Source organism: Castanea sativa, chromosome 12 (assembly GCF_040712315.1).
Source record: "Castanea sativa cultivar Marrone di Chiusa Pesio chromosome 12, ASM4071231v1".
NCBI lineage: Eukaryota > Viridiplantae > Streptophyta > Magnoliopsida > Fagales > Fagaceae > Castanea > Castanea sativa.
In genome coordinates, this window is record NC_134024.1 from 38,373,474 (window position 1) to 38,434,380 (window position 60,907).

The 60,907-nt window shown below is 34.6% G+C and overlaps 5 protein-coding genes across 5 annotated transcripts; 1 reads left to right on the forward strand and 4 right to left on the reverse strand.

The window, feature by feature from the left end:
- Positions 1-5,624: 5,624 nt before the first annotated feature.
- On the reverse strand, positions 5,625-10,772 carry LOC142621038 (bifunctional TH2 protein, mitochondrial-like). The gene is made up of 6 exons (XM_075794357.1): positions 10,375-10,772; positions 10,160-10,268; positions 8,768-9,058; positions 8,225-8,639; positions 7,811-8,077; positions 5,625-6,397 (listed from the first exon to the last, which is right to left on the reverse strand). Exons 1-6 carry the CDS (start codon positions 10,599-10,601, stop codon positions 5,985-5,987), a joined length of 1,722 nt encoding a protein of 573 aa, XP_075650472.1. The 5' UTR covers positions 10,602-10,772; the 3' UTR covers positions 5,625-5,984.
- A 17,063-nt stretch (positions 10,773-27,835) lies between these two features.
- LOC142620636 (uncharacterized) lies at positions 27,836-30,304 on the reverse strand. Its single transcript, XM_075793975.1, has 2 exons — positions 29,329-30,304; positions 27,836-28,083 (listed from the first exon to the last, which is right to left on the reverse strand). Exons 1-2 carry the CDS (start codon positions 30,302-30,304, stop codon positions 27,836-27,838), a joined length of 1,224 nt encoding a protein of 407 aa, XP_075650090.1.
- A 1,278-nt stretch (positions 30,305-31,582) lies between these two features.
- On the reverse strand, positions 31,583-32,251 carry LOC142620637 (uncharacterized). Its single transcript, XM_075793977.1, has one exon. It carries the CDS (start codon positions 32,249-32,251, stop codon positions 31,583-31,585), a length of 669 nt encoding a protein of 222 aa, XP_075650092.1.
- A 1,521-nt stretch (positions 32,252-33,772) lies between these two features.
- On the forward strand, positions 33,773-36,693 carry LOC142618303 (photosystem II reaction center PSB28 protein, chloroplastic). Its single transcript, XM_075791210.1, has 2 exons — positions 33,773-33,942; positions 36,076-36,693. The coding sequence occupies exons 1-2, from the start codon at positions 33,870-33,872 to the stop codon at positions 36,540-36,542; spliced, it is 540 nt and encodes a 179-aa protein (XP_075647325.1). The 5' UTR covers positions 33,773-33,869; the 3' UTR covers positions 36,543-36,693.
- Positions 36,694-37,150: 457 nt separating this feature from the next.
- Positions 37,151-39,760, reverse strand: LOC142619254 (subtilisin-like protease SBT1.2). Its single transcript, XM_075792317.1, has one exon. The coding sequence runs from the start codon at positions 39,619-39,621 to the stop codon at positions 37,306-37,308; it is 2,316 nt and encodes a 771-aa protein (XP_075648432.1). The 5' UTR covers positions 39,622-39,760; the 3' UTR covers positions 37,151-37,305.
- Between the last annotated feature and the right edge of the window lie 21,147 nt (positions 39,761-60,907).

Here is a 60,907-nt window from a genome sequence, read left to right on the forward strand (position 1 = left end):
GCCCAAATTTTCATGGAGTAACAAGGACCGTTGGATGCTCATCTCACCGTTGAACGTGGGGGACAAGGTATAACTTACGGTAATAAATGCGCGCGTTTTTGAAAATAAAACCGCCAAGTGGCATCCTCTGGAACGCGAAATGGTCTTCACACGCGTAGTTATTTACAGAACGTGTGGGGAAAGTGTTCGTTGGATCAAAACCCTATTTTTCTCCTCGGATGATGAAAAATAGAGTTTTGAGGGGTTATTGTGGGGGGTAAAAGGACCCAAGTGGGCATATGGGCCTTTGGACTGTAGCATGGAGGGCCGACCTACTCTAGAATTAAACTCTACGAATTGGCCCATACGCCGAGGATTCGAGGGTACAGCCGAGAACGAGCTTCTCCGCGGACAAATCCAAGAGAACTCAAAACTTCATTATGAAGGTCAAGGTATAACTCTGGAAATACTAATGGTTAAAAGGGGATACCCTGAACCTTCTAAATGCACCAGTGTTAAAGAAAATATCAAGGGCAAAGGCTGCCACCTCCGCATTAAAAGGCTCTGCGCCTACCTCCCTGGCCGCATTAATGGGGAAGTGACCCCTGAACAGTAAGACTGAAACTTCTAGTCACTGTCCAAAAAGTATCAGGGAAGGAAGTATTTAAGGGGGGTGGAGGTCAGAGAAAAGGGGGGGATCAGCAACAAAGAAAGAAACTAAGAATTGTAATTTCTAAAGAAGAAATAGCAATAATACATAAGTGGTCCTCGGCTTACGTCTGAGGAGGCCTATTTTCAGTTATCTTTCGTTATCTACATGTGTTTGTAACTCTTAGCCCGTTATCAAGTCCTCAGCACTTCTAATCTAGGTTACAAGCCCACGCTCTACAAATTTTATTGTCTAAGGTTCATTGGGCCTGAGCCCGTAGTTGTCTTTGGGTCCAGGTGCAATTGTGCACTTACAATTTGCATGTCATACATTGCTAAGTCTATACTAACGAAATAAATATATTTAAGTTTTGACCCAATGTATATAAAAAGTTCAATAAATATTTTTTTAGCAACCAAATGCCAAAATATTTATCAAAACATATGGAATATATTTCTAAGTTCTAAGTTCCAAATTTGAAATCTAAAATAAGTTAGCAAATGGAAACTAGCTAACTACAATATGAAATCCAAAAGTAAGATGAATATTAAGGTGAAGTGAACATTTAATTATTCTCATTCTAAGGTTCTTATAACCACCGTCCTAAACTTCTAATTATCGTCATCTATGTAAATATTATATATTTGTATATTAGAGTTGTAAAAGACATTAAAATACGATTTCACACTCAACTATTCAAGTTATACCACTTAGCAACAATTAAAGAGCATGCTCAAAAAAAAATCAATAAATCAATATACAAATACAAGTATAACTGATAAAATTATTTTAAGAAAATATTTTAGTAATATTAAAACACAAATTTTTATATTGATAAAACAAATTTAACAATATTATAACTTAAAATGCAGCAAAGCCAACATCAAATTCCTCATTTAGAAATGAAGTATTCTTTCATTTTGATTACAAGTGAACTAGAAACTATAAAATATTTGCGTAGGTTGACATAATTTTATAAAATAAAAAATAAAAAGTCATACCATCACAACATGAAAAAAATAAAAACTCTTAAAGCTTCATTAAAACAAAAAATTTATCCCATAAAAATAAAAATAAAAACAAAAAAATTATGTTTTTGGTAGGATCGGTAGGATCCCATACGATCCTACTATCCTATATGATCCTACACGATCCTACCATTTTTATGATTCTAGTGCGATTTTAAACGTTTTGGTGAGGTGGGATCGTAAAATCGTATGATTCTTCGATTCAGATCGCTATTTTGACAACCATGAATTCAGCCAAAGGCTTAAATAGAGCTTGGAACAACCCCCCAAGCACAGGAAAATGAAAATAATAACAAATACATTCACTTAACTTGACCAAAGTCAAATATGACTCTTAGGAACTTAGAAACACAATAAAGTAGTTGTCTGCCTAAGAGGAATAAAACATAAACTTTGATTCATCCTAGGAGACACTAAATAAAGACCATTTGACTTAATTAATAATAAAAAATGTTTTAAAAATATGGGATGTTATTCTGATCTTCAAGGAAAGCTTTTTGGGCCGAACTGTCATCAGATTGACCTTGTTGGATCTTGGGACACTCTGGAAGGAGGGTGTCAAGAGGAACAAAACATAATGACCGAATGTTAGGAAACCAACATTAAGTACTCTTTGACTTCTTGAAGAAAATGACTTCAAATATCTTCTGAATTTTTGGGAAAATAATGGCTTGATTTGCTGGTCTTGAAAATCAACATGGTTGGGTTTAAGAAACTGATTGGAATGGGCTATAGGCTTATTTGGATACTCTTCATGCCACCATGTTTGTAATTGCCACTTTACTCCTGTGTCAAATACAGGGCGGAGCTACACTTTTGCTTGGTGACAATGTACTTTTTGTTTTCTCAATTTAGTTTTTATAAAATTTGCTCTTGTATTTATTAAAATTTAGATCATTCATGTCCTTGGAAACTTTAGTGGTCCTTTTATTTTTTTTTAATTCATTTTGTTAGATAATTTTGTAATTTATATTGAAGTGACAATTTTACAATGAAAAGATGGATTTTATTCTATGATAAATCATCATCTAGCATAATATTTTTATAAGAGAAACTAAGTTCTTCTTGTTGATATTTTTTGTACATGTCTAATATCATTCTAGATATTTTCACATACTTGTAGACAAGGAAATAGGCCAACACATTTGTTAGCAAAACATGCTATTGGTATTGTTGATTTTCATGCTTGGATGGAAGAGAACCCTTGCTTTATTGAGCAAGCTCTTTGCCACAATGTATCTTTCTTGTTTTGATTGATTAATGAAGTTTTCGGTCTTCCTATCAAAAAAAAAAAAAAAATTGGGGTTTAAAAGGTGATAAATTTTCCTAAAAAAATATTTTGTGAATATGCATGTATCAAAGTTAATCATTTTTGTATACAATATATCTATAAATTATGACCTACTCTAGTATTAAAATATTAAGATTTATATGTGTGTTTATGCATATGTGTGGGGGATTTGTCTTGACTCTTCACTGTCATATTAGTATCAAAATTTGGCTTTCCCAAACAAAAAATCCTAGCTCTGCCCTTGACTACATAAATACCCCATCCCTCCCTCCTTGAGTTCCCCCATGTCTAGGGAGATTCTCTTAGGCTCAATTCATCTAGTGGGTTTTGTATTTGTCTTTAAAAGTTAACAAGAGTTGACAAAAAGAGGAAATAGAAAATTTTAAATTTTCAGGGGCAAAAATGAAAATTTTTAAGTTTGAAGCACAAAAAAGGAACATGATCTATATTTTATGGACGAATTTTTTTTTTTAAATAACAATAACAATTAATAAAGGAATTTTTTAAGAAAGATTTGTTTAAATAAGATAGAATTTCAAACTTATGATGTTTATTTGATAATGATTGCTCTTTATCATTATATTAAGGCAAAAATTGGTTTTTGATATAGGCAAGATTTGAACCCCATATCCCAGTTAAACTAATTGAAACTCACAAATAAACAAAGGGTTAATTACATAAGAAACCTCAAAATTTGACCTTATTTATAAATTAAACTCTGAATTTTTAAACGCATCAATATCAACTTAATAGTATTAAAATTATCACAATTAAATCCATTATAAGGCTCTTTGAACTAAAAATAACAAAATTCCACATAAACTCTACTTATTTGAACACCAAAAACATTTCATATAATCTCTAATAGGATTTTGGTACTAAAATAAATCTACAAAACGACTTGAAAAATCCTAATAACTAAACACATTTTAATGAAGATACAATAAATTTGTGAGGTTTTTTTTTTTTTTTTTGGCACTAAAATACGATAGGGTGTTCATGCAACAGATGTAAGCTCAATTTGTTTCAGTTTCCATTACTTATTAAAAGTGACTCATTGAAGATGAGAATAGACAGTTTAGAAAGTTTAAAATTTTAATAGAAACTTTTAAAATTCAGAAATTGTTATAAAATCCTCCCTAAACCATAAAATAAAAAGGAAAGGGAATAGAGATTGTGAACCATAAATCTTGCAATGTCCTAGACAACCTTTATTTAGCTTAGGGTGGCTAAGAAAACAATGCACGTCCTTATCGCTGGTGCAACCAATACCGACACTAGGATTCATCAAAAAACAATACCGACACTAGGAGTAGGAGCACCTACTTTTGATGTCTGTCTCTCTCATCCTTATTATTACCATCTAGTCATTATATCTATTCTTGAATTTATACAAGGAAATTTCATTTTCATTTTGACTTATTATTTATCTATACTATTATTTAAGGGGCTTTCCCTGTTTGGATTCCTATTTTCTTAGTTCAAAAATGTCCCTATAGTCCCATGTTTAAATAGAGACAAAATTAAAGGATAATCCGGTAAAAACTCATTTTTTAGTTCAAAAATGCCCCTACAGTCTTATGTTTAAGTAGAGACAAAACTAAAGGACAATCTGGTAAAAATGCAACTCCAACTCCCACTAAAATATTGCCTAAAAAATAGGACCACTCTCCTATTAATTTTTAAATTGATTTATTCACTTATAAATTAGATTTTTAAAATAAAAATCATATATATATATAAAATAATTAAATACAGTTTTTTTAATAAAATGGGACCATTAAAAAAGAAAAGTCTTATTGCACGCGCGAAGCGCGTGTTATGAGACTAGTTATTATTATGTCTTTCGTAGTCCTATTGGAATTGTTTTTTTTTGGGTTAATGCAAGAGATTTGTGAAATACTACCTTATAGTGGGTTAGATAACAAAGTGTTCCGTTCCAATCAATTTTGAGATATAGCCTATTTTATTGGTAAGTTGACATACTAGTGGCATTTTGAAGACTCTATTATCCTCCACCCCTTTTTATGGATGGGATGGGATGGGAAGAGATTCAGAACTCATTGATGGAACAAGTCTTTACACATGTTGAGTACTAGGTTGGATTTACTTTTACTTTGGCTCCTACGAAGCTGGGGAGTCATCACAAGCCAATCAACTAGTCTCACGTGTTATGACTACAACGTTAGATTGCTTTGTCTCCTGGGAAACCTGGTGAGTCATCACAACTCACAAGCCAATTAACCAATTAACTTGACCTTTTGTCATTGAACAGTGTCAAGTCAAGTCAAGTCTTGATCAACTCTTACAAATTGACCACCAAAAACAGACTACCAAGTCTCCTCTCATTAGCGAAGGAGTTCAAAGATTGAGCTTTAGTTCTATTTTCCATTCAGGCTAAAAAATAACGTGGTAAAAGGAATTTGAGACCTCCAAAATTTACAACATGTTCTTCAGTTCTATTTCAGCCCACCACCCAAGTGTCCCTGAAGGTACGAGTTCCCATTGATAACTCCAAACTCAATTACATAAATAATACCTGAAACTTATACTAGCGAACATTCATGCCAGTTTGTGCATGTATATGCAATTAATAGGCTGTAGAGGAGCTCCAAAAATATTATAATTTACTAGCAACAATTTTCATAAATAAAGCATCTATTGACATATAAACTCATTAGACAAACAAATTGATAGATCTCTGCCTCGAATTTAAGTTGCCACTGAAATCTTTATCGTGATGAACACGTTTGAAACTTCAAATTCACATATCAAATGACAAACATTGAAGAAAAACTGAAGCTGAAAACAGGAGATCAATCAAAAGAATAGACTGTATCTGACTCTAACTAATATTGACTAGTAAAATTTCTATATATTTCTGGGCGGCAGACCCTAAGAAAAAAAGAATGAGGGCTGACCCGTGGCCCTTAGTTAAAAATAGCCACCATTTGTACTCTATATATCCTACTGTGTAATGTATTTTCACTTGAGAGTTTTTCTAACGAGAAGACACAAGAGAGAAAGAGAGAGGTACTTATGACCCCAAAATGAATGCATGTATCTCTGCCCAACTAGAGACTGTATAGAGAGTACCAGAGAGCCCTTTCCAATTACCGGAGCCACCTTCAACAAGTTCTCTCTGCTTCTTCACTAAACCAGAGAACAACGGGACAAAAGAAACACCAAAGTGATCTCCCAGTTTCCTTAGGCTTGAACTTGAACCAAATACAATGCCTACATCTGCTTGAAGCAGACAAAGCAAGTCACCCACTGCGCCTCCAATGTAGACAGTCAACTGCTTGCCTTTGCTGTTGCAGTTGTTTAGAATTTCATTAAAGCCTTGAAGCTTTTCCATGGGAGACTCCACCTTCTTATCAATGCCACCCGTAGTGACAGATTCTTCATAAGTAAGCTCATTCGAATGCACTTTTAACTCATCTAAGTCCCCTGCTTAGTAAAATAGAAAAGAAACTTAAATCATCTATGCCAACATTAAAGAAGACGAGGAAAAAGAGGAAAGGTACATTCATTCACATCACCTCTAATATTGTAACATGCATACTCTTAAAAAAAGAAAAAAGACACCTCATTCAACATGAAACCCCATCAGTATAAGTATTATGATGTCAAATTATTCTAATTTACAAGGGAGTGGGTATCACCACCCAACCTCTAGTCCAGGTGGTACCTCCGGTTCTCTCCCAAGGGGAAGAATCTGGGTTGTGTCCCTCTGGGTGTGTGTCCTGTCTTTATTGTAGCAAAAATAGTACAAAGAAAAAAAGAGTGGCTATCAAGTTCAAGAATGTGATTCCACCACAAGACAGTGGACCAAACTTCAGAATTTGCGGATTTACAGCATGAATCTGCATTCCAGAGCCATCCACAAACTAGAAAGAAAGCAGCAAAGCCGCACATTTAGATTAATGAAAGCAACTGAGACTGCCAATTATTCTCTAGCTAGAAAATTGGAGTTCTGAAGCATGCCAATGTAATCTAGTGCTGAGTAATGATTCAAGAACCATCTTTCAAATCAAGCTTGAAGCACCTCCATCTCCTTATCAACCAGATGGTGTGCAAAACAAACTTGTAGAAAATCGATATTGCCAAGGGTATGAATGTGTGTGTAGCAACAACTAATGAATCAATTACTTATTTAAGTTCAGCTCCCAATCAGAAAGCTTCACAAGGTCTGAGAAAACATTTTGACTAGATCGTAACCAAACTGAACTTCATATCCCTACCTGGTTTCCCTCAGATAGCCTTCATTTTTCTATATTTTAGTTAATTGACCACTGTCTATGCTTCGCTTCAAACCAGGTCAGGGCTTCATATATCTGCATTCCTTCTATCATTTTTTAACTTTAATATCAGGAAATATTTTGTGCTTTACAGTTGATCAATTGGTGATTAATCACAAACACATTATCTATCAAATATCATATTCCTCTTCTTTTATCTATCAAATATCACACTCTTCTTCGACTCAGCACATGTTTGTCAATCAGCAAAAAGTGCTCAAGTACAAAACCACTACCATCATCATCACCATTCCTTCTCTGAACCTCAATGTTGATAAATCTAGATTTTATCATTTTGATACCTAAATATATTTTCTTGTTATCAATCTTGAGTATGTTAAACAGCACATTATTGATAGAAGCAACATAGGCTGATTGACAACCCTCATATACAAATGAATCTAGAAGAGTGAATCAAGAAGATTAGTAAATATTTTCTTTTTGACATTTGTTTGAAATATTTTTCTTAACTTACATAGAGATTTCTCTACATAGTGATAATTATACAGAAACACCACTCCCCCCGTATGCGCACGCGTGTGTGTGTGTATGAAAATTATACCTGATGAAAAAGCTGACCTAATGAGATCACCACACCAGCAGTATGAAAGCACATGAACATCAGTGTTCAGGGTATCATTTTTCACAATCTTTTGAAAGAAACTTTTACAACCATCTTGAAGAATGAGACGCTGGCCAGCCCGTTTCACATCCTCTAGATTTAAACCCTTGAGTACTCCTGACTCAATCACCCTTGTATTTGCTCTTTTCTCAAACTCTGCAACTTGTTCAAGGGCTTTATGCAGACCTTCATAATCGAATTTTTCCGCTGGAACAACACAAGTGTAGTCATTATACAGAAAATTCTCATCTGACTAACTTCTAAACTTTTCAGGATATTAAACTCAGAGTACAAGCATAAAGTTATTATTTTTTATATGTATTAAAAGAGAGGCAATCCAGTCAGCTAGCAAACCTCTTTTGCTATCTGTCATGCTATCTACACATTGTTCAAACTCTTCAGTATATTGGGCGGAAAGAGCACCCCATGAGTTCCTCAAGTCGGCTGATGACATCCGAGCAAGTTGGGTTTCAGATACATCTGAGTCGGCCTTTGGTGCTGTTATAATTGCAATCTCTGCTAATATAGCAGAGGAATCAAATGCAGTGCATGTTAAGTCGAAGTCACAAAATATGGTAAAATGATGCTCTGCAGGGTCATGCACGCGAGCCAAAGGTACCACAGTTTTCTGAGAAACTGGTAGAGTACAGAAAAAATCAACTTCAAGTTTCATAGCTTGATGGTAAAGCTTTTCTATGACCTCAAGCTCTTCACCTGTTAAAGAAATGCTTAGTTTATCGAGCATTTCTTCGATTTGCAAAGCTGATGCCTGAATTCAGAAAGAAGATTATTGAGTACTAACAACACATATTTCCCCTACAACCTCAACACATTTTTTTCTAACACAAAAGGTTTGAACAAAATTGTATAGTAAATGCAACTGAAAATATGACGGACCTCAAAATTTTGAGAAGAATAGCTGTCAACCCATTTTTTGTACAGGTGATTACTATCATCTGGTTTTAGAAGAGCCTGGATCTCACTACTAATATAGACATAGAGCCTCATACAAGGTCCCAAAGCAGCAAGAGTATAAGCAGCAATTTTTGTCCTCTCAAAAGGAGTTGCAATTTTACCAGGAACTTTTTCTCCTTCAATTCTCCCTGAGGCCGCTGCCAGTAAGAAATCAGTGAATTTGACTGTTGCACTGATGGGAATGCTCTCATCTGGGAGTTCAAAACCCCATTCCTGTATGATAATCCTGTAAGTATTATATTGATGATAAAAACCAACAAGAGTACAAAATATAGGCATAAAATAATCATCACAATAAATGAATAAAGTACAGAATTTCTCAACCCTACTAAATACTAATAACTTGTCTACAAGAAAAAAACAATCTCCTGAATACCCAAATTACAAATGCGAAAAAAGAGAGGGACAGGGTCTCAGATTCTTAGGGTGCCTATAGAGACTGGCTAATCAACATAGAATTAATCTTACAAGAAACAAAATTTCATACCCAATACAAAAATATCCCACTTTAGCAGGGCCTGGGAGACGCGATGATTGGTAGACTCACCCCCTATATAAATATATATTTTTTGGGACACTGATTACTGGAAAACTAATCTCTCAAACATAAGAAAATTTTTATCTCACCAGTACCATCACCATAGTCAGAAAATAAAGGACAATGATTAGTTTTATGTTGATTGATTAGCTAAAACAATCAATTTAGCAGAGATCAATGCCAAAGTTACACTTCCATCCATTGATTAGTGATAAGTAAAAGATCGATTTTATTTATAATATGAAAATTACTCGAGTAAAAGATCAATCCGAAACTTTACATGATCAACAAATAGAAAAAGAAAAAGAAAAGAATGAAACTTATCTAATCAATGCAATAAACCATTGATTTAATTCTTAAAAAAACGTACTTAGATGTCAAGACTCAAGATAATTCTTTTTTATTACTTATTAATCTGAACATGAATACAATGATGATAACAATAATTCAATCACATCCATGATTTCAGTAACAAAGATCAAAACTAATATTAATTATTTTTTTAAAACATAACGTTGCTTATCTTTCACGCAATCAGTATCATCCAAGAACCAAATATACAAATAATTAAAAAAAAAAGGATCAATCTGACAATTCACTAAAGATTAAGCATCAAGAAAGACACAAGAAAAATTGAAATCTCCGATCGCTTTTCTAATCATCCAAAAAAAAAAAAAAAAAAAAAAAACTTTAATTGTGAAATAGTTAGTTTTCTCAGGAGACAAACAGGACGTAATGAAAAAGTAAAGTAAAGAAAAGAGCTTTGCTTAGCTTACTTGGACAAGAGTAGGATGCGCTTTAAGCTTCTCGAGCACGCGTTTCCTCAAGCACCGTATTGCGCTCTTGTCTTCATCATCGTCCGCACAATTCTCCGCCATTTCATATCTACCAAAACAAACAAACAAAAACCAATTCACAAACCCTCAGATTTACATATAGAGAGAGAGAGAGAGAGCGAGAGAGAGCGAAGCGTTTCCCGTTTTGTACTCACGCTTGAGCGAAGGCTCGAAGGAAATGGACGTCCTGAGAGATGCAATGGCGAAACGTTTCGGGGAGCAAGTGACCGGAGGCTAAAGAAACGAAGAACGGCGAGTAGAGAACCGCAGCGGTGTCGTTTCGGACCTTGATCCAGAACCGCTTTCCCAATCCTCCTTCGTCAACCACCGCCACGACTGGTCCAACTCCTACTCCTACTCCTACTCCGACTCCTCCTACCATCGACGACGACGTCGTATCGGCGATCGCAGCGATGGCTTCGCTGCGATCTCTCAGAGATTCAAAGAAAAGAAAAGAAAGAGAAAATGGACTTGTTAACTAACTGGGCTCTCACACTCACGCACTTTTTTAGAGAGAAAAAAAAAAAAAAAAAAAAACAACTGCAACAGAAACTGAAACAGAAAGAGACTATGGAGTTTGGTGAATTGGATTGTTATTCACGTTTTTTTTATTTTTTCTTTTCTTTTTTTGTGCCTTTTATACCAGTCCAATTTTGCGGGAAAATATGTATTTTTTATATGTATACGTAAAGAGAGAGAGAGAGAAAGGGCCGGCGGTCAACACAACTAAAATGTGTATTGAGAAATGATGACCAATGACTGAACTCTCTTTGGAATAGTGTAAGGAAATGGTTAACAGCTTTGTGATTCCCACCTATACTTCTTAGTATTTTTAAGTGTAGTGTAACAAGTACTACAAGTTTCACTATTTTTAATCTAGCATTAATAGCAGCTTCCGTAAAATGGGGTAAGTCGTGAATATAGGTAAGCAAAACAAAAAATCACTCATCTGTCCCTATTTTTGAATTTAGCAACAGTGCTCCCTATATTTAGGGCTGCATTGTTCATTTCCTGAATTAGTATTATGCTGTTCTTTTGTCTTAGGGCCCGTTCGGTAATATTGTTTTAGTAATGTTGTTTGTATTTTTTGAAAATACGTGTGAGTGAAAAAGTTTATGAACGTATAATGTTGTTTAAACACTGAAAACTGTTGTTCAAAATATACTACTAAATAACCCTTTAGTAACTTTGATGAAAAAAGTAGGTACTTTAAAAAGTGAGAATTAATTAAAAAACTGAATATTTAAATGAAATAAGATTCAAGTTAAGAAATTTGATATGGTTGAATGGGAAAAGTAAGTTTTTATCTTAAAATAGGAAGACACATATTTTGGTAAGTTGATACTAATTGCTCATATAGCTCAAGTGATTAGCACATTATAAATGAATACAAATCCTTTCTACCACTTATTATGTTTCATTTTATGTTCCACAGATCACAATTTGTTATATATTTATTTAACTTTCCTTATAAAATAGCCAAAATTTAAAATTAAAAAAAAATATATGGCAAATTATAATTAGTAGAACATAAAATAAAACAAAAAAAAATTGGTACATAAGATTTATATCCCATCATAATATTTGCAAAATTCAAAACAATAGTTATTTTGCTAAAAATTTTATAACTTAACTGATTAACAGATTAATTATTAGATACCGCGGTATATTTTCTAAGTAAACATCAAAGTTCAAATCTCTTGGTTACAACTTACAACCGTGGAATTACTCTCCCAAAAAAGTGCAAGGGCATTGAGGGGCAGGGCTAAATTCGGTATTATAGAAAAAGGGTGAGGGTATTTATGTATGTAAAACATGCATTGTACAAGATAGGGATGTTAGAGGCCACGTAGGATGACTCATGACTGGGCGTGACTGCTGGCTTGGATAAAGTGCGTACGCGAGGGGTGCGCTTTGTCAACGAGCCTTACGTGGCCACCACGTTTGATTCATATTCAATTCATTTCGGTGCTTTTCCAAATCACACAACTCAACTCCCAACAAAAAAAGTGTGTTCTGCTTAATTAATTATTTGAACCATGAATTTGTATTTCCTAGTTCTATTAAAAAAATTATAGTAAACTTTCTAAAAAAAAAAATTTATAGTAAATATACAACCAGGAATTTTTTTTTTTATATATGAAAACTTAAAACAAATTTTTTCCCTTTTATAGGTTCGATTGTTTCATTGTAAAATATTTTGCAACAATATATGTTAAAATCATTTTGTTTTTCAATGTTTGGATGCGTTCATAAAAATGTTTCGATAATCATTTTTCAATGTTTGGTTTGCCATAAAAAAATAACAAAGTTTCCTTCTTTTATTTTTTTGGATGTTGTATATCCACAAACAAAACCCATTCCAGATGCTCTAACATCCAAAAAGATCAAAACTTCTATCAATAATAATAATAATAATCCATTGAGCTTTTTCAATCTCTACCAGCTATATATTCAAAATTTCATGACCCAAAAAATAGATTAATATGATTTTAAAATTTTAATGGTGAAATTATCCAAAGAAGATCTACATCCGGCAAACTATATGCCATATACAAAATACTTCAAAAAAGAGAAGCTGGAGAAATAAAACAGAACTGAATATCTAAACTACAAACACAATAGAGTAAAAGGAAAATGTGATTTGTGTCTTTCAAAAGCCAATAGAAGACGCAGGGATAAACCCACAACATCACTATCTAAACTGCAGACAACCATCTATTAATTACAAATCACATTTAACCAAAAAGAAAATGACAAACCAACTTTTGTGTGGGTTGAACCTTTGGATCGCTTTTTTTCAACCTATTAGAGAGATTGTAATTGCTATACTAAAATAATTGATAATTTTATTATTATTATTTGACGTCAAAGATGATGGCTATCCACGGGCGAAGGCTTTGGGGACCCACATCCAACCTAAGCAATTTTACACATATTCAACCACTTTAATGCCCCACTTGGTAACAAGTTAGTGTCATCGATAGCTCTTGTTAAAAAAAAAATAATAATAATAATAATAATAATAATAGAAATTACCTTCATGTTTTTAGTTTGAGAAAAATATGTAATTTTGTATTTTTTTTTCATGAGTAAATTTAGCCCCAAGAACACAGGGACTGAGGGTTTAAGATTAGTAACCTTAATTTCAATAGATGTAGTAGTTCTTTATCAATTGAGTTATCCCATGAGATTAATTATATTTAATTTTGAGTTTTCATATACATAAATAATAGTATAAATCAAACTTTTTTGGGTCAGGAAAAGGTTAGAGAATAGTTAAAAGTCTTAAATGATCAAAGTATTGAGTGTTTCAGGACATTGAAGTCTAGACTCTAGAGTTCCTTAAGATAAAGGTTTAGGATACTGAACAAAATAATGAAACAACTTCACAACCTTTTCTTCGTGCTGTAGTTTCAAGTTTCCTAAATCTAATTTTCTTTTTCTTGAGATATTCGTAATCCAATTTATCCCAACTATCCGAAGCTTATCCAAATTTCTCTCAATAATAGACCAATGTACTGTGCCACCAGTTAAATCGCAAAAACCTTCTTGTTTTGGAACAAAATATGGAATGGTTTCGAGTTATGTACTGTTTATGCAATTATTTGGTTTTTGACGGTGAAAAACAACAAAAAGTACCAATTCACTTGATTGGCATGTGAGCTGACTTTAATCCGCATAAAAGAATTTTAAGTAAATTCACCAAATACTCTACCCTTCTACCCTTCTAATATTAAGGGCATTTTTGGTAAATTGTATGAATATATATTTCTCTCTAAGATGAATGCTATAGATACTCTATAATACGTATAATTATTTTATTTTGAAAACTTTGTATAACATTTTGTATTTTTATGCAACTGTCATTATCTATTTGTCATTGTTTTTATAAAAATATATTAAACTGAATAACAAAACTCAACTCACATGCATTATATTAATTATTGAACCAAAGAGTCACACTACTCATCCATACGTATATAAATAATATACTATGTGTCTACTTATCCAATTAAATGTTTGAAAAATCACTAATTTTAATATTTTTTTTAATCACTAACTTTATAATAAAATGTTATCATAACATTATAACAATACACACACATGTAACAAACCATTTATATTTCCCAATTATTGAATTATATAAAGTTATATTATATGTATACTACACACACACACGCATTTACACAAATAACATGTTAACAAAAATAAATAATAAATAACGCACACAATCAGTATCAGAAATACACTTATACAAATAGTATATAAATTTATAATAAAAAAAGATGCACTTACAACTTACAAACACTCACTATTTACTATACCAATAGTCAGATAGAGAAAAGAGATTCATGAGAGAGAGAGAGAGAGAGAGAGAGAGAGAGAGAGAGATCTATGATTTACATTATTGGTTGGTTTTAGGATGAACTGATTTGTGTTGTTTAGTTTTAGGCTGAACTAAATGTCAAAGTGTGCAAGATTTAAGTCAGGATATGCCAAAAATATTTTTAAAGGTAAATTAAAATAATATTTTATACATATAATTCTTTTTTATCAAGTTAGGGGGTCCATTTCTCCAAAAGCATTAGTAATGTCACCCCTATTAATAATTTATTTTAGAGAACTTTTTATGAAAAATTGAAAAAATCATCAAAAAAGTTAGATATTTTTTTATTTTCCCATAAAATGTTTCCTAAAATGGTTTATTAATTAATGCCCTAAGTCTAAGAGCATTCATTAGTAAAACCCTTACAAATATACAAAATTTCCATATGTACATAACAATTATAAAAATAAAAAATTATAAAATATAACCTCTCTCTTGATTTTTTTAAAAATAATATAATTATTTAAGCAAGATATTTCGTATATATAAAATTTAAGTTTTATTTTAATATTACAACTTGCTTCTCAAAACAAAAAAAAATTACAACTTGGAACCAAATCATATAATATATTTTATTATTTTATTACAACATTTTTTATTTAATAAAAATTACTATTTTTGTTCTAATACGCATTCAGAATTACTGCCCCACTTACCTTCTCCATTAGTCAATCACTCCAAAATTACAGAATCATATTCACTTTATTCCTTCACTGGTTGCTGCGCGCATGAAAAAATCTCTCTTAACTAGTATTTTATGTTGTCACTATTCAATCCATTCAACCACTACGTAGTACGTACTACCTATTCAAGTACAATTTTTTATTTATTTTTTGATGATCATAAAATTTTATTAATAAGCTTAGAGAAACCAAACTACAGAGACCGCCCTGTCTCACCCCTCACGGTATAAACAAAACAAGGGGGCTATTGACATTAAAGATAGGAACGAAAAAAATTACAATCTAAAGACCATCTAGCTAGAGAGTGAGAAGCATATATAATTGCTTTACTTTTAGGCATCCAACAAACTAAGAAACTTTTGTGATTATTAAAATATATGTTCAACACTTTTTGTGTTTAGAGAAGGCAATCGATGCATGGATGCACTTGCTAGATGGGGCAGCACCATGGCTGAAGATTTTGTTGTTTTTGATAACTCGCCGACTCTAGATATTTTGTATTTAGTTAATATGGACAATATTGGCATATATGTTAATCGGATAATTGAAGTTGATCTCACCTCTAGTGTGAGTAGGGGTGTGTAGAAAACTCACCAACCCGCCAAACCAAACCAAATCCGACACGACCTGACAGGTTGGGTCGGTTTTTAGGGCTTGGTGGGTTGAGTTGGGTTAGGTTATAATTTTTTTTTTTTTTTTTTTGTAGTGGGTCGGGTTGGGTTTGGGTCATAAAATTACAAGCCCACCAAATCCGACCCGACCCACCCATATTTTAATATATATTTAAAATATATTATATATTTAAATATATATTTAATAAATATTTTTTTAAGTTAAATATATTATATTTAAATATATATTTAATAAATATATTTCATCAATTTCTACAAATATATATAATATAAAATCCTATTACTTCTTTTAATATATATTTAAATATATTATGTAATTAATAAAAAAATATGGGTTCAATTTAATAATGATAATAAAAAAAAAGTCCAACCCATGGGTTCAACCCGACCCATGTGGGTTGGTTGGGTTGGATCGAATTTTTTTTGACCCACCATAGTGGGTTGGGTCAAAAAATTCTCTCAACTTGACCCATGCACACCCCTAAGTGTGAGATAGTCTGCTCTTTGTATTTCCTATTAACCAAAAATATATATATATATATATATATATATATATATATATATATATATATATATTCAACATAATTTTTTTTTGTGTGATTGATTTTTTTTTTGAGAAAAGAAAATATATATAGTTCAGGTTATTACAAGAAAAAATTCGTTGAGGGTGGCCCTAAGATGTTGAAAAAAGATTTCAAACTCAGGATTTCATAAATTTCATAAGCCTTAAGAACCAATGTATATATATATATATATATATATATATATATATATATGCTCTACAACTGTGCATGCCTCTATATATAATTATGTTAAATTTGTATATAATATTTTTATATTACGCTATGTTATTGAATCAAATCAACGATATAAATATTTATTAAAAAAAAAAAGTAATTTATGTGTTTGAGGTTTTTCTAAAATATTTTTGGTTTTAATTTTCATTAATAACATATTTTTATTATCTTTTAGTTATTTTTTATAATTATAAAATATATTTTAGTTATTGCTTATGGTTTAGCCATAAGCAAAATTTAGCAACAAGATCACATACTTCTTCTTACTCAACAAAATTGAATACATCAAAGAGCCACACTCATTCATACGTATATAAATAATACACTATGTGTCTACTTATCCAATCAAATGTTTTAAAAATCATTAACTTTAATATATTTTTTTAATCACTAACTTTATAATAAAATGTTATCATAACATTATAACAATACACACACATGTAACAAACCATTTATATTTCCTAATTATTGAATTATATAAAGTTATATTATATGTATACTATAAATACACACATTTACACAAATAACATTATAACAAAAATAAATAATAAATAACGCACACAATTAGTATAAAAAATGCACTCATACAAATAGTATATAAATTTATAATAAAAAGAGATATACTTACAACTTACAAACACTCACTATTTAGTATACCGATAGTCAGATAGAGAAAAGAGATTTTACATTATTGGTTGGTTTTAGGATGGACTGATTTGTGTTGTTTAGTTTTAGGCTGAACTAAATGTCAAAGTGTGCAAGATTTAAATCAAGATATGCCAAAAATATTTTTAAAGGTAAATTAAAATAATATTTTATACATATAATTTTTTTTAATCAAGTTAGAGGGTCCATTTGAACTCCTAAAGCATTAGTAACGCCACAGTAATTTATTTTAGAGAGCTTTTTATGAAAAATTAAAAAAACCGTAAAAAAAGTTAGATATCTTTTTATTTTCCCATAAAAGGTTTTTTAAAATGGTTTATTAATTGATGCCCTAAGCCTAAGGGCATTCATTAGTAAAACCCTTACAAATATATAAAATTTCCATATATACGTAACAATTATAAAAATAAAAAATCATAAAAAATAACCCCTCTCTTAATTTTTTTTTAAAAATAATATAATTATTTAAGCAAAATATTTCGTAAATATAAAATTTAAGTTTTATTTTAATATTACAACTTGCTTCTCAAAAAATAAATTATTACAACTTGCAACCAAATCATATAATATATTTAATTATTTTATTGCAACAGTTTTTATTTAATAAAAATTACTATTTTTGTTCTAATACACTTTCAGAATTACTGCCCCACTTACCTTCTCCATTAGTCAATCACTTCAAAATTACAGAATCATATTCACTTTATTCATTCACTGGTTGCTGCGCGCATGAAAAAATCTCTCTTAACTAGTATTTTATGTTGTCACTATTCAAACCATTCAACCGCTACGTATTACGTACTACCTATTCAAGTACAATTATTTATTTATTTTTTGATGATCATAAAATTTTATTAATAAGCTAAGAGAAACCAAACTACAGAGACCGGCCTGTCTCACCCCTCACAGTATAAACAAAACAAGGGGGCTATTGACATTAAAGCTAGGAACCAAAAAAATTACTATCTAAAGACCATCTAGCTAGAGAGTGAGAAGCATATATAATTGCATTACTTTTAGGCATCCAACAAACTAAGACACTTTTGTGATTATTAAAATATATATATTCAACATAATTTTTTTTTGTGAGATTGATATTTTTTTTTTGAGAAAAGGAAATATATAGTTCAAGTTATTATAGGAAAAAATTCGTTGAGGGTGGCCCTAAGATATTGACAAAAGATTTCAAATTCAAGATCTCATAAATTTCATAAGGCCTTAAGAACCAATATATATATGTGTATATATATATATATGATCTACAATTATGCATGCCTCTATATATGATTATGTTAAATTTGTATATAATATTTTTATATTACGCTCTGTTATTGAATCAAATCAACGATATAAATATTTATTAAAAAATATATAAAATTTATGTGTTTGAGGTTTTTCTAAAATATTTTTGGTTTTAAACTTCATTAATAACATATTTTTATTATATTTTAGTTATTTTTTATAATTTTAAAATATAATTTAGTTATTGCTTATGGTTTAGCCATAAGAAAATTTTAGCAACAAGATCACATACTTCTTCCTTCTCAACAAAATTGTATACGTCAATGAACAAATATAGTATGGGGTAGTGAAATGTGGAAAAATTATGCCACCAGTTACACACTTACATAGATTTGCTAGGACATGGTTACTTTCAAGATATGGGTTCATGATTAAAGTCCGAAGATGTCCCAATTTTGTTCTTTCGTTTTCCATTACTATTAAGAGTTCAACCTCACTTCTCATTCAAACATTTACCGATCAAGTTTTTTTTTTTTTTTTTTTTTCTAAGACAAGACATTTCGTAAAATCTTGTATAAAATCCCGTAATTCATTAAATTATTTAAATACGTTATATAAATGTTAAAATATTTTATGTAATTAAAATTATATGTGGATACACGATTAAGTTGCCACATAATAAATTAGAGTAAAATTTCTTTCTAGGAAAACTCTGTCCAAAAACAGAGTTCCAGCTGAAATGTGTGCATGTTAGTAACATGGTGTACGCCTAAGGAAAGGTTGTGGAGACCTAAGGTCAAGAATTGGACTGGTTTATATAGGAAATAGTTGTGAAATTAATTTGGTGTAGGAAAAGTTTCTATATAACACAAAATTTATGGACTGTTGATTGGAAGATTGGTAGATGAAACTAGGTTTTACTTAGCACTAAGAATAAGAATCCATGCATGTTAATTTGCAGTTCAAAAGTGGTGTCACTGGTTCCAAAAGAAAAATTCCCATTGGCCACCTAACCTATAGCAATGGTTTTACTTTTATAGAACTGTTTATATATATATAAAGAACTTCATATAAAGAAAGAAAAGTATACTTTTTTTGGTGTATAGAGCAGAAATTGAAAAGGAAAAAAGAAAAGAAAAGAAAGAAGCTAACAAGCAAATTACTTTTCAGTTATCACTGCCTCTGTTACCATAAATCAACATTATAGTTTCCCATCATATAATAGCCATTTTATATATGAATTTTGCTTCTTACTTTTATCATATCCAAACCAACAAATAAAAAAGAAGGTTATTGTACCTGGAATATGTTTTAAGTGATCACACAACTAGAATAAATAATTAACATTCAATCATACAACTATAATATATAAAAGGTAGAAGATCCAATAGGATTATGGAGTCATAAATTTTTGAGACAAGCCTCAGAATTCCAAAAAAAGAAAAAACCAAGGATAAATTCAAATCCTTAACAAGGAACTAAAATAAGAACCAAGGTTAACAGCAAAGTACATAAAAGCCAAAGTTAAACTAACTAGTCTAGAGTCCTAACCTTCGAGATTAGCAAATCTACATCATGGCATTCTTGTTCTTCATATCAAACTGGCTGATATCATATAACTCATTCACTTGAAAGCTAGGTGTTTGAGATGAAATACTTGGCAGCATCGGATATGGCACATGTTGTGGAATACTGAATCGTTTGGTTAGGTCATAGTAATTCATGGAGGCACTAGGATTGTTCAAGACTGTGTTCTCCAACATCCCAGGCATGATATTGTAGTTAGACGTATCATTCAGTGGAGCATATGGAACAATATTATTAGAAGAAACTGTATTGAACTGAGTCCAATCAGCTGCATACAAAAGATTCATAAAAGAATTGTCCATATGATCACCATAATGACTTGTATTAAATGGCACCATTTGAGATCCTTGGGGACTTTGGAACTGAGTTGGAAACTGAATATCAAGTGGCTTTATTGAAGAGTCTTGACACTGTAAAGCTTGCATTTGCAGACTATCATAATGGTTTCTCATTAATTCAGGGTGATGAGGAACATGACCACCTAACATATTCCCTGATGTTGATGATTTCTCAATCATAAGGTGCTTTCCTTGCAACATCTTCATCGCCCTTGTCACAGCTTCAAACTTTGCATCCAAGACATCAAGAACAACAGCTAGTTGATCCTCAGGCAATGTTTCAATGCGGTCATCACATGTTGGGTACTTGGCCTTGAAAATGTTCTTGCGTAGTCTTAAAATCTCAATTTCAACCTTCTTGTTCCTCTCTATGAAAAAATCGGACAAAGTATTGCTTCCCCTAGGACGTTTATGCACTACATTTTCATTGTACCTTTTGATCCTTTCGACAACTTCGTCACGATTTTGGGGCCAAGTCTCAAGCTCCATTGGCCGTTCTTGAAGTTTAGGACCATATATAATCATACAAGTTTGAACGCCGCAAAGGGTGGAGAACTCATAAGCCTTCTTCATTAGACCCTTCTTTCTCTTTTGAAAAGTCATGTTACGAGATTTCTCACTCTTAATGAGTTCCATTGGTAGTTTTCCACGTCCCATTTTCTGAACTAACAAACAAAGATTAGTGTATATAGAATTTAGTACGGGTCTTAATTTTGGACATTAAAAGAGTTAAAAATGATCAAGTTAAAGCATTAATAGTTTAAAATTATAAATTCAAGTGAAAGAATAAAACTTATATAATTGGCTTAAAGCATTCAATTCAGATTAGCAGCCGGGCAATTTATTTTGTTTGATTTTCTCTGTGTTTTTGTTTTAGTCCAAATCTGGATAGGTGGTTTTTGCTGATTTTACTTCAATAGTCATAAATTACAAATTTGAACTTAAAAAACTTAGCATAAAATTTTATTCAAGAAAAATCAAACATAGTTTTATGGTTGAGTGGTACATCTTTCTCATTTAAGAAAAAAGTCCAAGTTCAACTTAGTTTAGACAATATTTTTTGAGAATACAGATAACATTAAAAATAAAAACCAAAACCAAATCAAAATCCAAGCTAGTTTTCTCTCAAAGCTAGTTTTCTCTCTCTCTCACTCTCACTCTTTCCACACCACAAAAATCCTTCCAGACTCTTTTCATGCCACAGTTTTATTATATATAGTAAAATAAAAGTCTTATTCTGGCATACATAAGCCTAAGAACTCAACAAATTATTTAACATAAAACCGGAAAAAAAAAATCAACTCTTTTAGAAGGAGAAAATATAACGGTTTCTACCAATTTAGAGGGAGACCTAATTGTAGTAAAACAAACACAAAGTGAAACTTTCAATTAATGACAAAAAACAATGAATTACATATAGGTTTTACTAATACGTACAGAAGAAGAGTATAATAAAAGAAAAACGTACCTAATTTTAATGGCTTCTCAGAGCTCTTTCTGAAGATGTAACGTACGCACAAATAATGATGGAGTTTTCCACGGGCTTGGTATATATAAAAAAGAGAAGGAGATCAACCTAATTTTCAAATTACTGATCTTTATTCTCAGATATCTGCCATAATAATTGCATTATTAATACAAAATCTTAGATTTTATTCACCCTAATTCTTGCTATGTATATTTCCAAAATTAAGTCAGAGGAGTACCACAATTATAGGGAAATAACGATTACTTTGTGAGACAAAACATAGTCTAACAATTAGAGTGAATATTAACACCTTGATTCTTAAAAGAAAAAAGAAAATATTGACACCTCATTATTGCATGGTTTTACATTGTCTAGCAAGATATACTTTACACGAAATATGTACGTAATCAAAAAAATTGAAATCTTGCTTGATTATGATTACACTTATTTAACTTAATTGTGACATAGGTCAACCCTTAATTTCTTCTAAAAAATAAAGTCAACCCTTAATAAAGATAAAAAACTATAAGGTTGAACCAGGTTTAGGTTTGCCTCCAGCATGCTATTCTATGGTCTCCTCAAGTTTACGGCCATCTTATAATTATTATTATTATTATTATTATTTTTTTTTTATGAGACATCTTATAATTAGTTGATTGATCTATGTTTCATAATGAGTTGTTAGAAGGACACAACAAATTGTTTTAATATTAGTCCCTCATAGGTCAAAATAAAATTAAAAAAGAAGAAGAAAATATTAGATTGAGACTCACCATAACTTTTATATATATATATATATATATATATATATATATATATATATATATATATTAATCTTGAGATCAAAATCTCACTTTAGCCTTAATCCAAATGTATGTGTGGGAAACTCCTTTTTATAAACTTGAACTCCAGCTTGTACCTCCTATCTTATAACAACCTGTACTTGTAGAGTGATCATCATACCAAGAGTGAGCAGAGATCCACCATAACTAAAAATAAAAATTGGTGTAAAAATATTGTAACATTTTGTTGTATGTCTAGATCCTTTCTCAAACACTATTAGACATAGGTTGAGAGTTGAGACTCATTTCTCTATAAACAAAAGGACAAGGGATTTAGTGTTTTAATATTTATTTATTTTTGGCCATTCTTTTAAACTTTTAGGTTATATATAACTAAAGTTTTCAATATTATATCAAAAGTCATTTCAGTTTGGTAAATCGAAGAAATATTTTGAAATCGATTAATACATATGTATTGTTTTGAAATTATCTTATGTACACATACTAGTCGCTATTGCACATGAATGTTATGAGGTCCATCCGAATATAATTTCAGGCTTAAAGCAATAATTTTAAGTGAGATTTTTTTAATATTTAATATAAATTAAATAAATTTTATTTAACTTTTTATATTATATATGCGTTTAAAAATAATAATTTTTTTGCCTTTTGAGATGCAAAATTACTAAATAAGTTTTTGTATGTAGGTTCTATTGACATTTCTTTTATAATTGATAATAGCTTATTCACTTAATCCTTCTAAGAAAAACTTATCTACATAATCAACACACTCATAACAATTCTTTTTTAGTGAGATAATTTTGGGTTTCAATTGGGTTGAATTTTTATTTGCCCAATAATTTGGGGGCCTTGTTGGAAGTGGACACTACAAAAAAAGTTGCCTATAGCAGTGTTTTTTTAGTGGTGTTCACAAAAAAAAAAAAAAAAAAAAAAAAAAAAAAAAAAAAAAAAAAAAAAAACCACTATAGGTGCTCTATAGTGGCGTTTTCTAAAAACGCTACTAAAGGTATATCTATAGCCGTGTTTGGGGGCTCTATAATGGCGTTTTAAAATGCCCCTATAGGTCTCTCAAACAAATTTTGGGAGATTATATATTAAAAAAAAAAAATTATTAAGCACATATTATATCTGTTGAATGTCTTTTTTTTTTGGTGTGTATGATTATTTGGGAGATCAGATGATTTAGATTAGTGGTGATTTCAGGGATTATTTTTAGGGTAGTTACTAAAAAAACTTAAATTATACAAAATTTCATAAAGAAATAACTTGAATATATCAATATCATAAAAAACATGAAAATACATGAAGTGTAACTAATTTTTTTTTTCTACTAACAAAGAGAGAGAAAAAAAGATAAATAAGAGATAAAGTGAGAATTGAGAATGTTGATATGAGAGTAATAAAGTAAGAGAATTGAAATGATAATAGAGAATAGAAAGAAAACTAGATGATGTTTGCTACAACTATGAGCTGAGTTGCTAAGGAAAACAAAATTATTACCATTGCAAAGCCAAAGAGAGCAGATGATTCAGATTAGTGGTAGTTTCAGGAATTATTTTTAGGGTGGTTACTAAAAAACTTAAATTATACAAAATTTAATAAATAAATAACTTGAATATATCAATATCATAAAAAAAAACACGAAAATACATGAAATGTAACCAAATTTTTTCTACTAACAAAGAGAGAGAGAAAAAAAAAAAGATTGATAAGAGATAAAGTGGGAATTGAGAATGCTGATATGAGAGTAATAAAGTAAGAGAAATGAAACTAGAGAATAGAAAGAAAACCAGATGATGTTTGCTACAATTGTGAGTTGAGTGGTTAAGGAAAGCAAAATTATTACAACTGCAAAGCCAAAAAGAGCATAATTGCCGGTACTATCAAGGAGAACTCATAACTATAATATTTTTCCATGAGAGGACAAAATTATTTTTGAAGTAATGCTATATCTCCTACATTTTTAAAACAAATCTTGTACAACAATTTCTTATTAATGGTTTAAAAATGATATTAATATTGGACCTAAATTAGAATTAGTAACTAATTTCTGCTTATCACATAAATTTTGTTACGAAATTATTGTAAGAATGTGGTGAAAGTAGTATTATTTTTATTTTTATAAAATTGAAATTCTTGTAGTTCTCAAATCAGGATGGTCAATATTTTTGTTAGGGTGATCAAAATAAATTAATTTAATATATGTATATATATATTTATATTTTTGGCAAGTCAAAAGTCTGTGACCACCTCTGAGATATACGTAGAGCCGTGCCTGATTCTGATCAGTATAATTTAGCCATAATATTTTGTATAAATATATGCATAAATTCAGAGTACACCGAGTCTGAAATTCAAAACTTACATTGGTATATGAGAAATTCCAAGTCATAAAGCTAGAGGGAAATGCAACTTTTTTTTTAGAAGAAATATGGAACCACTTTATTGCTTTGTGGAAAATTACGGTGTTACATCAACATAAACTAGATAGGTAATATCTGGTGGAACAGATTTCATTCATACTGTTAAAGAGAAAGACTTTCTAGCTCTCCTAACTAAAGCATGAGCTACTCCATTGCTCTGCCGCCTAACATGAGAGAAAGAACAAGTTTGAAACAAACCCATTAAAGACTTTCAATCTTTTACAATATGACCAATATTAGACTGGTCTAGATAGTCACCCACTAACGCTTTTACAACAAACTCTAAGTCTCCTTCAAATATAGCTTGTCTCAAGCCCAACTCCTCCATGAATAACATTGCTCTCCTTGCTACCATCGCCTCAAGCCCTTCCACTGTTGGCAGCATGTCTATTTTTTCTACTAGTGAGCCCATGACTTGACCCAATTCATTCCTTACCACGACTCCAATTCCTGCTTTTTCTTCATCTGTGAAGTATTCTCCATCATAGTTCACCTTGTAAGTGCATGTTGCTGGTGTTGACCAACGTTGAATCTGAGCCTTTTTCTTGTCGGGTCTGCATTTTGGTTTCTCTTGGACTTCTACTAGCAAAGCTTCTGCCGCTTCAAGAGTCTTCTCAGGTGGAAAGTTTGGCTCATTGAAGTGACCTTTATTGCGTCTACCCCATATCGACCACGCTAAGACCGTGAACAGCACAAAAAATACCAAATCCGCAAAGGACGCCGAACCTCGGTATTTGATGGTTAAATACATGATTGTATTGCATACAAAACATACGCAGCGGAAAGTTAACGGATCTACTTCATTCGCAATTGATAACATGTACTATGCAAATTTCAGAATTCAAGAACAAGATAGCGTACTTTGGTGCGGTGAAATTCAAAACAAATGATCAGTACTACTCGAGAACACTTTTAATCTTCACTCCAATTCCACTTTACGCCCAAGAAGTGTGGTCTCTCAATCAGTTTTAAAAAAGGAGAATAAGAGAGTGTCTCACACTCACATATACACCATTTTACAATGATGTCACGCTCCCATACAAAAATTTTGTATGTTTCTTCCTTTGTATCTAACTAATTATCTAATTCGGCTAGCCTTTTGGGCCTTTCCAATTAGGCTTTAGTGTGTGGCTTGAAGTAAGACCAAAATGGACCAATAAGACACTAGCTCCAATGGGCTTTGGGCTTTTCTGTCAACTTTTGACAAGTCCAAAATTACCATTAACTATATTTAATACCACTATATAAATATAGTTGCACTCTAGGCCTTATTTATAAATTATATCCCAAGACTTTATTATACATGCAAACCCTTCATAAAATATTCGTAGTAATACAAAGTCATGAATGTAGACTGCCATTTTGTAAATTACTACAACTTAATTCTTGAGTACCCGGTTTAATCCTCTATGTTATTCCTCATATATTTATGAAATCAAATTTCATAAATATATACTTTAGTAACTCCTTATTGAAGTGGTTAGGCCTAACGCTTTGAATAACCGAACCCATTAAACTTATCTCAAGAGAATATTTTGTATCTCCAAGGAATATTTTGTATCTCCGTTAAGAGACTATGAATTCCATCTTGAGGATATATGTTTTATCAACACTAAATATGGCTGCCCAACATACTAAGGTTTTGATTGTGTCTTTAGATCTCACTCCTGATATACTAAAGCAACTTACATTTCATTATCATGTCCATTATCCTTTCAGGATTAAGAGTTTATGTAAATAGAAGTCGTGAAATTTATTATTCATTTGACAGTCGTTAGGAGAATAATGAATTTTATAGTGGTTCAGTTCAATATGTCTTAACTCTTAAAACATATCAACATACCAACTAGAAGTCTCCATTTCCATGATCAAGACAAATCATCGTAGTTGATATGTTATAGTCTTCGCAAATGAAATGCCCAATTTTATCACCGACTACAAATTATAATTCTGAGTTTATAAAAAACTTATGATTTATGTCTTATGTGGCTTTTCACATAAATCACATACTATGCATCTCATGGACTATATGATAATATCCAATATTCATGTTACTATTATTTTAGATTATAATAAGACAACTTTATTAATTATAACATTAAGTGATACATAATGTCATACATAGCATCATACAATAGAATTTAAGGCACATCCTAATAGTATTGGCTTCGTAGTTTGTTAAGCCTGTGACCCCAATAGCACAGCACTTTGTCACAATCCCAGAGAGCGTGGAAGGCAGTTTCACTTGCTCTCCCACAGTTGCTGCACAATGGAGAGCTTAAAACTTTACGCCAGTATAAATTCGCCAAAGTTGGGAGTGAGTCAGTGCAAGCTCGCTAGTAGAAGTGCTTTATTTTGTTAGGAATCCGCAAACTCCAAATTCCTTTCCAAAAAGTCCTCAGATCTGCATTACTGGACCCTTTAGCAGCCTCCTTATTTTCCAACTCACCTAATAGCTGATAACCAATCTTTACTGAATAATTTCCATCTCGACTCTGTGGCCATACAATACAGTCCTCTTGTACCGTTCTGCATAATGGGATGGCCTTGATTCTTTGAGCCATATAAGGAGCAATTTTCTGATCAATCATTTGCCCATTCCAATCCTTTGTTGTTGATCAATGAGTGAACAAACAGTAGAGTCATCTTTATAATCTTGCGTGAGTGGTACTGCCTTGGCTGGAAAACACCCAGGAATAGAATTATCATTGAATACTTGAATCCGTGACCCATCACCAACTCTCCGTAACATCCCTTTTTCAATGACATGCCTTGCTTTAAGTATTCTTTGCCACGCAAAAGATCCCTTCTTGCTTTTTGCTTCAAACACCGAACCTGTAGGGAAATATTTTGTGCTGAACACTTTAAACAGCAAGGAATTTTTATCTGTTTGTAGTCTCCATATTTGTTTGGCTAGCATGGCCTCATTGAATCTAATCAAATCCTTGAACCCCATTCCTCCCCCCGCTTTCAATTTACATAGTACTTTCCAACTCTTCCAATGGATTTTTCTTTGGCCACCACGTTCGCCCCACCAAAATTTTATGATTTGTATTTTAATTTCCTTGCACAAACCCACCGGCAATTTAAAGCAACTCATTGAGAATGTAGGGATAGCTTATACCACCGCCTTGAGAAAAATCTCTCTCCCCGTTTGATATAAGAGTTTTTCTTTCCAACCTTAAAGCTTCTCCCACACCCTTTACTTGAGATAATTGAGACTCGCCTTTTTATTTTTTCCAACAACAGTCGGCAAACCAAGGTATTTTTCATACTCCTTGATTTCCAGAACTCCTAGGAAATTTTGTATCTCTCTCTTCTTTTCCTCGGGCATTGCTTTGCTAAAGAAGAGAGTTGTCTTCTCACGGTTTATTTGTTGACCAGACGCCCCCTCATATAATGATAGGATGTGTTGGATGGCTTGCAAATCTTCCATCCTTGCTTGACAAAATAATAAACTATCATCTGCAAAAAATAGGTGAGTAATCTTTGGGCCATTTTTACATAAGGAAAAACCCCGAATAAGATTATCTCTTGCAGTCTATTGGATCATTCTATTCAACCCCTTCGAGCACAATAAGAAAAGATATGGTGACAATGGGTTCCCCTAACAGATTCCCCTACTAGGAGAGATTTCGCCTTTGGGTTCCCCATTAACTAATATTGAGTAAGACACCGTGTTGATGCATTCATGGATTAGTGTCAACCAAGTATCACAAAAACCCATTTTTTTCATAATTTCAGTCAAAAATCGCCACTCCACTCTATCATATGCTTTGCTTATGTCTAGATTTAGGGTCATGAAATCTGCTTTCTTTGATTTTTGTGTCTTCATATGATGTAATAATTCAAAGGCTACCAAAATATTATCTGAAATAACCTTATTTGATTGAAATGCACTTTGTGACTCAGAAATCAAATTTGGTATGACTTTTTTGAGCCTATTAGCCACAACCTTAGATGCTAGTTTGTATATGACATTACAAAGAGATATAGGGCGAAATTCTAGAACTACAGTAGGGCTTTTTACTTTGGGGATTAAAGTAATAAAAGTGCAATTAATGGAGGGAGGGATAAAACCTGAGTTTAGGCAGTTTAGGATTGCACTTAAGACATCCTCTCCAATTGAAGGCCAGGATTTTTGGTAAAACAATGGGGGTAATCCATCGGGTCCTGGTGCCTTTAACGGTTCCATCTGCTTTAGTGCTTCATCAACCTTGGCCTTGACAAATTCAGCAGCTAGCATGGCATTTTGTTCCTCGGTGATAATAAAGGGTATTGCCCTTAGAACTTCCTCCACGTGTGATGGTGAGGCTGATGTGAATAGTTGTTGATAGTAATCAATCAATATGATGGCGATCTCCTCTTCATTGGTGCATACTCCCCTTGTTTCATTTTTCAACTCCTCAATCCTGTTCCTCTTGTACTTGTGGGATGCCCGATTGTGAAATTTTTTTGTGTTTTGGTCCCCCTCTTTTGGCCACAACGCCCTTGACCTTTGTTTCCACATCTTTTCCTCCTTGATCAACAGACCATTTATCTCCCATTTTAACCGATGTACTGCTTCCATTGTTCCACCCCTAATAGCCCTATGTTCCACTTGCCGTTGTTGTTGTTTCTTTTCCTTCAAGGAACGGTTAATACTCCCAAAAGAAACATGGCTCCACTGCTTTAATTTTACTTGACATTCCTTTAGTTTACCTTCCACTTGATTAATCGGGTTGCCTGAAAAGTTTCTTCTCCATGCCAGATCAACAACTTCACTACATCTTGTATCCTTAAGCCACATTTGCTCAAACCTCCATGATTTTTGCTGTTTAATTTGAATTCCTTTCAGCCGAATAATTAAGGGCTTATGATCTGAAGACCCACATTCTAAATGTACAACCTTTGTTGCAGGGAACATATCTATCCAATCAGTGGTGGCGACTGCACAATCTAATCTTTCCCATATTGTGTTACCCCCTCCTATCCCCCTATACCAAGTGTATTTCCCTCCCACAAAACCCAAATCTTTAAACTCATATTCATCAAGCACATCCTGAAAAGCTTCCATTTGGCTCCTTGGTTTGAACCTTCCTCCCAATTTTTCATCTGCCTTCACAATTTCGTTAAAATCCCCCGCACACAACCACGGGAGAGTGAACTTACTTTTTAATCTTCTCAGCTTTTCCCAAGATTTATGTCAATTCCTTGTGTCTAGCTCTCCATAAAAGCCGATAAATATTCATTCCTCCTCCTTTCCTTTATTCACTAAAGCATCCATATGGTTGGAGGAGTATGTATCAATGGAAAAATCACACTCCTCTTTCCAAAAGATAGCCACCCTGCCTCCTTTACTTGCTCTCGAAACTTCGATCAAACCTTCAAATTTATACCAAACCTTAATTTCCTCTAGCCTAACTTTGTCAAGCCATGTTTTGGTTACGAACACAACTAAGGGATCTTGTGTGCGGATCAAATCTCCAAGCTCCTGATTTGTCTGTGGGTTTCCAAGCCCACGACAATTCCAGCATAAGATATTCATGGCTCCTGGCGAGACTGATTTTCAGCCTTCACCAATTCAATTGTTGTTTCTTGACCATCCTGAGAAACTTGTTTTTTCTTCCTAGGTAACTCGGGATCAATGAGTTCAGCACCTGAGCGCTACAAAGTTTTCTAAGGAGTAACTATACGGGTGATACTTGTTTCCTTTCTCACAATCCTTTTCCACGTAGAACTAATGTTTGCCGCTACCATATGTGTGTTACCTGGCACGTGATTCACTTGGTCACTAGGGTTTTCTGTAGCCCCTGTCACATGGTTAGTTTTCTCATTAAGTTGCTCACATGCATCCAATCCGCATTGGAATAAATTTGGCATATCCCCACAATTATCGGTTTCACCCTCCAGATTGACAACGGTTTCCTCATTGAATACAAATCCATTATTTAAGTCCTTCTTCAATTCAAATTTCTTTAAGTCCGAATCAATCTCATTTATTTTCTTCTCAAAATAATCCCCCTGATTCTCGGCTTCCTTTTCCAACTGTATTAATTCTGAATTTTCACCCATTGTAGCCCTTGGTTGTGTAACTTTCATAACATCTTCCTCCATTATTGGGACATTTACTTCACTTAACTTGTCATCCATCGGACCACCTCCTTGAGCACCCTCCACGCTGCCGTGTCGGAGCTTCTCTAATCCAAGCTGTTGGTTTTCCCCCTCTGTTCTCTTCTAGTGCCAATTTCCTTCTTCCTTGCTTCGTAATATCTCGGTACTACTACCAACAAATTTTTGTATGCGGGTAAAGTGGATGCTCATAACCAAGGACCATATTGTTGATCCTTTTGAGTTAGAGTACTACTACTTTGTATCCAGCGATCACAATCTCTGTCAAAGTGATCCAACCGGCCACACCAGTAGAATACATTTGGCAGGCATATTTAAAAGATACCCATCCCTTTGACCCATTTTTAAGTGTGAAGATTCTCCCCCTACAGAGCGGAAGGGTTGTGTCTACCCTTACTCTAATCCTCATGACACTGCCACGGTCTACCTCCACTAAGTTTGGCTCCTTATTGACTTCCCCCGCTGCTTCGCAAAGTTTCTCAGCAATTTCTCGACTCAAATATTTAATTGGGATGTCATGGACTTGCACCCAAAGAGATACATGTTCAAAGACTAAATCCTTAACTGGGATGCTATAGTCATACCGTTTAATCATTACCAAGTGCTTGTTGAAACTCCACGGTTCCCCTTCCATAATTTTCTCCACCTCCTCCTCATTATCAAAAATGAATAAGATGATGTGGTTTCCCACATTACGCACCTTAAATCCATTCTTTGGCCGCCAGGTTGGATTAAAGGTCCGTATTACAGCTTCTGTATTCAGGGCTCGCTTGGTCAAGAATTTTTCTGCAATTGTGACTTTCTTCGAGTACTCATTCTCATTCAATTGCACCTCACCACCTTCTCTATCATCCAAAGACATATTACCCCATTTCTTAACTAGTGTTTCCATGATTCTCGGCCTAGAGTTTGGATGCCCCACCTCACTCAGTGTTTCCCAATTCCCCAAATAAAGAATCCCCACAAGCCTCCAAGTAACTGTGTTACTGAAGGGACACACTCTACCTCACACGAAGGGAACGACAATTCTACAGTATCAGAAGTTTAGAATGTAAGTCTCCACTCGTGATACAGCGAAACCAATGAATTGATGCAAACGCAACCTAGTTGTTACTCATTGACTGATTTTTAGTTATGATCAAGAATAAATTGCCACGCCATTAATAGCCTGCCTTTGAGGACTAACATTCATATAAAATAAATCAGCAAATTCTTATAAATTAAATGTGAATCCATGTAAACTAAATCATCTCAACAATTTAAAAAATGTTGTGAATTTGCTGTGCTAGTCTTTGAGCACTCTTATTAGTTATTGTTTAAGGTTCCGCTTAATAATCATCTAATTTAGAAAATTCTTTATTAGAAATTGAAAAAACTGTCAAAAATATTAATTTTTTTTTCTCCTAAAAAGTAGTAAAACTCATTGTATAACGATCCAATTAATGTCTGCTTTAATCCATTTTAGCCAATCAAGCTCAAAAATTACCACCACACAAAATTTTGTAAAATTATGTAAATTTATGCCAACATTATTCATTTGCACTTAGTTTTTTTTTCCCCCATACATGAGAATAAATGAAGAAAGTAATTGATGGTTGTTGTGCGTGAAGAAAAAGACACTTAAAAAATCAAGAAAAATTAATATTTTAATAAAATATAATATAAAATAAATAATTTAATGTTGAGTGTTTTGAAAAGTGAGTATAAAAATAAAATAAAAAAGTGATTCCCATATTTGAATAAATATAAATTTTTGCAATAGTTGAGGTGAATGTTCTTGTTGTAGCTAATTGAAAGTTTTTATTTTTTTTAGAATACTATATATTTTTAACACACACGAGAAAAGAAGAGAAGATAAAACCTTAAAGAAACTTGCGGCGACAAATATCCAAAAGAGTTTAGCTAATAGAAAGTTTTTTTTTGAAAAAAACAATAATACTTATTACTAGAATATACACGAAAGTAGTAATACTAACATTTTAAACTAGTTTTATAATAGAAAGTTAGTAACAGTAAAGCAACAAGTGTCCGACAATATTTAGAGTCTGTTTGAGATTCGTTTATTTTGCTAAAACTGAAAATTTTTTGCAAGTACTATAGATAAAGGTAAAAGTTAACTGAAATAGTATAGTAAGATCTATGGATAGTACTAAAAAATGCAGTAAGACTCATAAATAGTAATAAAAATAAGTTGAATAGTAAAATAAGGTGGCAAAATTAATCATGTCAAATTGGTGGGAGTCAGCAGCACTTTCATAGGGTTGGGCCAACCCATAACAGGTGCCACGTGTCCTGTTGTAGTGAATTGCCAGACTCTGCATGGTGCACACGAGAAAGAAACTCAAGAGTCTCTCTCTCTCTCTCTCTCTCTGACCAATCCATTTTGCAAAGCTAAGAATGTTTCCAAATGAATGGCTGTCTTTTTTACACACCACACTCCCTACAAGCCACACCAACTCTCTTTTTTATAACTTCTCTCTCTCTCTCTCTCTCCCTCTCTCTCTCTCACAATGGCAACCCTGCATTCTCTTGCTTTGGCCTCTCCAGTCTCACACCATTTGCAGCAGCCACGCTCTTCCTCAGGTACTCCTCTTCTTTCTCTCTTCAGAAATTTGTCATTTTCTTTCTTGCTAGTTCATGTCAGCTAAAAAGTAAGTGATTTTCACTTTTCAGCAAGTGGGTTTTATCAATGCTGGATTGTATGTTACTCCTCTACTAAACAGTTTGCAATTTTATGCTAGTTTCTCTCTTTTTTGGAGGGATGGTGGGAGCCATAGGTGAAAGGATATTTATATGTGAAATGGGTACATGGGTTTACTTGAAATTGTTCAAGAATTTGGTAGTATATAATTGTAGAAGAAGGCAATATGGAAAATTAATGGTTTATGTAGCATGGGGTGGGTCCTTATGATTTTGAAAACTGTTTGTTAAGAAATGTTACTGGTTATTGGTAAATAGGAAGATGGTTGAACATCAACTTGAGTATGGCACTCAATTATTATTGTGAAATTGTGAATTTCTGGAACATTTTAGATTGGTAGATTAGTGAATTCTGTTTCTGTTAAAAAAAGTTACCATTTCTAAAGACCAAATCAGGAAGAAGGAACAAGAATAAAGCTGGATATGACGTGGGATATATAATTGTAGTTGTTCTCTCCCTCTCATTCTTCTCCTTCTGTGAGAGGAAGTAAGGACTTCCACTATTCCTACATAAGACTTCTTTCTTTGACAAAATTTTTCTCATAGGCTTGGTAGAGAGTTCTGGATTCCTGAAACTACATTAGACAAAGGGAGTAACATGAAATTTCAAATGGGAAAATATCCAAATGAATTTATGATGCTAGATTTCTAGTACAATTTGAAAATAAGATGGTACTTTCTTTCTCCTTTTTTTGGGTGATTATACCGACCTCCCTTACGGTTTATTGAAACGACACTCCCCCCCCCTCCCCCCCCAAACTTTTCATGGAATGACACTCTCTCCCTTGAGGTTTATATAAATGAAACAATTATTTTTTCATTACTAGAATATTCTCTATTTTTTTTAATAAAAAAACCTATTAATTTATACATACTTAATAGAGGGGATGTTATTCATCCACAAACCTCAAGAAAGGGAGTGTTGTTTTGTGCATAATTTTGGTAAGGATTTTTTTTTTTAAAATGACATAATTTGGTAAGAATATATATACATATTAAATGGAACATTTGAAACCACAATTTGAAAGGGCATGGACTTATTTGTTGCATTTATGAAAACCACAAAAGGGGAACGGGGGTTGTCATTTGTATGAATGTTTGAGGGAAGTGTCATTTCAATAAACTCAAATGAGGGGAATGTAATTTTACCCATTTTTGGTGGGGAGGGGGGGGGGGGGTGTGGCGGAGAGGATGGAAATTATATTAAAGAGGAGTAGAAAGGACAATATTCGTTCTCCAAAATTAATGGTTTTGCAATGCCGAACAGTTGGAATTTAGTTCTCATACTCTCCCTTCTTTCCAAGACAAATCTTCCAAATGAAATGTAGAAAGGACAATATGCGTTCTCCAAAATTAATGGTAGCATTTTGCAATGCCAAACAGTTGGAATTTAGTTCTCATACTCTCCCTTCTTTCCAAGACAAATTGAAAAAAAATGAAATATCATTTCATTTGGAAGATTTTTGCATTTAACAGGCTTGCAAATTTCACGGTAATATATGTTCTTAAGATTTTTGGTGTTTTGTATTTGTCATAGCATACATGGAATGCACACATCACATAAATGTCTGGCTCTATATGTTGAGGTATCTATGTAAATATACTTTGTAATGAACTTGACATTAAAATAACCATTACATGCAAAAGAAGAATGGACCTCTCTTATGGTAAGGACACAATCCAAGGAACGAAGCTAGGGCTAGGACATAAAAGTTTCAAAGGGGATTTAGGACCCTTCTATCAAACGTTTTCAATATATGTAATTGATTGTGTCATGGTAATATGGTTGATCAGCCTTACTGGGGAGCATCATTTACACCCAAATTTCATGTTTAACAATGAGAATTATGGTAATATCTCTTTGCCAGATCACTCTTTGGGCACAAATGCTGAGTAGGTTATGAAAATGTTTCAATTGAGAGGTTCAGAGATGTCATTAAAATGCTTGCATATATGAAATAATAGAGATGGCTATCCATGAATGATAAATTCCATACATATTTGTTCTATTTTTAGGCATAGTATCTTGGGCTGCTGTCCATAGAAGTGCAAAGTCATTATTCAATGGCCTACCTCTTCACTTGCCTCGTCTGAGGGTAGCTCCGCTAAGACAGAACTCCCATGGATCCATTATAATGATGGTCAAACCAACAATTCAGTTCATCCAAGGAACTGATGAACAGACAGTACCAGATGTGAGGCTAACCAAGTCTAGAGATGGCACAAATGGTATGGCTATCTTCAAGTTTGATCAGCCCTCAGTTTTTGATTCATCTGGTGAAGTTGGTGATATCACTGGTTTTTACATGATTGATGAGGAAGGGGTTCTTCAGTCAGTTGATGTAAATGCCAAATTTGTCAACGGAAAGCCTGCAGGAATTGAAGCTAAGTATGTGATGCGGACTCCTCGAGATTGGGACAGATTCATGAGATTCATGGAGAGATACTCCGATGCGAATGGCTTGCAATTCATAAAAAAATGAGTCAATATTTGTCTCTCTTGTTTTGCTCTTTCATCTGTCATGTTGGATTTTTGTAATTTAGTCAAGTGAAACTTTGGAAGACTTGGTTCATGTGAATATGAACATACCACATGCTCCTTCTCATTCAATGAATTTGGCAATGTTTAATTCATTTATTATTTCTTTTACATGGGTTGGATATAGCTCATGTTTCAAATTTAAGTAATCTGTTATAGCCTTATGTCAATGAAATGGTAGTTGTAAACCCTGTGTAGTTTGTTTAATGTGCTGCAGATTAAGCAACTGAATCAAAAAATTTATTGACAATCATCTTATACCTTCCAAATGCATCCCTGATGCTCAATATGTCAGCTTATATTTATATATATTGTCATCTTTTATATTTATATTTATTATTATTGTTTTTGTGTGTGTGTATGTGATGGAAAACAAAGATGATAGGAATAAATACAATTTAATTTTGCAGATTTCTGCAAGTTTATATCTGCCTCTTTGCTTAACTAGGAGAGAGGACAATAATCAGAATAAAGAGACATAATTAAAGTGAAAACATTTAAGTTCCAAACGATCTGTAGATTTTCAGAAGACTAGAAGTTTATATAATTAATTCATCTTTCCTTTTTGGGATGACAAAAAGGCATTTTAGATATTGTTGTGAAAACTTCTACTCCAACTCAGAATACAATTCCAACAGCTAGTCTCTATGGTTGAGAGTAATAACAATATGTTATTCAACCTAAATGATCATAGCTATTGTAATCTATTAGTACTGCTTACCCTTCCATGTGACTGAAATGGGGCTCCTAACCCTATAAAAACTGTTATTATGGTGCACCCATGTCAAATCCCCCTGTGCAAACCTAGTCATCTCTGTTCCCGTGCTCTTCCGTGATATAAACCATACTTTATAACTCAGACTTTGGTTTATATGTTTGAAAATAAGCCGATGAGGTTTAACCCTCACTTTGACACCCTCAGGTGCTGTCACTTCCAATGAGTAAATGGAATTAGAACTTCCCACGTTAGTTAGTCGCCTTTGGATCATCTTAATTCTCATTCCATGCTTAAAGGTTACAGAAATTGAGGGGTAATTAAGGCTAAAACCTCTGTTCTTCAGCAAAACTTCATGGCAGCTGACATTCCTGTGAGTGATGGAGAATATTTCTGTTGTTGTGTATCCAAGTGTGCATAGATGAGTGACATACTCATCTGGCCTGATATCATAGATTAACCCTGGATCAATGGCCTTTCCAGGGTTCACATGTCCAGCTCCGGTAGCAAAAACTCCGGCTGGTATGTCCCCATCCATGATTGGTTTTCCTGAATGGTCAGTTATATCAGCAGTTGTCATTAGTGCTGATTTAATGGCAGCAGGGGTCCATTTGGGGTGAACTGAGTGGATAAGAGCAGCAATTCCACTGACATGGGGACAAGCCATTGAAGTCCCAGACATGACGGTGAAATTCACTCTTCTAGAATCCTCTGGAATGCCAGTAGGACCTAAGTTTTGAGGCCAAGCAGCAATAATGTTGACCCCAGGAGCAATCACATCTGGTTTGAGGATTGAAGGGTTAGTAAAACTTGGCCCTCTTGATGAAAACTGAGCTACTGCTGGACCTCTGGATTTGCCTATCTCAGTTCCCTCAAATTCTATCCGAGCCATAGGCTTCATTGTAGAGTTTATGTATGCCTTCAAGCGAACTGATTCATCAAAACCGACTGATGTTGCAGGCAGAACATGGACATCAACTGAATCCTCCTCCAGGTTTATTGCTGTATTTGCCAATATCATTGCAGCACCACCAGCTTCCTTCACAGCTTGTCCTTTCTCTGCTCTTCCATTGGCACCTCGGTCACAAATTACCAATTTACCGTGAACTTTGTCTTTTGGGAGAGACCCTTTGAAGCAAAACTCACTTCCCCTGTCCCCACCGGTCACATAAACCAGTTCAAGCTCTCTTCCAGTTGTCATGAAATGGTTCCCAGGGTACATGGATTCCCCATAGAGGGTTTGTCCATTACCCATTCGAACTATAGCTGGAAATCTCCGGTCAAGCGTGCTTGCACCAATGGTAGAAATCCAAGGAGCTTCATTGGAAACTGAGCTTTGAATTGGACCGGTGTTTCCTGCTGCACATATAACTGATATTCCATGCTCCATTGCTCGAAAACTGCCAATTGCAATACTATCCTCATAAATTGGCAGTGGGAAGCCACCTAGAGAGAGGGAGAGGATGTCAACTCCATCGCGAATTGCAGCATCCATTGCAGCCATTATATCAGAGCTATAGCAGCCATTGTACCAGCAAACTTTGTACATGGCAATGTGAGCACCGGGAGCCATTCCTCGAGCCACACCAGCTCCATTACCAAACACACTTGCCATTGGAACTGAAGTTCCCCCAGCTGTTGATGATGTGTGAGTTCCATGCCCATGGGAATCCCTTGGGGACACATATTCCTGAACAATATTTGGTGCTGATGACATGGAAGCCACTCGGTGACCCTCAGTAAAGAACCTTGCACCAATGAGTTTCCGATTACAATTTGAGGAACTGAAGCTTTGCCCTTCTTGACAAATGCCTCTCCATTTCTTGGGAACTGGAGGCATTCCATGATCAACAAAGCTTGGACTCTCAGGCCAAACTCCAGTGTCAAGGACCCCAATTATTGTTCCACGACCAAATCCGGACTTAGACCAAGCACCTCCTCTTGCGGGGTTTAGGCCTAAGAATTTGTAAGAATAGGTAGTGTGAATCTGGAGCCGCCGGTCAGGTCTTATTGCTATAACATCAGGCAAATTTTTCAGGGACTTGACCTCGGCCTCAGATAGCTGAGCTGCAAAACCCTCCATGGCTGTACTGTACGAATAGAGAAGGCGAAGTGAAGGGTCTTCTTGAGAAGCAACAGTTTGTTCAAGAAATGAGAGATGCCAGTGAAGCTTGGAAGTGAACAAAGAGCTGGTCATACCATGCGGGTGGAGGTGAACTATGTAGGTTTGGAGAGTGTTAGCATTGAGGCAAACTAGGCTGACAAAAAGGGTGGAGAAGAATAGCTGAGTTACGGTTATGAATTCCATAGTAAGAGATAAGTAAGACAAAGACAAAGGTGGTTGGAGTTTGATGAAGGATTCTGTGGAAGAATTGTGAGGTATTTGAAGGAGAAGAAGAAGAAGAAGGAGAGAATTCAAAACTGGGTTTGGGTTTGGGAGGCATTTCTGAGTTCTGAGTGTGAAATATGAAACTCGTGAAACTTAAGAGCTCTCCATCACGAGGATCCTTTGTTAAGAGACAGACAGTGAGGCTCTCTGTGTGGTTCATTGGGGGCGCTAAAACTGATAGAACTTCTTGCTCTTGCTCTAAGAAGCTTCACGAGATGTTTTGGTTAGATTTAATATAGTATAAATCCGTTAGATTCAAATTCTGTGAATCTTTGTTGGTTGCTTTTGGACTTTTTTTCAGATGGGTTTTCTTTTTCCTGATTAAGTGTACTAAGAAAGAGAGAATATTGTATAATGGTTGTCATTCAATAAATGCATGGTTCTGAGTGAGTGCATTTATACACACGCTCTTAGTTTGCTTCTGTACTTCCCTTTCCTCGTGCGGCACTGCTTGCCTTTAGTTTAGTCTTCACTTCCCACCGTTTACTGAACACCTTAATAACCTCAATTCTCGAGCTCCCCTGCAATCTGCTAGAGCTTAGAAGTATTACAAATTTTACTGTAGAGAACTTACAAACTGATGTGTTATTGATTACTCCAAAATAATAATAATAAAACTAATAATAATAACAACATTTATTTATTAGATAGTTGAAGCCTATCAGTTGTACTCATTGTCATATCTGTTTATAAGCTTTATGTGGTAAAATTTGTATTTTTTTTTACCTCTAAGTGCTCTTTGTCTCTAATAAGAAATCAAAATGTGGGACTAAACTTAGATACAGTTCCTTATGTACAATATATTAAGTTCCTAACAAAATTATAACACATGGTGTGTTGACTAATGAAGCAAACCCAATTTTTTATTCTCCAAGAAAAATTAAATGTAATGTAGACTTTGGTTTGAATTTTATTAGGGAACTTAATGTATTGCATTTAAGGAATTGTACCTAAGTTTTACCTCAAAATGTTAGGGGTGGTAATGTTTGATACAACCCTTGAACACGACTCATGTTTTAGAGGGTTAGGGTTTAACTTTAATAGGTTTGAGCCAAAATTGGGTCAACCCACAATTGACACGATGAGAAACGTGTTGCATGTTGACCTGCAATTGACACAATTATAAACGGATATTTATTCGTGTCAACATGAAATGACCTATTTTAATTGTATTATCTCAAAATGGGATTAGGATCCATTGCAATTCATCCTACCATCTATCACAAAAAAATAAAAATTTACTTTTTACTTCTCTTCACTTTTTTTCTTAACTTTTTTAATCAATGATTGAAATTGAAAGTTACTTTTTGTAACTATCAATCTCAACCATTCATAGGAATTGCATCATTAGGTATTGCACCTGATCTCAATCCCCCAAAATGAGGGCATCTAAGGGTTTTAATTAATTTTCTTTTTTGGGTATACTAGAAAGCAATTCTTTCCTTGGATAACTGTATCAACCCTGAATCGGGACACTTTGAAATTTTCCTATTGAAAAAAGAGTACCACATAAATTTTTTTTGTTTTAAAAAAGGCCTTTGAACATGCACTCAATAGGCTAGTATTAATTATTAACTTATTTTCCTTTATCTAACATGTTATTATGTTATATTTTATCTTAAATGTTTACATATTTAGTTATCTTTGTAGGTAAATTAACAAGTGACAGGTATACCTAAGCAGGTTGATAACTTCATATGATCAATGGCACCTATTTTTTTTTTCCCTCAAAAATATGTTATATTTTATTTTTAAAAGTTCATATATTTAGTTATTTATTTTATATTTTATGCAAGACAGGTACATTTGAGAAGGTTGATAACTTGATTTGGTCAACCGCATCTAGCTTTTCTTTTATCATTTTGTTGTGGTGAAGGTGAAGATAAGATTAGTTAAACCTCTTATATGGTGGTCGATGGCATCTGATAGACTGGTTTGACCCAATCTAGTGTGATCTACTGATCTTTAAAGTTGGTCGCTAAGGCAATGAATTTTCTCTTCATTTGTTTTTTTTTTTTTTTTTGATGGGTTGTTTTTTTCTTTGTTTTTTTGTTTTTTGGCTACAAATAGTCACAGAATGCGCCAAATGACAGAAGATAAAACACTTGCCTCATCTATATCAATATCAATATTAGTATATATAAAAGTAGAGACCTCATGTGGAAGAGCACGAGGTCCTACCATGTGACACTTTATTTGAGCTCTATTAGATCTAGTATTTTATTTGACCTTCCAAATCACCTTCACTTGAAAAATAAATTCCAACATCCTTTTAGAAATTGAAAAGATGCACATTACTTATTGCTTTAGTCAAATCCAATTCACCTCTTTCTCTTTCTTAACTCTTTAGTTCCCCTTTAAATTTGATGCGCACTAATATATTTCTTTTTAAATCAATATATATATATATATATATATATATATATATATATATATATATATATTTCTCAAAAAAAAAAAATGTATATAGCCCTTAGAGCTTGCTGGACACTGAGGAAAATAAATCAATGTAATAGTTCTTTGAATAATAACCCAAATCTCATTTGATACCTCGACCCTTTCTAGCTCCATTGATGCCAATTTTGCTTCAACTGTTATATCTTCTTCTCGAAGCTGTGTTTTAGATCCCGAATTGAATCGTAAGGTAATTCTTCCACTAAAAGGAGGGTAAATAATCTCTAAAAAACAACCATTTCTCTGTCAGTCTCTTAAATATTTGCTTTATTACTTTGATCTCTTTAATTTTACTTTATAATTTTGGTTTGGACGCAATTGTCTTTTAGTTATATGAACGGAAATTGTTTGATAAAATAGTTGAGTGTTTTGCTATAGGCAACAGTTAATGCAGAAGCAACAAACTATTTTTCATGTGCTCATATTGTAAATTGCAGCAATACACAATAAATATGGTCTGTGCTAAAAGTAACGTTGTAAATTGCTTCAAATAAACACTATTTTGGTTTTTCTTTCTTTTCTATAATGTTTATGGTCTTGATAATTTTGTCACTAAACTAGAACCAAAAAAAAAAAAAAAAAAAAAAAAAAAACAAGACAAAAGAATTTTGTAGCTATGAAATTTATCTTAAATGATGCCCAGCCCATTTTGCAATATTTTGATTGTGTCTGTGTGAGTGATATTAGAACAATTCAAAACATTAGTAACAAAGCATCATTAACAACGCAAACCCATTTTTTTCTTCTCCTGCATGAGAGGAGTTTCTTTCTCACTTTAGAGTGGGCCCTTCTTACCTGTTTTCTTACACTTCTATTTACCGACACAAAATATCTTTTCTTCTCCTGCATGAGAGGAATTTCTTTCTCACTTTAGAGTGGGCCCTTCTTACCTATTTTCTTACACCCAAGGTTACAAACACCATCATGGAAGCTGAGTTCCTTGAACGGATACAGAATATGACGCTCACGACGGATGAAGACGAAGTCATGCCAATACGTCCAACACAGAGAGCAAAGGTACTGGAAGAGTTCTCAATAAGTCTCATTGGGAAGTTCCTCACAACGAAGCCAATAAACATACGGGCAGCCAAGAATTTACTTAGATCTATGTGGAAGCTTGGAGAGGACTTGAAGATAGTTGAAGTGGGGGACGGCCTACTGCAGTTCAAGTTTTTGATGGAAAGCCAATTGATGTGGGTTTGGAATAACGGGCCATGGTGTTTCGACAACCATATATTAGCACTTAGACGATGGGAGAAGGGTATGTCGGTGAGGAACGTCACGTTCATGAAACAAACTTTTTGGATCCAAGTGTGGGGACTGCCCTTTGATCTGATTACTGAGGAGGCTGGGAGTGATATAGGAAGAACTATAGGTGATCTTGTGGAGGTGGATTGCAAGGCTTTCAACTCCGACCAATCCCGGTTCCTGCGCATCCGAGTTGAAGTCCCACTAAACAAACCACTTAGGCGAGGTGGTCCGGTAAGCAGCCCGGAGGGAGAAATATCTAGAGTGGCATTCCGGTATGAGAGGCTCTTTGGGTGGTGCTTCAACTGTGGCCGAATCGGCCATGAACACAGTGACTGTGCTTTGCCGGTGAGCACGGAAAATGGAGGGAGACCATACGGGGAGTGGCTGAAGGCAGGAAGCAGGACAAGGAACACGGAACCGATTAAGGAGCAGCACTATGCACGACGGAATCAAAGGCCGTCTACTGCTTCTCCACCGCAACCCGATATGTCCGCCGAAACCGATACCGAAACATCAGCAAAACGAACGGACATTAAAGGCAGCCCGATATTTGCGGAACAGATCTTAAACCCCATAAAGATCATTAAAAATTCGGATCCGTTACCACAGCTGGACCCATTAATGACAGTGGTTTCAAGCCCACCATCACACCAAGCTGATCCAACGTCTCTAACGCCTTTTAACTCCACATTTACACCTCCACACGTAATTGCGCCATCAGTTACTGCCATTAACACTCACCAGGCCCAGCCAGAATTAAATGAGCCCGAGAATAATGGTACCAATTTATTCGCTGTCCCCATCTACGGTGCAGACCAACCTCGCCAACATAACCTAGCCATACCATCACGTGCCCAACCAAAGGACCTACAAACCTCACGTGACCAACTAAAAAACCAAAAACCAAAAATTCAAAGAAAGAAACCAACACGTCCAGCCATCACACCACATACTCGTCCAATCTTCACACAACACACCCGCCCAACCATCACACAAAACACTACACCACAGCCAACCCGTGGCATATTGGGCGCAAAGAGACACACAGAGAGTACAGACCTGAGCAAAGAAGATGCGAAGAGGTTCAAGACTATGGAGAACACGTTCCAAACTGAAATACCAACTGCGGAGGCTGAGAGTCAGCCCCGCCGAGCACAATGATCGCCTTAAGTTGGAACTGCCGGGGGCTTGGGAACCGCCGTGCAGTCGAAGTCCTTGCTGAACTGGTAAGGCAAAAAGTTCCCACGATTTTGTTCCTCATGGAAACAAAATTGACGGCTAGAGAGATGGAACCGATCAAAAAAGCATTGGGATTCCCTTCCATGCTTGCAGTTTCAAGTGACAATCGTAGAGGGGGTCTAGCACTTCTTTGGAAAGCAGATGTGGTTGTAGACACACAAACTTACTCACCGAACCATATTGATGTGAGAGTACACACAAAAGCAGCACCAGAATGGAGATTAACCGGTATATATGGCCATCCGGAAGACCAACGTAAAAGCGAAACTTGGAGGCTTATGAGGCACCTCCATGCCCGTGCATCCCTCCCTTGGGTATGTATAGGCGATTTTAACGAAATCTTGGCCTCCGAAGAGAAGAATGGTAGAATTCGTAGACCAATGGCACCAATGTTTGAGTTCCAACATACACTCCTCCATTGTGGGTTGGTAGACTTGGGATTCAATGGTTACCGTTTTACATGGAGAAACGGCAGGGAAGGGGAAGCATTTGTGGAAGAAAGACTAGACAGGGCTGTTGCAACAACGGATTGGTGTGAGAAATTTCCGAGAGCCAAAGTGCACCACCTATCAGCTTCTTACTCTGACCATGACCCTATATTGGTGGACATGGTTCCACCAAACCAACCCCGCCGACGGAGACCTAAAATCCAACGGTTTGAGGAGAGATGGGTAGCACATGCAGAATGTGAAACTGTCATACAAAGATCATGGAATCACCAACGGCTAACAGGTAGCCGTATGTACTGCTTATTTGAAAAAATCAAAAGATGTAGAATGGACCTCATCGCATGGAGCAAAAATGCCTTTGGGAACACAAAAAATCGATTGGAGGTAAAACAGGGAGAATTACAGGCATTGAAGGAGGCTGGGTATGGGAGGAATTTGGAGAGAATTCATGAAGTGAAGAAGGAGATAAATGAACTCTTGCACCATGAGGAAGTATATTGGAGGCAAAGATCGAGATCTATATGGCTACCAGCAGGAGATAAAAATACAAAGTTCTTCCACCAAAAAACAAGCCAAAGACGAAAAAAGAATAATATTGGCGGTTTGTACGATAGCGGAGGGGAGTGGAACACGGATGAGGAGAAGATAGCCACCATAGCAGAAGAGTATTACAAGCAACTATTTACCTCTCCCAATTCACTTGATATGGGACAGGTGATTGACTCAGTCGACCGAGTAGTGACAGAGGACATGGCCCAAGCCTTGACTCGCCCCTACACAGCTGAAGAAGTAAAAACCGCACTCTTCCAGATGCACCCATCCAAGGCACGAGGGCCCGATGGTATGTCGCCTTACTTCTTTTAAAAATTTTGGCATATCGTAGGGCAGGATGTAAGTTCTGCAGTATTATCTGTTTTACACTCAGGGAGGTATCTTAGAAAAATGAACTACACACATATTGTACTTATCCCTAAAAAAAATGAGCCAAAATACATTACGAAATTCCGGCCCATTAGTTTGGGTAATGTTGTATCAAGGATTATATCCAAGGTGCTAGCCAACCGGCTAAAACCAATACTACCTAATGTAATTTCTGACTCACAGAGTGCATTTGTGCCTGGTAGACTCATTACAGATAATACTACTGTTGCTTTTGAAATGCTCCACCGTATGAGAAACAGGAAAAAAGGAAAGAAGGGCCACATGGCGGTGAAGCTTGACATCAGCAAGGCATATGACAGAGTGGAGTGGGATTTCCTCCAAAGGATAATGCAAAAAATTGGACTCCCGGATCAATGGGTCAACCTAGCCATGGAATCCGTGCGCACCGCTTCATACTCGACCAACATAAATGGTGAACCAAGAGGCTTCATCACACCAACCCATGGAATCAAGCAAGGTGACCCTTTGTCTCCGTACCTATTCTTGTTATGTGCAGAAGGGCTCTCCTCCCTCATACGACAAGCTGTAGAAAGGAATCTATTGAAAGGGGTGATGTCATGCCATAGAGGAGTAAGAATATCACACCTACTGTTTGCTGATGACAGCCTAATATTTTGTGAGGCTACAACTGAAGAATGCCAAAATTTGATGAATATACTAACGATGTATGAGAGAGCATCAGGTCAAGCTATCAATAGACAAAAAACGACACTTCTCTTCAGCACAAACATAAAGCAACCGGTAAAGATGGCCATTCAGAACATGCTTGGGGCCCAAATCATGACAAGCTGTGAGAGGTATCTTGGCTTACCTATGGTGGGAGGGAAGTCTAAGGTGAACATTTTTCGGGAGGTGCAGGAGCGAGTAACAAAAAAAGTAATGGGTTGGAAAGAAAAACATATTTCCAAGGCTGGGAGGGAGGTCTTAATCAAGACGGTGGCACAAGCTATCCCAATTTACTCCATGAGCATGTTCAAAATCCCAAAAAGGATTTGTGACAACATCAACTCGGCATTAGCAAAGTATTGGTGGGGCCAAACTCGAGATGAGAAAAAAGTTCATTGGATTAAATGGGATAAATTGTGCAAACCGAAAGATAAAGGTGGAATGGGGTTTAGAGATATCCATGCATTCAACCTCGCTATGCTAGCCAAACAAGCATGGCGGTTGACCCAAGGAGGACGTTCATTATTTTTTAGAGTGTATAAGGCTCGCTACTTCCCTACTTGCTCATTTATGGAGGCTGGCTTGGGCTCCAACCCATCATTTGCATGGAGAAGCTTGTTAGAAGCCAGAGACTTAATTAGAGAAGCTACGGTCTGGAAGGTGGGTAATGGGAGAAGTATAAAGATGGTGGATCACAGATGGCTACCCCACCCCCCTAAATTCAAGCCCAACGCAAACATGGATATGAGGGTGAGTGACCTCTTTGATCCATGCACAAAGCAGTGGCACACACAGGTCCTTCATACAAACTTCATGCAGTCTACTGTGGAGGATATTCAACAGATCAATCTCAGGGATACACACTCCAAGGATGAACTAGTGTGGAAGGAAAATAGGAATGGCATGTTCTCGGTTAAATCAGCGTACAAAGTTGCAGTACGTCTAAAACAACAGGACCATGGCGAACATTCATCAGCCCGGGAGGACAGGAAGATGTGGAACCGTATTTGGCAGCTACACACACCCCCTAAGGTGCGGAACTTCGTTTGGCGAGCATGCTCTGACATCCTCCCCACCCGCACAAATCTCTATCGTAGGAAGGTGCCTGTAGACCCAGCCTGTGGAATATGCCAACAACACGATGAGACGGTGGCCCATGCATTGTGGAGCTGCCCTATGGCTAGGAACGTGTGGGCGTTGGTGACAGGCAAGTTACAGAAGCGTAGTTCAGAGGCAAAGGACTTCTATGTACTGGTGAGAGGATTGATGGCTGAGCTCTCGCCTAAAGAAATGGAGGTATGGGCTACAGTTTCATGGTCCATATGGAATGCCAGAAATAGGTACCTCTTTGACAAAAAACAAACTCATCCGTGCGATATCTTGCGAGGTGCGATGTCCCTGCTACAAGACTACCAACGCCTCTGTCAATGACTGGGTACAAGAAAGGAAGAACACTAAAGAAGAGGTTTTGGTGCCAGGGATTAGTGCATTAAGTATAATATGGGTTGCTGGGGTTGCAAGGGACCCTGTTGTAGGTGCAATAGGTGGGGGACATGCAGTTGCATGCATTGACCCACGTACTTCCCAGTAATGTTACTCTTGGAGAGGATTATGTAATATCTATATTGTTTGTTTCGAATAAAATTCTATCTTTTACGTCCAAAAAAAAAAAAAAAGAATATATATATATATATATATATATATATATATATATATATATATATATATATATATATATATATATATATATTATACAAGTCAATTCTTTCCATTTTTATTTTTATTTTTATTTTTATTAGTGTGTGTTATTTATTCCAACAGTACTATAAGCATGAATTTTATAGAAAGGTACATAACAAAATCTGCCAATTGTTTGAAATACTAACTCTTTTGGTCTTTGATATGCACTTTGCCACTTCTTTTTATCATAAATCAAACATTAACTTTCTAAATTCTGTATTTGTACTTTTACTTTCCTATAAATTGTTTTCAAATTTAAGTAATTGGTTGAGTGACTATACTCAGTAATTAGTTTATTGTCATATGTATATTGAAGATGGATTGAGGGTTAAGAACAAGTTTTTGGATTAGGTTTTAGGATAATTATATCTAATTATATTTATTTAAATAGGTGGAATTATATTAGTCAGATCATAATTGCTAATACCTAAAACATCCTAAATTAACATTATAAGCATTGACCTAGCACTCTGGAGCTAATCAATATATATATAAACAGAAATCTCATGCGGGAATGCATGAGGTCTTGTCATGTGGCACTCTAAGTTTCCATTTAGTCTTTTTAACATTTTTTTTCCATTAAATTTTTTCATTGTAACCCAATAATTTATAAAAACTTATTTTTACTGTCACATATATGGGCTGAGGTTGATAATGACCAAATAATTGTAATCTTTAAAAAAAAAATAACTACGTTCTCAAAGTAGATGAAAAGGCCAAGCCCATAAATATTGACCCAAATATGAATTCCCCACCAACATGTAGCTGAAAGGCTACAACCTTTGACCCACCCCAACTTTGAACCCCCACCAACGTGTAGCTCAAAGGATAACCCACGCTGGACACCCCACCAACGTGTAGCTCAAAGGCTACAATCTGAATTCCCCACCAACATGTACCTCAAAGGGTAACCCACACCAAGTCTGAACACCCCACCAATGTGTACCTCAAAGGCTACCATCTGAATTCCCCACCAACCTGTAGCTCAAAGGCCAACCCATGCCAAGGCTGACCCACCCCACAGTTTAGTAGATGAAAGCCTAAATTTTTACACACAAACCCTCTTCTTCCTTCCCACCTGTAGATGAAACCCAGCCAAGAATTTTGGTCACTTCCAACCTCTGTTTCTTTATACAAAAACTCTTCAACTTCTAAGAAAACAATGGTTTCCCTTCCAACTCAGTAATTATCTGTACAAACACTCTTCAACTTCTAAAAAAAAAAAACAGTTTTCACTCCGACTCGGTGATTATTTGAAGACATATATGCAAGAGCTTAAAATATTTCAGGGTTTAGTATTTTGGGCTTCAATGCAGCCACTTCCAACTAATTATACAATGCAGTTAACACAAGGTAAATGCCACCTGATTTATGAAATTGAAGAGTTAGTTTCATTTAATGTTTGCTTTGTATGTTGTAAAATCTATTCTTTTATATATCTCCGTCTCCTTTTGCCTCAAAACTTATGCCACTATAATTTCTCACAATTCATTTTAGAGAGGTATGTTTACTTTCTTAATGTTACGTTCCTCTTAAATATAGTTCGTTTATAATTTATTTTTGAACCCCAAAATACTATGTTCGTTGTAATGCCACTATAAACTTACATAGCATTTCACTTTCGTTGTTAATTTCATGTTTCTCTTCAATAGTTTGTTTATTGATTTGTTGTTTATTTAGTTTAGCCATCTTTGAAAACTATTTACAATTCAATAGTTGTTAACCCACAAAAACAATATTGATTTGTTTGTTAAATCCCCCCCTCCCCATAGAAAACACAAATAAAACAAAACAAAGGAAGTATTTAGAATGAATTTCAAATTCCTTTTCAAAAACCACGAGGTTCCTTAACAGTTTTGAGTAGAGGAATTTATTGGGGGAAATGGAGACTGCAAGACTTGCGCGCCAGAGAAGGTGTATGATCATGTACAAGAAAATGATGGCCAAGATGTATTCCACAAATATAGTGTCATCAAAGAAATTTGGAGTTGGAAGCCATAGGAGTAAATAGCATAAAGACATAGCAATGATCCATGATACAAATACATGACTATAAACAAGAGCCAAGGGCAATCACTAAAAGATGTTGGACTTTTCCTGCCTAAACCAGTTTTCAGTTATGGCCAATTATGCGTTGCTGTTTCTAGAGTTACTACTAGGAATGGTCTTAAACTCTTGATAATTGGTGATGATGGCAAAACCTCTTCAATGACTAAAAATATAGTCTATGAAGAGGTCTTTAGAAATATACATATAAATATGTGAAAGTTCATTGAAGAAAGTTCATCATTCATTGCTAAGAAGGAGAAGTAGTACAAGTGCGACTGTCCCATTGAGAGAAAATCATTGAAGAATGCTCTCTCACACTTCTGGGCAGGTTCCTTACAACTAAGCCATATAACCAGAGAGCAGTAAAGGCTCTACTACGTGCTGCATGGAAGTTGGGGAATGACTTGAAGATTGTTGACGTGGGAGAAGGGCTATTTCAGTTTCGATTTAAAATGGAGAGTCAGTTATTATGGGTGCTGCATTATGGCCCTTGGAGCTTCGATGATAATCTGTTGGTCCTTCGCCGATGGGAGAGGGGTCTCACGGCCAACTCGATTACCTTCATAACCCTTCCTATTTGGGTCCAAGTGTGGGGCTTACCGTTTGACTTGATCAATGAAGAGGCAGGGTGGGATATTAGCAGAGGATTAGGGAACGTGGTGGAGGTGGATAACAAAACTTTCTCTTCGGATCAAGCCTATTTCATCAGAATTCGAATTGAGATTCCTCTAGACAAACCAATTCGACGAGATGGCTGGGTTGCAAATCCAGAGGACGATCAAGTACGAATTGGATTCAGATATGAGAGGTTGGTTGGATTATGCTACCAATGTGGGAAGTTTGGCCATGAAGCTGAGGACTACCTAGACCAACGGAATGGACCAATGGCCGATAGGCCTTACGGAGAATGGTTGAAGGCGGGCTATCGTAGGAAGGACGTAGGAGCAGAACAGAGTGCTCACCGCCCACCAACGACGAAGACAACGCCGAAAACCACTCCTACAACCACAGCTTAGACTGGCGGTGATGCCCTTAATTCCATTAATGGCATTAATATCTAGCTTGGCAACGATTCAAGGCCAATAGTTGTTACGGAGCAACAGGTAACGGATGAAGCATTAAACAATGAAGTCAATTGCATGCAATCAATGGGGGTTGACCATCCTCATATGGAAAGTGCAAATTACTGAAATGGATTTTTTCGTTTCAAAAATAAGTGAGGAGATAACGGTGGAGGAAAACCTCATTATTGTGCCAGTCAATTATGAGGAATCTATCCAGATACATTCCCCTGTTTCTCAACCATGGGAACAGAGGTGTGTGCCGAAAAAAAATCCAAAGCCACGTAAGGATGATAAGGTAGCCACATGGAAAAAAAATACCACGCAATGTGGTAACCCACGGATGTACAAACCCTAGAGACACAAATTTATGCGGATCAAAGAGAAACCAAACCGAGACAAACTTGTTTTCTGAAGAGAAGGCACGACAGAATGGAAAGAAAAGCAAAGGCATGGGAAACTACCAACAAATTCATAATTCTTCAACGGTGGAGGCTGTTGGACAGCCCCATCGGGAACAATGAAAATCCTAAGCTGGAACTGCCGAGGGCTTGGGAACTAACGAGCAGTGGATGTTCTCTCTCACCTTGTGAGGGAAAAAGCTCCTAATATTTTGTTTCTAATGGAAACAAAGCGGTCCATCATAGAGATGAGGCAGATTCAGGCAAACCTCCCTTATCGATGTATGTTAGCAGTACCTAGTATCCGACGTTGTGGTGGTCTGGCTCTATTGTGGATGGAGGAGATAGAGCTACATGTCCAAACTTTCACTCTCAATCACATTGATGCATTGATTATGAACGACACGGACAATCCTTGGAGACTGACAAGTTTTTATGGCTGGCCAGATGAGACGATGAAACATAACTCTTGGCACTTACTTAAGCACCTCCATACTAGACATTCTATCCTATGGCTCTGTTGCGGCGACTTCAATGAGATTTTGAACTCAAATGAGAAACAGGGGCGTTTGCCAAAGCCTATGGCCCCTATGCAACAATTCCGCGCAACCCTTTTACAATGCAGATTGGTGGATCTAGGCTTCCAAGGTTATATGTATACATGGAATAATGGACGTGGTGGTGATGAATTTGTGCAGGAAAGGCTGGATAGGGCATGTGCCACCGTTGAATGGAGAGATATTTTTCCCCAAGCCCAAGTCAGACACTTACACGCTTCATACTCAGACCACAACCCGATCCTTATCATAACACAACCACACAAGCTTGTGAATGCAAAGAAGAAAATACCAAGAAGATTTGAGGAAAAATGGGCCACTCATCCGGATTGTGAAATAATCATCCAAACCAGTTGGGAAGCAGATGTGTTACCGAGAAGTCCAATGGCTAGACTGTTTGAAAAAATTAAAAGGTGTAGATTTGCATTACTTGATTGGAGCCGAACTACCTTTGGGCACTCAAATGCACAGTTGAAAGAAAAAGAAAAAAGGCTTGAGGAACTATGTCAGTTGAATAATGCTGATCATGTCAATACCATCGAAGAACTTAAGAGTGAAATTAGCACCCTAATACACCAAGAGGGGCTAGCATGGCGACAACGATCCCGTTCAATATGGTTGCCAGCGAGGGACAAAAATACAAAGTATTTTCATCAACGGGCTAGCCAACGACAACGAAAAAATCATATATCGAGGGTGCTTGACAGTGAAGGGAATTGGTGTACATCAGAGGATCGGATAGCTCAAGTTGCTAAGTCTTATTTTCAGAACCTATTCACCTCGGCACACACAAATAATAGTGATAGTGTCCTACGTACAGTTAAAAGGCGGATCACCCCACAAATGAATGATAGCCTCACACAAAGGTACACCACGGAGGAGGTCAGGTATGCCCTATTTCAAATGCAGCCATCAAAATCACCGGAGCCAGATGGTATGTCTCCCTTCTTTTTCCAAAAATATTGGCACATTGTGGGCACTGATGTCACAGATGCTATTTTATTAGTTTTACATTCTGGTCATATGTTGAGGAAAATGAACCATACAAATATTGTTCTAATCCCTAAAAATAAAGACTCGAAATGCATGAGTGATTATAGACCCATAAGTTTGGGAAATGTTGTATCCCGGTTACTTTCTAAGGTTATTGCTAATCGTTTAAAGCATGTATTGCCTGATATTAAATCTGAATCCCAGAGTGCATTTGTTCCAAACCGGCTTATTACTGACAACACTACAGTAGCTTATGAGATCTTACAGAGAATGAAGATGAGAAGAAAAGGGAAGGTGGGGCAGATGGCAGTTAAACTGGACATTAGCAAGGCCTATGACCGAGTGGATTGGAATTTTTTGAAGGGTATTATGCTGAAAATGGGCTTTGACCACAGATGGGTTCACTTGGCTATGGAGATAGTTACTACGGCCTCCTATTCGGTCTTAATTAATGGCGAACCAAAAGGATTCATCACTTAATCAAGGGGTATTAGGCAAGGAGACCCATTATCTCCTTACCTTTTCCTCTTATGTGCTGAAGGCCTCTTGGCGTTATTACAAAAAGCAATGGAAGACCGATTGATCACAGGAATTCTATCAAGCCAACATGGGGTGTGTATATCCCATCTCTTATTTGCAGATGATTTCTTGCTTTTTTGCAAAGCCACAGTAGGGGAGTGCCAAAACTTGAAGCAGATCCTGAGTCAATATGAAGAAGCATCGGGTCAAGCAATTAACCACCAGAAAACAACTCTGTTTTTCAGTAAAAACACAAAGCCACAAGTGAGGGAAATGATTCAACAAATGTTGGGTGCGAGAATAATGACACAAAGTGATAGGTATCTTGGCCTTCCAATGGCTATTGGGAACTCAAAGGTTAATACCTTCAAGGATCTCCAGGAGCAAATTACAAAGCGTGTGATGGGGTGGAAAGAGAGGTTTATCTCCAAGGAAGGCCGTGAGATCTTAATAAAAACAGTGGCACAAGCAATTCCCACATATTCCATGAGCCTCTTCAAATTACCAAGAACCCTATGCGACAACATTAACTCATTGGTGGCAAAATATTGGTGGGGACAACATGAAGATGAAAGGAAGATTCATTGGATTAATTGGAAGAAGCTTTGCACTCAAAAAAAGAATGGGGGGATGGGATTCCGCGATCTTCACTCTTTCAACCTAGCAATGCTCTCTAAGCAAGCATGGAGGTTAATAGAGGATACACAATCACTGTTCTACAAGGTATACAAGGCCAGGTACTTCCCAAATGGTTCTTTCATTACGGCAGAATTAGGGAGCAACCCATCCTTTGTGTGGAGAAGCCTACTGGCAACTAGAGATATTTTGGTGGAAGGGTCCTATTGGCAGGTTGGGGATGGTAGAACAATTGGGGTTTTTTCTCACAAATGGATGTCTCACACCCCAATACCCTTGGATGAAGTCTCCCATGAGTTGCGGGTTTGTGATCTCATTGATGAAGACGCAAGACAATGGGATAGCGGGAAACTCCAGGCCATCTTCACAGATAGAACTCAGCAAGAAATCCTCAACATTCCACTCACCAATTTTCACTCAAAGGACACGTTGGCTGGAAGGAAAATAGAAAACAGAAATTCTCGGTGAAGACAGCATACAGAGTTGCACTGCGGCTGAGCAATCTGAATTGGGCAGAATACTCCATGGCTCGTGAACATTCTCTGGTGTGGAACAAGATTTGGTCCCTCAATGTTCCGCCAAAAGTTCGCACATTTCTATGGAGAGCATGCTCAAACTGCCTACCAACTAGAGACAATCTACATCGGCGTCGAGTTAGTGTGGAGCCACATTGCGAAATCTGCCATCACAAGTCTGAAACAGCAAGCCACATCTTGTGGGAATGCCCACTAGCACGAAATGTGTGGGCTATTTTTAAGGGAAGGGCTCAGAAGTGCAGCAACACAGACACATATTTTTTCACCCTTTTTCATCAGCTGCAACTGAAAATGGACCAGTACGAGTTGGAGAGGTGGGCAGTCACGACGTGGGCAATTTGGAACGCAAGGAATGGACTATACTTTGAGAAGATTCAGACTCATCCGAAGGTGATACTTGAACTTGCTAGCGGATTGATCACAGAATATCAACGCTTACAGCACACAAACTGAACTCACTTTTGTAATTTAATCGGGTCTTGGCAGCTTATTTAGCTGGCTTGATCCCAGTGCTAGAATATATAGAGGATTGTACACATTTTCTCAAATCAATGAAAGTCTTTTATCGTTTTTATCAAAAAAAAAAAAAAATCATGTTCCAAGCTTCTTTAAAAAAAAACATTTAAATTTGATAATGCAAAACGTAGTCAATTTTGCATGTTACCAAAATAAATTATTTCCTTGATGATTATTATAATTTTACTTACTTTTATATATGTTTTTTTATGACAACTTCTCTATTGTCAACTTTGGAAATAGCTGCAGAATTACTGATATTAAGTCAAAATGGCAATGTGTTGGACCCCTTTGAGCAAGATTTTAACAAATAGAGACAATTGGACAATCAAGGTCAGAGTACTTCGTACGTGGGATGCAATCAACACAAAGAACAATGAGTTCATAAGCCTTGATATGATATTTATTGATGAAGAGGTAAGTATAGAACTCAATTTATATTGTGCAGATTCAATTTATTATGCAGATTCAATTCTCTTAAAAATAATTATTTTACCAACTTATCATATAAGCTTCTACAATAATTAGTTATTAATCTATTTTTGCATAACCTATATACTAAATCTTTAATAAATAGATGTATATTAAGAAAATCCAACATCCATGGCTATTACATATATTCACAAGAAGAATAATGGAAGACACTAACATTTCTCATTGTTCTAGGGCTCAACAATACATGCAATTGTTCGGAAAAATCAAGTACAGACTTTTGGACCACAATTGCTTAAAGGCTGTCTTTATTCCATCAAGAATTTCAGGATGGAGAGTACTAAAGGCGAGTTTCGATCCATGCACAATGATATCAGAATTTGGTTCATGACCATTACTACAATCATGAGTCCAACGAAGGTATGAGCTCAATCCAAAAATACTGCTTTCAGTTTGTTGACTATGACCAAATATAGAACCAATGTTACAACTACACATATTTAATAGGTATATACAAATCTGCAACTATTTCACAGCTCCTCTAATATAGTTGTATCCTAAATTAATGATTCAAAGTAACCTAACTAGATAATTGCATATAAATAGATGTTGTTGGAAAGTTGGTAGCAATTGGAAATGTTGAAGAGCCTCAAGTTAATGGTGCACCAAGAAAATTACGCAACCTTCAATTGCTTTTGAAAGAGTAAGACACAATTTTTGATGTGATATTGATGTCATTATATGTTTATACAGAATAATCAATTATAAATAAAAAAAATTACTAATAACAAAAAAATCCTCAATGATTTAAACTATACCAGGGGAAAAGAAATTAGGCTCTCACTATGGGGAACAACTGTCTGGCAAATCGATGAAGATGTATTTAAGAACAATCCAGGACCTTTTGTCTTAATTGCAACTTCGACTATTGTCAAATCATTTGGAGGTAAGTATAACTAAATAATGTTTCCAGTTATCAATTTTAATGTACTTAGTACTGCTATCGAGTTAACAAGTATATTGGTTACTAATCTTAGGCCATAAATTTTACATCGAGAAATGTATGTAATCACTAATTATAAATTTTTTATACTCAAACTTATTCATTTTCAAATCAATCCAATGGTACTTTTAGAGAATCTCATTCTCATTAAAACTTGTCTTCATTTTTCTCAATTTCAATTCAATATGATTTTGTTTATTATAATGTATTTTGCAATTTTTGCAGGCAAATTCTCTTTGTCATCGACTAGTGCAACAAAAGTATATCTAAATCTTAAGATTTTTGAGATTACTAAAATAATTGATAGGTGCATATTTTTAAAATATTAATAACAATAAAAAAATGATAAATAGCATTTTTTTAACTCACAAAATACCATTTACATTCTTTTTTCCTTTTTAAAAATTCAATGATAGGAATGGTGAAAAACATGATCCCATACAAGAAATACCAAAAATACATGCAAAATAGTTTTCAGAGGAGGATTTATCTTCAAACAATATGAAGACAATACCAGGGCTTAAATGCATTGAATGAGATCATACGAAATAGGTTTGTTAATCATTTCAAAGTAGACTCGTCATTTACATGCAAATATAATAATACATCATTTACTTTAAAAATAACATATTAACTTCAAAGTTCATTGCAGGATGTTAACTGCTATTGTGTTGCAACAACAAGCAACATTGATACAACAATGGGTTGTTATTATATTTCATGAATGTTACATGGAAAGAAGGTTAAACCACAATCAGGATCGTTTTGGTGTGCAAAATGTGAAACAAAAACAAATCTGCCTATCCCAAGGTTAGAGGCACACACATTAACTACAAAGTTTGCAATTTTTTTTATAAACATATTCATTTTACTATAATTACTATACAATTGCAAAATACTTCAGATGTATGATTCAAATTGAAGTTTTTGATCCAACCGACAAAACAACTTTTGTCATATTTGATCGAGATGCTGAGAAAATCCTAAAAAAATTTGCAAGAGATCTTGCTGAAAAACAAACTAAGGTACAACTTATTTAAATTATTAAATTTATTGTAAAACTATTGATTATAATATAATATGCAGCTTGATATTGAAGAAGGAATCTCACGTGATCATAAAAAAATTTTAGGAAGAAAATACATTTTTCTACTTCGCTTGAACGAATTCAATCTGAAGGATGGTTTTGAAAATTACACAGTTGTTAAGATTTTTGATGCACCTTCAAATGAGAAAAAGGTATGGAAGGAAAAAAAAAAAAAACACAAGCCAGTATGCTATATTATTTCTTTTGCTACACTATACTGATGTAAATAATATGCTCAAATTTAATATAAATGTAGATACCTATGCCAAATCATAGCGACAACAAATCTGCCAGCACAAAATTTGTAAGATCCAGCCAAGAATCTTCCAGTGCCAATTCATCAATGATCAACACAAATGATGCAATAAAAGGAGAAAATGATAAAAGCTCACAAATTGAACAAATAAAGAAAGGCCAAACTTCAAACGTTGAAGATGAAGAAACAGACGATGATAACATACCCCTCAATATGCTTTACAAGCGTCGTCATACTTCAAAAACAAAGTATTTAAGAAACAAAAAAACAATTTAGTGTTTACTCAATATTGAAATTCAACCACATCCTCCTTATCATTAAATTATTTATATTTTCTCTCTCTTTTTGTTTTAAAAAATAAAAATTGTAATATTTTACTTAAATTCAAATAAAAGAAAATTGTACTCACTTTTTTTTTTTAACATTTATACTTTCTCCAACCTTTACTTTTATCTTCCTTTATTTTGTTTCTTTTTATTATCATTCTCTTAGTATAAAGTTGTCATTCACTGTTCCATTCTTTACATAATTTTCTCTCACAAAAAAAGCGATTATTTTCCACTCTTTCTCCCTCAATTTTTTGGTGGATTTTTATTTTTATTTTTCTTGCATCTCTATTTTAGCTTGATAAAGTTTTGTATTCTTTAGAACTCTATTTTGGTTGATGGGATTTAGTTTTGCGTATTAAGTTTTAAGTTTTTTATTTTTATTTTTAATTTATGACTTTGATTGTTAAATATTACCATATTCCATTATAAATAATTAAAAATAGTATATAAGAATGTACTATTATTTTATTACCTAGAATTATTTGGATAAGTTAGTGTTTATTGTTATGTATTTTATTTTTATTTTTTTTTTCTCATATTAGTTTATTTAACATTTAAATTCAGCCACATCCTCCATATATATCATTAAATTATTTATATTTTCACTCCTTTTTTATTTTAAAAAATTTAAAATATAATATTTTTCGTAAATTAAATAAATAAAATTGTCCACATTAAGTAGAGTAATGCTAGGGAAACACTCATTCTCACATCCAATGCATCAAAGGAAGAATGAGATAGAAAACAAATCAAGTTAGAAACACTAAATTAAAAAGAAAAACTAATAATGCATATTTAATGTCATAGAATCATCATCAAATTTTGGGAAACGATAGGTTGCCAATGGAGAGAGAGAGAGAGAGAGAGAGAGAGAGAGAGAGAGAGAGAGAGAGAGAGAGAGAGAGAGAGAGAGATGGTATAGAAAAAAACCAACACAAAGTAATAAAGAGTAAATAAAGAAAAAAAAAACCAAACATCAATTAGTAATCTTTGATTGGAAAACAAAGAGGTTGTAAGGAGAAGTAAAAAATAAAATAGAGATTAAGAACATTAACAACTTTACAGTATAGTAACATAAACTGTTAAATTCACTTAAAAAATCAAATCAACAATCAACAATTAAATACAATTATAGTACTAAATTTAAATTTAAAACTAATCAAACTCTAACTATAGAAACCATATTAATCATAACTAAAAAAGAGGTGTTCTCTGATAGTAGGAGAAATTACATAAGAAATAAAGTTAGAAAATTTAAAAATCCATTTTTTGACATTTCATTTAACCTTATTTATAATATATATATATATATATATATATATATATATATATATATATATATAATTTTCATACCCTATTACTTTTGAAAATCTAATGAACAATGCTACCTCTCATTTATTGTCTTTGTTATGCAAATCATTAGTTAGTAAATATATGATGATGGTAAGAAGCGTTACAAATAAGATCACTAAATATATATATATATATATATATATATATATATATATATATATATATAATTAATTAGTCATTATTATTATGGAGTAGTAATCTATAATTTTACGCATCCAAAAAAGTGGAATATATAGAGTTTTCTTAAAGGCATGTGTAAAGATTCACTATATATGTGTGTGTATAAAGGTAAAAAAAAAGAAGGTATATTTAAAGTTTTTATTAACTTAAAAACTAATGAAAAACCAATGGTTAATAATTAAAAAAAAACATTAATAAAATATTTATTGAGACTATATTCCTAAAAAAATTATTACGCGCAACGCGTGGGTATGTGACTAGTACGAGTAATAACAGCATTTCTCCTATTTATGTGTGTGCTTATCAAATTAAAAAAAAAAAAAAAAAGTAATAACAGCATTAAATATGATACTTTAATTTAGAAGTATGACGTATCATTATAGAGACGTGCAAATTGCAAGGCCAGCAATTTGGCATAGGGTAATAACAGCATTAGCCCTCCCACAAATCAAGATGCAATTCGTGGCCTCATTTGGAAGACAAAAATCCACGAAAGGCTCAAAATACACCTGTGGCGTATAGCAGCAAACTGCCTACCTACTAAAGCTTGCTTAGC

Bases quoted from the DNA above. Each gene is read 5' to 3' on its own strand.
- LOC142620637 (XM_075793977.1), bottom strand. From the start codon at position 32,251: ATGGAAACACTAGTTAAGAAATGGGGTAATATGTCTTTGGATGATAGA.
- LOC142620636 (XM_075793975.1), bottom strand. From the start codon at position 30,304: ATGGAAGCTTTTCAGGATGTGCTTGATGAATATGAGTTTAAAGATTTG. The intron at 28,084-29,328 runs GTTTTATCCCTC...ATTTCCCTACAG, and splicing joins CCTAAACTGCCTAAACTCAG to GTTCGGTGTTTGAAGCAAAA.
- LOC142621038 (XM_075794357.1), bottom strand. From the start codon at position 10,601: ATGGTAGGAGGAGTCGGAGTAGGAGTAGGAGTAGGAGTTGGACCAGTC. The intron at 10,269-10,374 runs GTGAGTACAAAA...TTGTTTTGGTAG, and splicing joins CTTCGAGCCTTCGCTCAAGC to ATATGAAATGGCGGAGAATT. The intron at 8,640-8,767 runs GTCCGTCATATT...TTCTGAATTCAG, and splicing joins ATTCTTCTCAAAATTTTGAG to GCATCAGCTTTGCAAATCGA.
- LOC142619254 (XM_075792317.1), bottom strand. From the start codon at position 39,621: ATGGAATTCATAACCGTAACTCAGCTATTCTTCTCCACCCTTTTTGTC.
- LOC142618303 (XM_075791210.1), top strand. From the start codon at position 33,870: ATGGCAACCCTGCATTCTCTTGCTTTGGCCTCTCCAGTCTCACACCAT. The intron at 33,943-36,075 runs GTACTCCTCTTC...TTCTATTTTTAG, and splicing joins GCAGCCACGCTCTTCCTCAG to GCATAGTATCTTGGGCTGCT.